Source organism: Saccopteryx leptura, chromosome 3, assembly GCF_036850995.1.
Source record: "Saccopteryx leptura isolate mSacLep1 chromosome 3, mSacLep1_pri_phased_curated, whole genome shotgun sequence".
Classification (NCBI taxonomy): Eukaryota; Metazoa; Chordata; class Mammalia; order Chiroptera; family Emballonuridae; genus Saccopteryx; species Saccopteryx leptura.
In genome coordinates this window covers 128666286-128730367 of record NC_089505.1, presented here as the reverse complement: position 1 = coordinate 128730367, position 64082 = coordinate 128666286, and the positions used below count along the sequence as shown (strand labels likewise).

The 64082-nt window shown below is 50.2% G+C and overlaps 2 protein-coding genes across 4 annotated transcripts; one reads left to right on the top strand and one right to left on the bottom strand.

Annotated features, from left to right (window-relative positions):
* Window positions 1-5011: 5011 nt before the first annotated feature.
* On the bottom strand, window positions 5012-27938 carry CIMAP2 (ciliary microtubule associated protein 2). Its single transcript, XM_066376387.1, has 10 exons — window positions 27889-27938; window positions 26468-26555; window positions 25847-26011; window positions 25561-25683; window positions 19696-19833; window positions 19403-19546; window positions 17504-17665; window positions 16377-16502; window positions 13958-14091; window positions 5012-5136 (listed from the first exon to the last, which is right to left on the bottom strand). The coding sequence occupies exons 1-10, from the start codon at window positions 27936-27938 to the stop codon at window positions 5064-5066; spliced, it is 1203 nt and encodes a 400-aa protein (XP_066232484.1). The 3' UTR covers window positions 5012-5063.
* Window positions 27939-30736: 2798 nt separating this feature from the next.
* TTC22 (tetratricopeptide repeat domain 22) lies at window positions 30737-60106 on the top strand. 3 transcript variants are annotated; one of them, XM_066376383.1, is made up of 7 exons: window positions 30737-31448; window positions 46299-46354; window positions 46556-46671; window positions 47310-47428; window positions 49067-49228; window positions 52854-53006; window positions 59337-60106. In XM_066376383.1, exons 1-7 carry the CDS (start codon window positions 30882-30884, stop codon window positions 59400-59402), a joined length of 1239 nt encoding a protein of 412 aa, XP_066232480.1. In that variant the 5' UTR covers window positions 30737-30881; the 3' UTR covers window positions 59403-60106. The 3 variants fall into 3 exon arrangements, with proteins under 3 accessions (XP_066232480.1, XP_066232481.1, XP_066232479.1); XM_066376384.1 differs by lacking the exon at window positions 59337-60106 and adding an exon at window positions 58019-58854; XM_066376382.1 differs by lacking the exon at window positions 59337-60106 and adding an exon at window positions 53493-55296.
* The last annotated feature ends 3976 nt before the right edge of the window (window positions 60107-64082 follow it).

The window sequence follows — 64082 nt, the reverse complement described above, 5'->3', positions numbered from 1 at the left end:
TAACCCTGTTAAGACTACTTCCTCACCTACAAACTGGTGGACACCACTAGCTATCCACTAAAATCCATTACTCCCTTCTTTGGACACACTGCTGGACTACATTTCCCAGCCTCCCTTGTAGTCAAGTGTGTCCTTGTGTTATGAGTTCTCTAGAACAGGGTTCCCCAAACTTTTTACACAGGGGGCCAGTTCACTGTCCCTCAGACCGTTGGCGGGCCGGACTATAAAAAATACTATGAACAAATCCCTATGCACACTGCACATATCTTAAAGTAAAAAAACAAAACGGGAACAAATACAATATTTAAAATAAAGAACAAGTAAATTTGAATCAACAAACTAACCAGTATTTCAATGGGAACTATGCTCCTCTCACTGACCAGCAATGAAAGAGGTGTCCCTTCCAGAAGTGCTGCGAAGGCCGGATAAATGGCCTCAGAGGGCCGCATGCGGCCTGCGGGCCAGTACTTTGGGGACCCCTGCTCTAGAAGAATGAATGGAAGTAGTAAAAACCTATGTGAGTTTTCTCCTGGCACTTAACCCCTCGATTAGCTGGATGCAGATGACAACCAGGCATAGGTTATGGCAGAGTCACAAGTTGGAAGGAGCCTGGACCCCTGAGTCCCTGAAGAACTAACTGCCCATAAACCTGAAGCCTGGCATGGTTTGTTACGAGAGCAAGAAATACAATTTTTACTGTAGTTGAGACATTGCATATTTGGGACTACTTGGCAATTTAGCTCATCCTAATTGTCAGATGGTCGTCAGGCTTAAATGAGCTGAGATAAAGTTTTATGCAAATGCGTAAATATACAAGATGGACATTTTTTCCTAAAATGTGCTTGATGGGAGCTTCCCTTCCTAAAGTTATTTGAAAGGTATTCTTTTGGAAATTCCTTTTCCAATGGTTCAGTTTCACAAATCTGGATTCTGTAAATTCTCCATCAAGGAGGAGAAATCTATAATGTTCCTTAAAAAGATTTTGTAATTTAAGCCTTCAATCCCACCTTACATTTTACTCGCACACAACATACAGTGTCTTTTTTTTTTTTTTTTTTGAGAGGGACAGAGAGACAGGAAGGGAGAGAGAGAAACATCAGCTTGTGGCATTTGAGTTGTTCATTGATTGCTTCTCATATGTGCCTTGATGGGGGAGGGAGCCTTCAGCTGAGCCAGTGACCCCTTGCTCAAGCCACTGACCTTGGGCTTCAAGGCAGCGACCTTGGGGTTATGTCTATGGTCCCACACTCAAGCTGGTGAGCCCGTGCTCAAGCTGCAGATCTTGGGGTTTCGAACCTGGGTCCTCAGCATCCTAGGTCGATGCTCTATTCACTGCGCCATCTCCTACTCATGCCAATGTCTTACTGAATCTTCACAATCCTGTGAAGCAAGTTAGTTTTTATCTCCATTTTATAAATAAAGTGAAATTTAGGTAAGGTCAGGTGATGTGCCTGGAGGCCACACTAAAGCTATGAATGAACTGAACAAGGATGCAGACTCATCTCACAACACCAAAGTGCTCAAAGAGCTGTAGCGGAGCCAGCTGAGACAGTAGTTCCAGACCTAGGAACAGTAAAATGAAGCCTTCACTCCGTTATAGGAGGTGGCTATCCCTTCTCAGCACACAAGACCTTTGTAGTGGAAGTTTGTTAGTCTCTCACGGCAAAGTCCTTAAAACACCTACCTAATTTAAAGTTGTTACACAGGTGTTCTTACAAAAAGGCAAGCACTCCAGATTTGCTGACTTTATGGTAACAGTAACTGCCAATCATCTGATAGCTCATATATTTGAAAAATGTACTTTCTCTGTAAGGCGAAGCAGTTTTTAAAAAAAATTTATTGCATATATTTTTAGCTCAACCGTGGCCCTTATCTGAATTTCACCAATTTTAACACTAATGTTCGTGTGTGTGTGTGTGTGTGTGTGTGTGTGTGTGTGTGTGTGTGTGACAGAGAGAGGGACAAATAGGGATAGACAGGGAGAGAGATGAGAAGCATCAATTCTTCATTGTGGCACCTTCATTGTTCATTCATTGCTTTCTCATATGTGCCTTGATGGGGACTACAGCAGAGTGAGTGATCTCTTGCTCAAGCCAGTAACCTTGGGCTCAAGCCAGTGACCTTGGGCTTCAAGCCAGTGACCTTTGGGCTCAAGCCAACAACCATGGGGTCATGTTTATGATCCCACGCTCAAGCCAGCAACCCCGTGCTCAAGCCGGTGAGCCCGTGCTCAAGCCAGGGACCTCGGGGTTTCAAACCTGGGTCCTCTGTTTCCCAGTTCAAAGCTCTATCCACTGCACCACCGCTTAGTCAGGCATGTTTCTTTTCTTTATGGAATCCTTTCTAGGACTCTACATTGCATTTAGTTGTTATTTCTCTTTAATTTCTTCCAAACTATAACAATTTATCAAGGTATAATTAACATATGATAAACTGCACATAGTTTAAGCATACAATTGGCTTAGACTTGACATCTGTATGGACAAAATGCAATTATTAATTCATTCACCTGTTAATGGACATTGGGGTTGTTTCCACTTTGGGGCTATCACAAATAACGTGGCTGAGAACATTTCTTTATGGTCTTTGTATAGATCTATGCTTTCCTTTCTTGGGTAAATACCCAGGAGAGGAATGGCTGGATCATATGGTGGATGTGTAGTTAACTTATTAACTTGCCAAATTATCTTCCAAAAGGGTTGTACCAGCCCAACCAGGCAGTGGCGCAGTGGATAGAGCGTCGAACTGGGATGCAGAGGACCCAGGTTCAAGACCCTGAGATCACCAGCTTGAGCACTGGCTCATGTGGTTTGAGCAAAGCTCACCAGCTTCGACCCAAAGTTGCTGGCTTGAGCAAGGGGTTACTCGGTCTGCCAAAGGCCCGCGGTCAAGGCACATATGAGAAAGCAGTCAATGAACAACTAAGGTGTCGCAATGAAAAACTAATGATTGATGCTTCTCATCTCTCTTCGTTCCTGTCTATCTCTATCCCTCTTTCTGACTCTCTCTGTCTGTGTAAAAAAAAAAAAAAAAAAAAAGACAAAAGGGTTGTATCATTTTACATTCCCACCTACAGGGTATGAGACATTCAGCAGTTCTACATCCTCACCAGCTCCAGGTCTGGTCAGTCTTTTTAATTTTAGCCATCCTAATAGGTGGGTAATGCTATCTCATTGTGGTTTTAATTAGCATTTCCTTAATGACTAATATGTGAATTCTGAATGTAAGTCTTTTATCAGACATATGACTGACAAATATTGTCTTTGGATAGTCTGTCCATTCTTTTAATACTGTCTTTAAAATAACGAAAGTGTTTCATTTCAATTAAATCCAATTTAACAAATTGTTAAATAGTTAAACATTTCAATAAGTAGTTAAATTGATATCTAAGAATTATTTGCCGAACACAAAGTTCAAATATTTTTCTCTTATGTTTTCTTCCAGAAGTTTTATAGTTTAGATTTTACATTTAGATTTGTGATCCATTTTGAATTAATTTTTGTATATGACACAAGTTTGATCATAGTTTTTAAATAATTATTTTATTTTATTTTTGTATATTGATATCCAATAGTTCTAGCACTATTTGTTGAAAAGACTATTCTTTTCCCACTGGATTGTCCTTGCACCTTTACTGAAATGCAGTTGTCCGTATGTGTTTGTGTTTGTGTCTGAGTTCTCTTTTCTGTTCCTATAATCTATCTGTCTATCTTGATACAAATTCCACACTGTGGAATAAAGTAATGTTAGTTCTTTTTCTCAGCTTTATTCCTCTTTTTCAAATTTGTTTGGTTATTTTATGTCTTTTGTATTACCCTGTATAAGTTTTAGGATCAGTTTTTCAACTAAAAAAAGAAATTGGAATTCTGATTGGTATTGCTTTGAATCCATCTTAACACTATTTGATTCATGAACATGGTATATCTCTCCCTTATTTAGATCTTTAATTCCTCTCAGCAGCATTTTATAGTTTTTTAGTGTACAGAGCTTATACTTTTGTCAAATTTAAACCTACGTATTTCATAGCTTTGATGCTATTATGAGTGGTATTTTCAATTTTTGATTGTTTATTTTTAATAGTTGCTTTTGGTATGTTGATCTTATTTCCTGAAAGCTTGCTAAACTGCCTTATTAAATCTAGTTTGTGTCTAGTTTGGCTTAGTTTTCTGAGGATTTTTACATAGATGACATGTTGCCTATGAATAAAAACAGTTTTACTTCTTCCAAAACAGTCATTTTGACACGACTGAGAAATAAACTGCTTTCTGTAACACACTCAGGCTCTGAAGGAACTATTGGAAGTATTTTTTTTATCATTATGTGTATTTTGTGGCTGAGGCTGTGGTGTCCCATTCTCCTTTTCTCTTAAGGACAATAGTCTCCTGCCATCCCACCCAATCTCTCACTGACAAAAAACAAAACAAAAACAACAAAAAAAACCCAGCTAAGACATTATGATGAATGCCCAGAGACTCAGCTTTGTGCTAGAGTGGTGTGCTCATGAGGCATGACTCCAGGGGTGAAACTTATGTGCCCAATGGCTGCATATTGCTTGCATGTTAGCAGCCTCTTCATAGCACAGAGGCCCTGCTGAGCTTCCAGAAGCATCCTGGGGTGGAGACGGAATACTCCTAGCGGGGACCTAGAGCAGCCTTATGACATATGCCACTCTCTCCCACCTCTTTTTGGATTTTAATGAACAAGGAGTCAAGGACTTTGGCTTTAGAATAGAAGGGATCCCCAAAGTGTCCACTACATTTTACCCCTTTAATTGATCTGCTGTCTGGTTCCTATGTTCCTGTTACTGACTGATTTGAATTCTCAGGATAACTGATCTCTCATATCAAAAAATATCTGGTTCCCAATGTTCCAGCAGACATTGTGACCTCCAGGTAGATGTCTCCAGTAAAAGTGATCCCACCACATCACACATCTCTTCCAGGCATTCTTGTGTGTCCTTTCTCCAAAACCCCCTCCGTTCCCTCTTGCACCCTCCCATCCCCAGGTTTGTCTTCAGTCCTTTGGGCCGTCCGGTCACCACAGGCTTTCCTTCATATGCAGCTTTAAGGAGTAGGATCTGAATTGTGATCCACGGTTGGAGGGCACCTCCCCTTAGTAAAAGGTGTGAGCCTTTCCCTTTAAAAAGAGAAAAATAGAAAATGGAACTGGTCCCTTGGAAGGGAGTGAGCCCCCTACCCCTGGAAGGCGCCCACAGGTATGAACAGGTTGGTTCCTACACTCAGTGAAAAGCCAACATGGATGACTTCCCAAGCTCTTCCATTAAAACAGGCTGGTCCTAAGGAGGAGATCCCTCTACTTCGCACCAAGTTCAGTTCACGAGGGCCCCACATTGCTTTGCCAGAACTTCAAATATAAAATCCTAGCACCTGAAAGATCATTTAGCCCAAACCTGAGAGGGGGTGCTAAGGGCCATGGAGAGAAGGGAACTTGCCTGAGATCACCCTGATGTGAACAGTTACCCAGACTCCAGGTAACTGTTTCATCAATTAATGCAGACTCACCCTTTAACGAATATCCACTGAGCACCTTCTATGCGTACCAGCTAGATGCTGGGCCAGAGAACAGAGAAGTTCTGTTTAGTGGGGACCACAAGCATATGAATAAATACTACAATAGAATGGGAAAAGTACTCCAAGCAGGGAATTCACAAGAGGCTGAGAATGAAGAGACACTATCTGGAAAGATCAGGGAAGCCTCATATTTAAGCAGAGTTGCAGAAGATGAACAAAAATTTTCCACACAGAAACTAGAAGGATGTTCTAATAATAGATCACAGTGTGGCCAAAGGCTGTAAAGCAGAAGGGTGAAAAGCAAAGGGAGGCCTGGCTGGAGCACAGAGAACCCATGTCCACATGGCCAGAGGTGGCCAGATGGGATAAAGAAAAACCTGGCCGTAAGAGCCAGAAAGGTGACCAGATGGTAAACCTATGGTAAACCTGGCCCATTGGTCAGCCAGCCAAATTTGTAAGTGCCTGTATATACAGTTCTAAAGAATGAAAAACAAAAGCTGCCTTTCCCATGCAGTAGTTAAATCCCAGGCTGCCTAGCTAGAAGCCCATAACCCTGCGGCTTAGCAGGAAGAAGCAGGTGAGGTATGGGAGTGAGGGGTGAGAAAGACTAGCTATAACTACACATTCCAGAAGGAGACTTCACAACTCTCCCACAGATGCCCTCCCTTGCCTGCCTCAAGGCAGCAACGCTTCAAAGACATGTTGTGTTCTGTCAATCCACAGCCTCCCCCAAACCTGGCCAGGGAGGAGAGGCTGAAGCACAGGGTCGTAGTCAGAGCCCTGGCTCCTGGTCCCTGCCATATCTCTGTTTGGCTGCAGGACCTGCGCCAGTAGCATCACCCCAACCTCTCCAAGCCTCACTTACTCAAGTGTAAAATGGGGGTGGGAGCTCTGACAGTCCCTCGTGCCTTTCTACAGCAGTCCACAGCCCATGGACTTCCTACACTTTCTCATTCTCAGCTGTGCACACTGGACGGTGATCACCACCCTGGAGCCAAGGCAAGGATTAACAATAGCACGTCAGCCATTGTGAGGGTCCTATGAGAATGCCTCCATTCACTTAGTCTCCATTCAGTTTTTTGTTTGTTTTTTGTTTTGTTTTGTTTTGCAAGATAGAGACAGGCAGAAAGGGAGAGAGATGAGAAGCATCAACTCATAATTGCAGCACCTTAGTTGTTCATTGATTGCTTCTCATATGTGCTTTGACCAGGAGGCTCCAGCCGCACCAGTGACCCCTTGCTCAAGCCATTGACCCCTTGCTCAAGCCAGTGATCTTGGGCTTCAAGCCAGCAACCCTTGGGCTCAAGACAGTGACCATGGGGTCACGCGCTCAAGCTGGATGAGCCCACACTCAAGCTGGTGACCTTGGGGTTTCGAGTCTGGGACCTCAGTGTTCTATCCACTGCACCACCACCGGTCAGGCTCCATTTGTTTTTTGTTTGTTTTCTTAAGGGAGAGGAGGGGAGATAGACAGACTCCTGCATACGCCTTGACCAGGATCCACCCGGCAACTCTGTTTGGAGCTGATGCTCAAATTAACTGGGCTATTCTTAGCACCGGGGGCCGAGAAGGGGGAGAGAAGCAAATAGTCGCTTCCCTTGTGTTCCCTGACTGGGGATTGAACCAGGGATGTCTGCACACCAGGCCAACGCTCTATCCACTGAACAACCCAACCAGGGCGGGTTCTATTTGTTTTTACTCCTGCTTTACTTTTATTTTTATTTTTTTAAAAAACTTCTAGAGTAGAATATTGTATCTTTTGATTTCAGTTTTTCTTGTTTGGTATTAAAAGCATTTAAAGCTATGAATGTTCCTCTAATGAATGCTTTTTAACAATGTTACATAGGTTTGATACAGAGTTTTCATTGCAATTAATTTATTTAAAATATGTCATTTCAAACTTGACTTTTCTTTTAGATCCAAAAGCTATTGAATAAAGTATTTTCTAATTTCCAAGTACTTGGTTTTGGTGGCTATCCTTTTATTGTTAAGCTCTTGTTTTATTGTACTATGTTTAAACATTTTTAATCTAAAATTTTCTAAGAAGGATGTTTCTAATTTAGGCATTTTATTTACTTTATTTATTTACTTACTTATTTGAGAGAGAGAGAGAGAAAGAGGAGGAAGAAGTGGGAAGCATCAACTCATAGTAGTTCCTACATGTGTCTTGACCAGGCAAGCCTGGGGTTTCAAACAGGCGACCTCAGATTCCAGGTTGACATTTTATTCACTGTACCACCACAGGCCAGGCTTTAATTTAGACATTTTAAATGAGATTTTCTTAGAGGATCAACTTTTATAACTGTTACATGAGTATCTGAAAATAATGGGAATAGAATACACCCATCCAAATATTCCAATTAACTATTTGTCCTCATCTTATTTCTATTAAGAATTCCCATTATGATTGTAAGAGTTTGTCATTGTTTTTTGGGTGTGTAAAAGTTAGGGTATTGTAACTTCTTTTGGATTTTATTGTTTATCATGATTAAAATCCTGAAGTAGCTTTGTCCCATGTAATATTTTTGCCTTGAATTCTACACTGCTTGGTGTTTGTATTACCACTTTTTCTTTTTGATTACATTTATTTGGTCTATCTTTTTTTTGGTGTATGACAGAGACAGAGAGAGGGACAGATAGGAACAGACAGGAAGGGAGAGAGAAGAGAAGCATCAATTTTTCGTTGTGGCACCTTAGTCATCATTCATTGATTGCTTTCTCATATGTACCTTGACCAGGGGGCTAAGCAGAGCAAGTGACCCCTTGCTCAAGCCAGCAACCTTGGGCTTCAAGCTGTGAGCCCATGCTTAAGCCAGATTTGTGCCTTGACCAGGAGGCTCAAACCGAGCCAATGACCCCTTGCTCAAGCCAGTGACCTTGGGCTTCAAGCCAACAACCTTTGCACTCAAGCCAGTGACCTTGGGATCATGTCAATGGTCCCACACTCAAGCCGGTGACTTCGGGGTTTTGAACCTGGGTCCTCCGCATTCCAGTCTGACGCTCTATCCACTGCTCCACTACAAAAACTCTTAGAGATTAAAATATGAAACCAGAAATGAGAACTTGGTAAAAGAATAAGAGAACATTTCTGGTCACCTGAAAACAATCAGCATTTCAGAAGTGCCGGGGCTGCCTGACCAGTCGTGGCGCAGTGGATAGAGCATCGGCCTGGAATGCTGTGGTCCCCAGTTCCTTTTCTTTTTCTCAGTTAAGCTTTCTATTTATTGTGGCTGTGATATCAGAGAAAACTATTTATATTCTTAACTGCATTTGCCTCCTTAGCTTTAGTTTTGAAATGAACTTCCTTGGATTTCTTTAGGTAAACACATATATCATTACAAATTATAATGATATTGCTCTTTCTTACCAATGTTTATATTTATTTATTATTCTTGTTTTATTGCATTTCCTAGAACCTCCAGAACACTGTTGAATACTGCCAGTGATACAAGCCTCCCTGTTTTGTTCTTGACCTCCTGAGAAGCTTTTAGTATTTTACTGTCATATTTAATATTTTTGGCCTCCTCTTTCAAAGCCCCCACCCTCCCTCAGGACTCAAATGCCCTCCTATTTCTCCTCCCATCTCTACCAAATCTCCATCTTAATAGAGGCATTTCCTTGGATCTTTAACAACAGAGAGTTATTTAAATTATTGTAGTTTCAGCCCTGGCCCATTGGCTCCGTGGTGGAGCATTAGTCGGGTGTGTGGATGTCCTGAATTCGGTTCCTGGTCAGGGCACACAGGAGAAGGAAACGACCATCTGCTTTTCCACCCCTCCCTCTCCCCCATCTCTCGCTCTCTCTCACTCTCTCTCTTCCCCTCCCACAGCCATGGCTCAGTTGGAGCAAGTTGGCCTCGGGCACTGAGGATGGCTCCATAGCCTTGCCTCAGGTGCTAAAATAGCTCAGTTGCTGAGCAATGAAGCAATGGCCCCAGATGGGCAGAGCATCACTGGGTAGGGGGTTTGCCAGGTGGATCCTGGTTGGGGCGCATGCAGGAGTCCATCTCTCTGCCTCCCCACTTTTCACTTAAGAAAAATAAACAAACAAACAAATAAATACATAAATAAATAAAATATTATAGTTTCTTTTCCTAGATGATATGTAATTTAAGCCTCTTTAAAGAACTTACCCCTTATATTAACAAGACGGAATTCTGCCGAGGTGCAGCAGCTGCTAAGGGATGAGGCAGGTACAGCCTTCCTACAAAACGGCATCCACAGGGCAGAGCACATTTACAGGCATAATCTCCCTCAGTCCTCAAAGCAGACTCCGCATGGTGGTTATTTTGTTTCCTCTTACTTTTCAGATGGAAGTCTGTCTCCAAGTAACTTGTCCCAGGTCACACAGCTAAGTGGTGGACACAGCATTCTAAGCGAGGATGCTAGGGAAATCCTGTAACTCTCACAGGCTGACTGCTAAATGCGGTAACCGTGGTTGTGGGGAAAATGGTTGCAGTTGGGCTTGCTCACTTGTTTTCGTCTGCGTAGCTGTAATGCCTGATGTAACCAAGGACGTAGGACTTTGCATACTGCCTCAATGTAAACACCTTATGTAATCAAGAACACGGCTCTTGGCTGAAAGCCACTTTTGTCTAGGTTGTGGGCATTTGCCCCTGAGCGATTCCTCCCCTGCCTCCACTGGGAGAAGCAACTCCTTCCCCTGCCTTGTCTCTCACACGCCCAGTGAGACTAAATAAAGGGGAATGACACACCACCCTCCGCCCTCTGGCTCCATATATGTAAACCCGCAGGACCTGGACCTCTTGCATTACAGCCGTGAAAGGAGAAATTTAGATCCAAGGGGAGGCAGATGTTGAAGGTTCCGTGGGAGTGGGACATTCTTCCTTTCCTTAGGTGAGAACACAGTATGTAGCATAGGCTCTGCTGACAGGATGGCTGAGGAGAGATGCCCCTTCAGGAATCAGGGCATGACACTCTTCCTGGCACCCCCCAAATCCTCACGAGGGCATCTGTATATGGAATGGACCCTGCTCTGGGCCGGGAAGGACTGGATTCTAGTCACAGCTATCACTCACCAGCTGTGTGACCTTGAGCAAGTTGCTTGCTCCTTTCCCTGGTCCTGGTAGAACACCTGTGAAAGAAGGTGAACTACCTTGGCTAGAAAGGGGAAGAAATCACTTCTGTCCACTGTGTTCCATATGGCTTACGATTAAACAGTCGAAAATATATGCATTTATCTCTATTTATTCTACTTCTGCCTGCAATGCACTAAAAGAACTAGAGAGAAAATTTTTTTTCCTAAAAATAGACAAACAAGAAAGGGGGAGGAGGTATCAGGGGATGAAGGCATTAACATGGTTTTGGGAATGGGCAAGCGGGGGGGGGGCATTCACAGAGCAGAGAGGGTGGGGGACAAGTGCCTGCAGTGGGAGAGCCAGTGAGAAGCTTGCCAGCTCTAGCCAAACCCCCCTCCTTGGGGGGGGCCTGGAATTGGAGGCACCAGTATCTCGAAATGCAGGTGCAAGATGACAGCTGAAAATAGAAAGTCAGTCACACTCCCCTTCACACTCCCCACCCACCCGACAAGAGCGTGCAGGTCTAGTATTCAGAATCTCCAGAGTGGGGAGGCCCACAGTGGAAGGTCGGCAGCCAGGCACCAGTGAGAAGAGAGGGAGCAGGTAGAATCCACATACTGATTAAGACCCCAGCCTCCTTCCCTAAACACTAGCAACCACACTTGCTGTCACCACCCCAGATGCGGGATCCTTTTCTAGGAAAGTTGAATAAGCCCAAAGCAAATACCTAGAAACGCTGACATTGAGGGTCACCCTCCAGAACGGCCACATCTCCATCCAGTCATTCCCAGGGGAGCCACTGACTGACAAGCCCTACCCAGGTTCACAGCATGTTTTAGCACTTTCCTGTTCAGTATGAATAAAGCATGTGAAAGAAGGGGGGAAAAACTTTGAGGATGTGGAGACAATGCCAGGAGCAAAAGGAAACTTAAGGAAAAGTCATAATCCTCAGACCAAAGAACACACTGCACACATGACACAGAGCTGGGTGCTTTTAAAAGAAAAGAACACAGAAGAGCTATTGGAAATTTAAAAAGATGACAGTTTTGTAAAAGGGCAATAGTAGGGAAGGAAGATAAGGACAAAGAAAATTTGCTGGAAAGTAGGACAGAAAAGGTAGAGATGGGAAATAAGGGGAAAAAAGAAAAGGACAGCATCAAACCAGAACGTCTAACATTCATTTGAAGAGATGAGAGAGAAAACAGAGGAGGAAATCATCAAAGACAAAAACGTAAAACTTTTCCCAGAATAGAAGGTTCTGAGCTTTCAGAAGGAAGGAATCCACTAAGTATCCAAAACAATATATGAAAGTAGACTCACACTAAGACCCAATGTCATGAGGCCTGACCAGGCAGTGCACAGTGGATAGTGCAGGGGTCGAGAAGCTTTTTGGTTGAAAGAGCCATGAACGCCATATATTTTAAAATGTAATTCCATGAGAGCCACACAACGACCGATGTACGTTACCCATTATCTAATATAAATTTGGTGTTGTCCCAGAGGACAGCTGTGATTGGCTCCAGCCACCCACAACCATGAACATGAACGATAGGAAATGAATGGATTGTAATACATGAGAATGTTTTATATTTTTAACGTTTTTTTTTTTTTTTATTAAAGATTTGTCTGAGAGCCAGATGCAGCCATCAAAAGAGCCACATCTGGCCCTGGCCGGTTGGCTCAGTGGTAGAGCGTCGGCCTGGCGTGCAAGGGGTCCCGGGTTTGATTCCCGGCCAGGGCACACAGGAGAAGCGCCCATCTGCCTCTCCACCCCTCCCCCTCTCCTTCCTCTCTGTCTCTCTCTTCCCCTCCCTCAGCCAAAGCTCCATTGGAGCAAAGATGGCCCGGGCGCTGGGGATGGCTCCTTGGCCTCTGCCCCAGGCGCTAGAGTGGCTCTGGTCGCAACAGAGCGACGCCCCGGAGGGGCAGAGCATCGCCCCCTGGTGGGTGTGCCGGGTGGATCCCGGTCAGGCGCATGCGGGAGTCTGTCTGACTGTCTCTCCCTGTTTCCAGCTTCGGAAAAAAAATACAAAAAAAAAAAAAAGAGCCACATCTGGCTCACGAGCCTTAGATTCCCGACCCCTGGAATAAAGCATTGGCCTGGAACACTGAGGACCCAAGTCTGAAACCCCCAAGGTCACTGGCTTGAGCGCAGGCTCATCCAGCCTTTTGCAAGAGGTCGCCAGCTTGAGTGTGGGGTCATAGACATGACCCCATGGTCGCTGGCTTGAAGCCCAAGGTCACTGGCTTGGAGCCCCCCAGTCAAGGTATGAGAAAGCAATCAATGAACTAAGGTGCCACAATAAAGAGAGATGCATCTCATCTCTCTCCTTTCCTGTCTGTCTGTCTCTCTTGCTTAAAAAAAAAAAAAAAAAAGACCCAATGTCATCAAATTTTAGAACACAAGGGGCAAAGAGAAGATTCTAAACAGGCTCAGAGAGGAAGAAGCAGGTTGCATACAAAGGACAGAAAACCAGAATGACACCGAATTCTCAGCAACCATGCCTGAAACTCAAAAGCAATGGAGCAAAGCCGTCAAAATTCCAAAGAAAAATGATCTCCAACTTAAAATTCTATTTCCAACCAAACTACTGATCAGTTGCACAGGTAAGAAAACATTTTGTTTCCCAGGAATGCAGTCTATCAAAAACATTACTGCCCATCATCTTGCCTAAGGTAGCCACTAAATCAAGGGAATAAATCAAGGAGGAAGACACAGGACTATTGAGATAAAAATGAACAGTTAAAAGCTGGTTCTCCCTGAGCAATCTGATCCCCAGAACCTGGTCCTCATGCCCTCACCAGGATTTCCAACAACAAAATGACCAGCTCTAAAGTGCATGCTTATCCACATCTTTGCATTTCTGAAAGAGAACACACTGTAATTGATGGCCTTTTGGGTCAATAAAATACGGCAGCCGCTAACATTTGCAGGCTGTTTCGCAGCTAGCCCTGATTTTTATGGACTTTTTCTTTTGGCTTCACAACACCTTCCTGAAATGAGTTTTACCCACCCTTCTTCTGAACACCAAGAAACTGAGATTCCATCGGGTGAAGCCTTGTAAGGCAGAGCCCCAGACTGTGTGGGTTGTGGGTGGAGGAGTTAGTGTTGATGAGTTCCTGTTCCTTTTCACAGCTTTAGAGAGAGCGCCTCAGTTGGGTCTCTACAGTCCTCCCCTACAGCTGGGGAAAATGAGGCTCAGAGAGGTCAAGCAACACGCCCCCACCTCACAAAGCCAGTAAGCAGAGCCACAGCTGTTTGGCTGGCACTAGAGGCAGCAGCCATGCTCCCGCAGGAACCAAGCGTGAGGTGGAGAAGGGCCCCGCCCACCCCAGAGTGAGTCCTTCCAGGCCCTGGCCCCTCTGCTGGAGCTCCAGCCGCACTCACTGCATGAATCTGTCCCGGTCCAGGTCTGAGAGGTAGCGCTTGGATCCGCTCAAGAACAGGGACCGATATCGCTGCCGATGGTCCTTTGTCTCCATCAGCCAGGTGTTGAAGTAGTAACCCACACCCACAGGGTTCTGTACCAGCGAGAAGAGGCGAGACGTTAGCAAGCTGGCTGCCTGGCCTGGAGACTTTATCTCAGGCCTCCTCCCCTCCCCAAGGCTCCTCCCTATTCTGTTATGGGTTGAATTGTGTTCCCCAAAAAGGTATGTGGAAATCCTAACCCTCAACATCTCAAAGTGTGATCTTACTTGGAAATACTGTAGTTGCAGATGCAATTAGTTAAGATGAGGTCATACTGGAGTAGGGTGGGCTCTTAATCCAATGTAACTAACTGGTCTCCTTACATGAGAAGAGATGGGGAGTAGGGGCCGGGCGGGAGGAGAGACGGCCATACAACACGGAGGCAGAGATGGGAGTGATGCATTTACAAGCCAGGAATGACCAGGATTGCTGGCCGCCACCAGCTCGGAGCAGACCAGGAAGGAGTCTCCCAGCAGGTTTCAGAGGGAGCACAGCCCTGCTGACACCTTGATTTCAGACTTCCTGACTCCAAAACCACAAGAAGATCCCGTTGTTTTAAACCATCTAGTTTGTGGTGCTTTGTTATGGCAGCCCTGGGGAATTAATATGCAATCCCTTCCCCCAAACCTGGGTTGGTCATAGATACAAGAGGCACTAACAGAGGTCCAGAGAGGAGATGCAACCTGCCCAGAGCGACTAGTGAGGCCAGAAGAGCATCAGGACAGGAACCCTACCGTCTGTGGAACAGGGGTACCCAGGGTGAGCTGGGGGACACCAGGAACCAAACACTAGTCCAGTGTGAAGCTGGACTTGCTGCCAACATGCAAAGAGGCCTGTCTCGTAGGAGCAGGCCCCCAGCCCCTGTGCAGGCAGAGGGGCTTCCTGTCCTGGGGGCAGGGCGAGCTCAGCCTCCAAACCGGAACTGGGGCCTCTCTTCAGCCCCTCCCACCCTCCCACTGTGAGGGGCTTCCTGTCCTGGGGGCAGGGCGAGCTCAGCCTCCAAACCGGAACTGGGGCCTCTCTTCAGCCCCTCCCACCCTCCCACTGTGAGGGGCTTCCTGTCCTGGGGGCAGGGCGAGCTCAGCCTCCAAACCGGAACTGGGGCCTCTCTTCAGCCCCTCCCACCCTCCCACTGTGAGGGGCTTCCTGTCCTGGGGGCAGGGCGAGCTCAGCCTCCAAACCGGAGCTGGGGCCTCTCTTCAGCCCCTCCCACCCTCCCACTGTGGCCAGCCCTGTGCAGCATGGTCATTTGGCTCTTTTTAAGAAAAATGTTTTAAATTGATTTTAGCATGAGAGGAAGGGAGAGAGAGAGAGAGAGAGACAGGAATGTCAATCCCTTCCTGCATGTGCACTGACTGTTGATCAAAAGTGGCAACCTCTGCACTTTGGAACGATGCTCTAACCAACTGAACTATCTGGCCAAGGCTGTTTGGCTCTTTTTTAAACATCTTGATGGGGTGTCCGAGGGAGACACTCTTCCAGGAGATGCAGGCTGGAGGTGAGAAAAGGAAGGATGTGAGGGACTGACCAGCTGGCTCTCATGAGAACGGGGGGGGGGGGGGGGGGGGGGGTGTCGTGTGGGCACACTGGGGACCCAGCCATCACTCAGGGAGGGGAGGAGATGGGGAGGTGGAACGCTGGCATGCTGCTCTCCTCAGGGTGGAGCTCAGGTGTGGGGTGGGCATTTGGCCGTGGGAATATAATAAGAAGACAAGTAAGTTACAAGCAAGATGTTCCCAGAGAAACCAGCAGAGGCCTTAAAAATATACAGCTGTTCAAAACTGGGCAAAACTAACCTGTGCTATTAGAAGTCAGGACAGGGAAGATTATATCACATGTGGGGCTGGCCACCTCAGGGGGTGGGGGAGGGAGCACAAGGGGTCCTTGCTCAACCAGAGATGAGAAATGGGCCAGCTCCACCAGCTGCCCCTGAGGCCTCAAGACAAACACAAGGAGAGAAAGGAGAGAGCAGTCTCCTGGAAAAGTCAGAGAATGAGCCGGTTCTGGGCGATGTCCCGCAGCCCAGTGGTTCTCAGGCGCGGTCCCTGGAATAGCAGTATCGGCATCACTTGGAACTGGTTAGAAATGTACATTACCAACCCAGACTTCTAAATCAGATGCTCCAGAGTGGGGCCCAGCGACCTGTGTTTTAATAAGCCCTGCAAGGTGATGCTAACACCTGCTCAAGTTTGGAAACCAGTGCCTCAGAGAAATGACGGTGGGAGTGGGTGTCAGTCCCTGGGGGAGGTCGAGGGGGAATCTGGCCCACTCAGAGCATCAGTTCCCAGGGGGCCAGGAGGGTTTGGGGCTGCTCATGGCCCCGTGCCAACTCACTCACCCAGATCCCCTGAAGCATCTGGCAGGCCCTTAAGTCCGCCCGCTTGGAGGACTGCAGGAACGGTGGCTGGTTGGTTCGTCTGAATTTCTTCTCTGGAGGAAGCCACATGCCGGGGCCAGAGGTGGCCTAGGCGAAAGGAAAGAAGGCTGAAAGCTGGGGAAGGCTGGCAGCGGTCAGGCCAGGGCAGGTGCGGGCTCCCTGACAACCCTGGGCCTTCGGTGGGAGGCACTTAGCCACCCCCCGCCTCACCAGGAGCCCATCCTTCAGGGGTGGAGGGCCCTATGGTGCCTTCATGGTCGATGCCCCCGTGCTAACCTCCACCCACGAGCCTGACACCTCTTTCCAGGCTCCCAAGGGCCCTCAGGCCTGGCAGGATCCAGAGAGATGCCCAGCTGCCAGCCGAGGGCAGAAGCCACTCAGATTTTGGAGCTAGATGAGTTGGGTTCCAATCTGTTCCTTCTCGCCCTTGCGAGGGGAGCCTGGGCGAATCCCTTCCTATCTCTGGGGCTCAGTTTCCTTTTGTGAAATGCAAATAGTAACCCCTCCATGTGGGGAGATGCTGGAAGGTGCCTGGCCCGGCCCAGGAAATGCTGGTACCCTTTCTCCTTCCCCAGACCCCACTCCTTCCCAAACCGTTAGCAGTTCTCTCAGAAGCGGGCAGACCCTACTGGGGGAGCAGCTAAAGGCAGGGGCCTACTCAGATGACAGCCTGCTGGCCCCACAGTGGGGCCCAAGACTCCCCTCGCTGGAGCAGGTGTGCAGTCCTCTGTCAGAGTAGAGCCCTGACTCACTCTGCCTGACCCAGTGCCCCGCCCCCCCCTTCTCTCTCTAGGGAAGAAAGGCACAAGATGGAGATGAATGCTGGCTGGGCACTTTTGGGGACTAGACTCCAGTCCTTAACCTCATTTAATTCTCACAGCCACCTGGTTATGCTCCTGCTTAGATCAAGTCTGTAAAACAAGGCTCAGAGAATGAGAGGGACTCACACAGTGTGGCTGATAAGTGCAAGACCAGGACTGGGAACCAGGGGGTCGGACACCGAGGCTGAACTTTCCCCCTGAAAGAGCTATCCACTCCACCCCAGCCCCAAGGAGGGGAAGGAAGGCAGGCCCTGGGGGGACACTGACTAGTTTTCGGGGAAACTGGCTGAGGGTAGACCAGTAAATCCTCTCTGTAGGGGTTGTGGGATTGCGGGAAAGTTTCGAGAACACCCCACGCTTCTTATTCGGATATGAGTTCAGTTCATCCACGAAGCTCTTGAAATTCACCAGTTCCCTGGGCTTTTTTTCCTGAGAAACAGAGAGAGGGAAAAAGGTGATCTGGTATGCCAGGAAAACCAAGGGTGCCCTTTCTGGACCCTCCCCAGCAACCAGAGAAAAGCAGGTGGCCACACAATGAGCTATCCCTCCCCACTCTACCTGAGGGTACCCTGCAGCCAGGCCTGCCCGGGGCAGATGAGAAGCCGCCCTCAGAAGCCGCCCCAGCCCCGCACGGTTAGTCTGACAGTCTTTGGCTCCCCCACCTACGTGCCACATCCTACAGCCCAGCTGAGGTTTTCCCATTTCTTCTTCCACTCAATTCATGAACATTTACTGAGTCAGGCACAGTTCTAAGCAGGATGGTAGTCTAAATATTTAAAAACCAGTGTGATGGGGAAACACAGGACTTGTAGGGCAGTGAAACTACTCTGTCTGATACTACAAGGGTGGGTACATGCCATTATACATTTGTCCAAACCCACAAAGTGTACAACCCCCAGACTGAAGCCACCGTAACCGGTGGACTTTGGGTGATATCAGTGCAGGTTCATCAATAGAACAAATCAATACAACAGATGCACCACTCGGGAGTGAGATGATGACGGTGGAGGAGGCTGTGCGTGTAAGGGGCACGGGACATGAGAACTCTACTTTCTGCTCAGTTTTGCTGTGAACCTAAACTAAAAATAATCTATTATGTTTTAGATAGCAAAAAAATATATGGCTCACAAAAATTCGGGGATATTTTATAGTCTCATATTAATTTTGAAATATCCCCGAATTTTTGTGAGCAGTATATTATGTGGTATGAGTACTACATTTAGCATGGGCACTGACCTCAGGGCCTGAGGAGGGAGGGTCCCAATGTCCCTGCTGTGCTGGGCAGGACCACCATAGTAACTGGTCTGGAAAGGCCCCAGGGAGCTGGCACCAGGTGAGAGGGATCAGTTCAGTGGCTATTTACCAACTGGTCCAAAAGTAGGCAACTCCCCTCTTCCCTGCTGACCCCTTCACCACAGCACTCACCACCGCTAACACTCTGTTATTTGTTACTCAGGACTGTGTTTCCTTTTCCATTAGAATGTAAACTCCAAAGGGACAGGCTTCCCAGCACCTAGACTATTATTACCTGGTCTAAACATACACACAGAGTGAATGCATAGTGGAGACAAAAAAAAAGGTACTTACACAAATACTTAAGTCCAGTTGCTATGAGCACAAAGAAAGCAAAGCATCAAGTGCTACGGGTCACACAACAGGAACTTGATGGGTGCAGGAAAGGGAGGATGGAGCTAAAATTCTACCTCCATTGGACCTCTGCCTCATTAACAGCTCGCCACTAACCCAGCCAGCTTAGCTAGGTCTGTGATGCCTGGGAAGGGAGTGCAGAACAGCAGGACACCCAGACCTGAGCTGTCAAGGTCCGGCGGGCTTTGTGGCCAGTCTCCCATCCAGTCCTGGCATTGTGGCCACCTGCACTGCCTCTATAGTTCATGCCAGTGCAGAGGAGAGAAAACTGGAGAGTGAAATCACAAAGACATGCCAGAGTTCAAATCCAGCTCTGCGCCTCACCAGCGGGGTGGCCAGCCTGTTTCTTCGTCTAACACAGGGAGCCGTATCCCGCCCTTGCTGTAAGGGTGAAGTGAACAGGAAGTGGGAAGGGTCCTGCATGGTGCCTGGCACACAGGGTGGTGTTTCCAGTGGCGGTAAATGAGGCCTGTTATCCTTTTGGGGAACGCACCCCCCAAACCCTACCTGGGTACACACCTGCACAGAGTAATGTCCGTACGGTTGGGGCTTGCTTCGGTCACCAGAGAAAATGTCATAGGGGCCGCGGGTGCCTGTGGTTCGTTCCAGGATTGCCTCTGTGCCACTTTGGAAGGAGTAGGTGCATGGTGCCAGACCACTGCCCTAGAACAGAGCGCAGAGGGCCAGCCCCTGAGTGAGGGCTGCTGAAGCTGGCCCACCGCCCCCTCGGAGTCTCAGGCTCCCATCTGCTCTGCAGTCTGCTCCCAGGACTGCACAGAACACAACCGGGCCTGGCCAGGTGACAGAGATACCTGAGGAGCCCTGGGTGGCAGCCTGCTGCTCATCCTGCACATGAGGCCCTCGGAGTGAGACCGGCTCCAGGCCATCTCCTCCAGCTTCGTGTATGGGTTGCCCTTCTCCCCATAGTTTCCAGGGCCTGGATAGTAGTTCTGTGGGGGGGGGGGGGGGAGGGACAGGAAGGCCATCAGTCCTCACACCTCAGGAAGAGATGCCCCCGAGAGGGGAATGGGATTTTCAGGGGCCCTGCGTGTCAACCGCCCCCCAACACACAGCACTGTTGCCCTGCTGGCCTCCACCACAGATCAGACCTTCAATTCCAAACTCAGACTCTTCACTGGGGCCCTGCTGCCTGTCAACTTATCTCTCACAGCTCCTCTCCTACATCCCTACTTCAGCCCAAGTGGTCCTGGCTGGTCCCCAAACACAGGCCATTCTGCAACCTTCTTGCCTTTGCTTACTTGTGCTGTTACTGCCACCCAAAATGCCCCCTTCCTGCCTTCTTTGCCTTGAAAAATTCTTCTAACCCTGAAGAGCCAACCCAAATGTCCTCTCTCCTGGGAATGAGGCCCTCCCCTATCACCCCAGACAGTCACTTGCTTTGGTGTCCTTGGAAATTCCACCCATTCCACCCATGTCATAACCTTGCATTTGCACGAATGGGTTTCACATTCAGCTGTAAACTGTGACCTGGAAGGACCTGAAAGGACCTGAAAGGAACTGAAAGGACCTGGAGTCCTGGGTTTAAATTCCAACTCTGCTCCTTCCTAGCTGAGTGACGATAGTTGTCACTTGCTCCTTCTGGGACCTAGGGTCCTTTTCTGTAACACGAGACAGTAATACTTTCTTCCAGGGTAATGAGAATGAAACTTTCAAATGTCTATAAAGCCTCCTGCACAGCACCCAGGCCATAGTGGACACTGACACACGTTAAGTCTGGGTGGGGACCGTTGTCTTGGAGGTGGGGAAGAGGTAAGAAAGTCTGAGTATTACTGCTAGAAGGCTGGAACGACCATCTGGGACCTTGACTGCCAAGGTCGGAAATATGTGCTTTGTAGGTAGAGTGAGGAGAGCCAGCCTGCAGTGTAGGTTGGTGGGTGAGTGGGTGGAGGTCCTTGGGCAGAGGCCCAGCAGGAATGTCTGTTGCTGCTCTGCACCTTTCAGCCACGAGGAGTCGCTGCCGCTCCACGGTGGTTCAGCCCTTTCCACCTCCCGCCGCAGAAGCCCTGCGGAAGCAGCCCGGAACCAGGCAGGGTGAGGGGGCAGGGGGTTCTGCTGGGGGACTCAGCGCTGCCGGGATCCGGATCGTTCACCCTCAGGGTAACACGACTATACGTCGCCCCCATCAAGGACCCGGGTTTCCCGTGTGCTCAGGAGAAAAGCTGGGTCCCTGCATTATGTGTTAGGTGTTTCACAAGCCTGACACCTTGGTCCTGGAGAAAACTCAATGAGATCAAATCAGCGCCACCCTCAATGAATAGATGAGGAAACTTAGTCTCAGAGAGGCAAACCTGTGGTCAAGGTCCCACCTCCGAAAGGGGCGGCACAAGTATTCCAACTCCAGAATCCACAATCTTTCTGAGCCTCTGCTGTTTGCCAGGCATCATGCAGACAGTGGGGCGCGGGGGAGCGGTGGGGGGTGGAGGGGCAGTGAGCGCCCAGGGACCTTAAAGGTGACAATTGTAACAGGAGGGAGAGTAACCGCTGTTCCTGGAGCCCAGTGCTGGGCCCTCTGTTGGCAGAGCCTCACCCTTCCTCAGACTTCCAGGTCCAGCGGTGTGGTAACACACCTGGGCAGATGTGAAAGCCTGTGATTTGAATGGTATGTTGTTGGAGCTTTTGGGACCTAGGTAGGAGGAGTGATTAGTTCTGGAGGGGAAGAGTGTGTGGGAATAGAGGAAATGGCACTTGTAAGATTTTTTAGCTGGACTTTGAAGGTTGAGAATGGACCCAGGAGATGGGTGTGGGGTGGGGGCAGTTCCCCCAACCAAAGGGGCAAAGACAGGGAGGCCAGAACACCACCTTTGAGGCGAGCTGGGAGAGGCATGCTGGGAAGAGGGTGGGAAAGTCTCTGGAGGGCCCAGCCAGGCTAAGACCTGATTCCCAGGCGTGAGGGAGCTCCGGAAGGTACTGGCAATGTAGGAGACCAGGGAATCCACCAGGGGGCCGTCTCTGGGTGGGGTGGGGCAGTGGTCTGGGCCGGGGCAGGGGTAGTAGGGATGGGGCAAGGAGGCCAGGAGGTCAGAGCACAGAACCCAGGGGCTGTGGGAAAACAAGGCGGGCTGGGATTCTGGCTCTGACAGCTGGGTGGGGCCCTTCCCCAGAAGAGCAGGCCTGGCGGAGATGCTGACATGTGATGGGGGTCGTGCAGAATTTGAGGTGCCTAAGGGATCCTGGAGTGGGAAGTCATCTGCAGGGAGCCCGGCTGCATGAAGATCACTCCAAAGGGGTGGTACTCGGAAGAGGAGCCGTGGAGGACGGCTGGAGACTCCAGGGCTGCACAGCCCGGTGTCCCCAAGGCCCAGAGAGGAGGAGTGCACTGAGGGAGGGGAGGTGGCAGCACCCAGTGCCATGGGGGGTGGGGTTCAGAAACCAGAGAAGGCATTGCCTTTAGAGGGTTCAACAGCCCCATCCTCTCGGGGGAAGGAATCATGAGACCCCAATGCAGGCACCCACAGCTTTGGTGGGTGGTATTCATAGACCGGCAGTGGTGGGGGACTACAGAAGGGACTAGAGACTAAAAGGACCATCAGGTTCCCAGCCCAGCTCTCACAGCAAGACAATGACAGAAAAGCTGGCCCTGCCCTGGCCGGGTAAGTCAGTTGGTTAGAGCATCATCCTGATACACCAAAGTTGCGGCTCAATCCTCGGTCAGGACACATACAAGAATCAACCAATGAGTGCATAAACAAGTGGGACAACAGATTAACGTCTCTCTCTCTCCCCTCCACCATCCTCTCTCTCTAAAATCAATAACCAAAAGTAATTAAGCCTGACCTGTGGTGACCCAGTGGATAAAGCAATGACCTGGAATGCTGACATGGCTGGTTCAAAATCCCAGGCTTGCCTGGTCAAGGCACATACGAGAAGCACTACTATGAGTTGATGCTTCCTGCTCCTCCCCCAACTTTGCTCTCTTTCTCTCTCCTCTATCTAAAGTCAATACATGAAATCTTAATTTAAAAAATAATTAAGAGAAGCAGATTTTGGACGTGAGCTCCTCACACCCTGCCTTTACCCCACCAGAGCAGCGACACCTCCTTGAACTTACTGTCCAGGGCTGAGCCTAGGAGAGTGACTCTGAGAAATCCTGCAGGGCCGGGGCAGATGTGGGGACCAGGGGAGAGAAGAGACAGCTAGGAGGGAGGGATACACCATGGCACTGTCACCTGCTCATCCAACCCTCACAGATGCCCCAGAGCGGTGACACAGGAAGGAAACATATGTCCCCCCAACCCCTCTGCCATCAGCGGGGCTGGGCTCTGACACTAGACCCTGTCCTCCACAAGGAGGAACAAAACCCAAGTGGGCCAAGCCTATAGGTACAGTGCAATAGTTACGTGTGGATACCTGGATTCGAATCCTGCTTCTGTCACTTAGAAGCTCTGTGACCTTGTGTGGTTACTAAAACCCTCTGTACTCTAGTTTTCTCATCTTGAAAGTGGAGACAATGATAGTGTCTACTTCATAGGGTTTTTGTGAGGATTAAATTAATTAGTACACTGAGGTCCCGGCCAGTTGGCTCAGCAGTAGAGTGTTGGCCCAGTGTGTGGAAGTACTGGGTTTGATTCCCAGTCAGGGAACACAGGAGAAGCAACCATCTGCTTCTCCACCCATGGCTTAAATGGTTCAAACAAGTTGGGCCCGGGCGCTAAGGATGACTCCAGAGCCTCACCTTAGGCACTGAAATAGCTTGGTTGCCGAGCAACAGAGCAGCAGCCCCAGATGGGCAGAGCATAGCCTGGTAGGGGGCTTACCGGGTGGATCCTGGTCTAGGCGCATTCAGGAGTCTGTCTCTGCCCCCCTATCTCTCACTTAATAATTAAAAAAAAAATTAATACACTGGAGTGCTTAGAACAGTGCCTGGCAGGTGGTAAGTGCTGTGTTAAGTGTTAGCTATTACTACTCTAAATATGAAGGTTATTACTCATTTTTAAATGCCTGCAGGTATCTCTTCTCTTTAAGTTGCAGTTACAGCATCTGAACCTGAAGATGCAAGTGCTTGACCCTGAACAAAGCGAAGAGTAATCTCCAGGCCTCAGAAAGGGCTTCCCAGTGGTGAGGTGTGGGAGAAAGGCCCTGGATGTGAGGTTGGACATTCCTCACTTGCAGCTGTGCAGCTTGGGGCAAGTTGCTTATCCTCCCTGAGCCTCCAGGGCCTCCTTAGAAGTGAACGTTAAAAATGAGAATGCTTTGGAGCACCTGGTACTTAGGAGGCATACATGCAGGCAGTCCACCGATACTTACCACATGCCTTCTCTGCGCCAGGCACTGCCAGGACCTGGGAAGTCTGCAGTAACTAGGCAGATTTGGTCCACCCTAGGGGCTGATGTCCAGTGGGGTGTGGGAGGACACTAACCACACGATCATAACAGGGACTCTTAGGAAAGGGACATGTCATCTAGTGGGGTTTCAGGTCAGACCTTGGAGCTGAGAGCTGAGGGACAAGTAGGAGTTCCTTAGGCTACTCAGGGAGGAAGGGCATTTCTGGCAACAGGAAGAGCAGGAGCAAAGCTCTGGTTGAAAGAGCATGTGCTTGTGAGAAGCAGGGAGAAGGTCAAGAGCATCCAGCACAGAGAGTGTGAGAGCCGGGGAGGGGAGGCACTCAGCAAGCCGCAGTGCTCTCAGCATGGTGTGCCTTCTCTCTCATGACCTCCCTGAGCTGGAGCCTCACTCCGTGTTCCCCTACATGGGACGTTCATCCCAGCCCACACTGACACCACGGTGGCCCTCCTGCCACCCCCATCTCCACAGCCATCGCCTCCCATCTAGACCGCTGCAGCCTCCAACCCTCACCCCCACAAGCAGGCCGTACCTCTGAACACGTAAGTCGGGCCTTGCCCAACAAAACCCTACACTGACCTCCCACAGCACTTGGAAGCAAACCAGAAACCCCCACATTACCGCAAGCCCCTCGTTCTGCTCTCCCCCTCCCTCCGCCCTTGCCCACTCTCTCCGGCTGCACTGGCCTTCTGCCTGCTGCTCTGACTCAGGGCCTCCGGCTTTGCTGCTCCTGCTTGCCCAGAATGCTCTCTCGCAGATACCATCTACCTCAGTGGCTCATATCCTGCAGGTTTTGCTCAGATGTCACCTCCTCCCAGAGGCTAACCTTGGCCACCCTATAAATTGCACCTCTGTCACTCTTTATGCCTTCCCTGTCTCAAGTTTCCTCGTAAGCCTGATAATATATGATTTGCTTCTTTATATTGTTGTTTCTAGCACTAGGACGCCAACTCCAGGACAGCAGGAATCTTGTCATCATCACTGCCGGGTCCCCAGGACCAACAGTGCATGGCATTTAGTGGGTGCTCCATCGTCATTTGCTGGCTGGCTGGCGGGCTGGATATATAGATGCAGGGGTTTGTTGTGCACCTAATGTACGCTGGGCTCTGTGCTGGGGACTCAGAGATGAACCAGACCCATCTCTGCCAGCAGGGAACTTCGGTCTAGTTGGGGGACAGACATAGGGATACACCACAGCCAGTGAGCTTGAGGCTGTGGCACTGGGAAGCTGAGGGCTGTGGGGACCCAAAGGGGAGCCTGGCCAAGCCTGGGGAGGAAATGGGGACGAGAAGGGAGCTTCCGGCACCACCCAGGCTACATGCTCTGGAGAGAGCAGAGGGTGGGAGGGCTCCCACTGCCTATCCGAGAACACCTACCCCAATGAGTCCTCGGAAGCGAACCTCCCCAGAGCTGAGCAGCCCCCGGGTGCTGCATGGTTTCTGATGCAGCTCTTCTAAGAAGTCTTTCAAGTTGTAGGAGCCAGGCCCCAGCTTTTCCTTCTGTCCCAAGAAAAGAGGGAAGGTGAACACCTTATACTACTTGGGGATGTCCACATGGGAAGGAGCCCGGGTAATGATGCTTAAAGAATGAGCTCTACCTGGGCCTGGGAGGAGACTGAGGCCACCCTGGGAGTGGGGAGGGGCGGGGCCTAGGGAATCTCACCTGCAGCCGCTTCTCTCTCATGATGGTCTGGTATTGGAAGTGGGGCAGCTTGGTCAGCCGGGTGGCTTCCTGGGCCTTGGCCCAGCCTGTGCCCACCTCCCTCTTCAGCTTTTTCTTGCTGAAACAGGTCTCCTTGCAGCCATAGGTCCCAGGTCCTATGTGGGCCTGAGTCAGAGCACAGTCAGAGGTGGGACAGCTACACACAGTCCACCCACAGAGCAAGTCCTCACGACGCTGCCACCCTCACCTGGGGTGGCCTGCCCCCCGGTGGTTCCACCACCAGCACTGAGCCTGGCACCGAGGGGCGTGGTACTCAAGGTACCATCATGAATTCCTCTGTCATTGGCCCCCTCACATTTCAGAGAGGAGTAGTAACTCATTCAAGAGCCCACAGCCAGTCAGTGCAAGAGACTGGAATGGAACCCAGGTCTCTGTAGCCCCAATTCATGCTGTTTTCACTACAGTCCTGCCCTGGCTCTGAACCAAGCTCTGTGCTGAGGACTGAGGGCATGGAGAGGTGTATGCCTATCCCTTACACGGCTCAGCTCATCCACCATGGTGAGGACTCAGAGGGCAGAGGCCAGACCACGTGGGAGAGTAACTGAAGCTGGGCAAACTCACCACGTCCACAGAATGAAGCCTGGAGTACGGGACCTCCGTGAAGGTGCTACATTTCTTCTGGTCTGGATAAACAGCTGAGACATCAAACCTGGGAAGGACAGAGGTCCAGTGAGAGCCCGGGCCTGGCACCCAGCCCTGGCACGAGCAGTTCTAGGGTGTAGGGAAGGTGACTTCGGAGCTAGCCCATGAAGGGTGAACTCCCACCTCAGGGTCCTTCCTGGTTACCTCTCCTTGGATACCACTCTCGCCTGGTCCCCTCCCCCTGCTGGGAGCCTTTACTCAAATTCCTCAGTGCAACCCCCACGTCACCTTCTAGCACTTGCCAGCTCCTCCTCCCAGATTTCTTTTCCTCCATAGCCCTTATCACTACCCGACATTTTATGTATTTTTATTTTTGTTTATTATTCACTCCAACCACCCTGCCCCCCAAGAATGCAAACCCTGAGTATATTGCTGTTCTGTTTACTGCTGTATCCTCAGATGCTACAGCTGTGCCTGATACACACTAGGTGATATATATATATATATATTATATTATATATACACACATATACATACACACACACACACACACATACCCCTCAATATCATATGTATGTATGAATGAAGAAAGATGCCTGGACTGAAATCCTGCCCATCACTTTTAAGCTGAGCAACCTGCTTCGCCTCTCTGAGGCTGGCACCTTGTAGGTGCTTAAAAAATTTTTTTTTTCTTTTTCTTTTTTTTTGGCCTGACCAGGCAGTGGCACAGTGGATAGAGCATCAGACTGAGATGCAGGGGACCAGGTTCAAAACCCCAAGGTGGCCAGCTTGAGCACGGGCTCACCAGCTTGAGCACGGGGTCACTGGCTTGAGTGTGGGATCATAGACATGACCCCATGGTCGCTGGCTTGAGCCCAAATGTTACTGATTTGAAGCCCAAGGTTGCTGGCTTGAGCAAGGGGTCACTCACTCTGCTGTAGCCCCCTGGTCAAGGAACATATGAGAAAGCAATCAATGAACAATTAAGAAGACAAGGGAGCTGCAATGAAAAATTGATGTTTCTCATCTCTCTCCCTTCCTGTCTGTCCCTCTCTCTGTATCTCTCTCTCACGAAAAAAAATTTTTTTAATTTTTTATTTATTGACTTTAGAGAGAGAGGGAGCGAAAAGCTCCTTCAGTAGCTGTCTCACTCTAGTTGTTCATTGACTGCTTCTCTTATGTGCTTTGACCAGACAAGCTCAGGGTTTTGAACCAGCAATCTTAGCACTCCCAGCAGAGGCTCTATCCACTGTGCCAGCACAGGTGGCGCTGAAGTGGTTTTAAGTAACAATGTCGGCAATAAAAGGACTCGGGGCACGGAAGTGCAGCAGGCTTGAGGAGGAGAGAGCGCCCAGCCCCCTCCCACAGGTCCCTCTCCCGCCGGCCCGGCCCAGCCCCACCTGTGGCTCTGCACCCCGAACGGCGCCCCGGTGAACCACTTCACCGCCATGGCGCTCGCGCGCTCGCGGCCGCCCTCAGCAGCGAGGTCCTTTGAGGGCTGGGCCTCCACCCCTCCTCGCGGGACCCCTGCCGGAGGCCTTCCGCGCACCGCTGGTCTCCAGTCCGCTGGCCTTTGCCGCTGCCACAGCAACGGGCTTTGAGATTTGTGATTAGCCAGAGAGCTGTGGCTGCGTCGCTGCCTACGTGGCGCCCCCGCCGGCCTGCGCTGCCCCCTGACCTTTTCATTCCGCTAAGTACATTTTCACCAGCTACCTTGCCAGAGCTTCCTCCCAGAACCCCGCAGATTTAATGGCCCCTCATGGTGGTTAATATGGATGCCACTGGTCGGGTTTTAGAGTCACTTGCTGAGGAATGGGTTCTGATTTCTTACTTTATCCCTAGGCTCGACCATGAGCCAGGTAGAGCACAGCTCAGGAAATGCCTTTTTTTTTTTTTTCCTAGCGAGAGAGGGAGGAAGAAGGGGAAGGAGAGAGAGAGAGAGAGAGAGAGAGTGAGAGACAGACAGGAAGGGAGAGATGAGAAGCATCAACTCATGATTGTGACATCTTAGTTGTTCATTGATTGCTTTCTCATATGTCTTGGTGTGTGTGTGTGTGTGTGTGTGTGTGTGTGTGTGTTGGGGGGGCACTCCAGAGAGCCAGTGACCCTTGCTCAAGTCAGTGACCCTGTGCTCAAGCCAGCGACCATGGGATCCTATCTATGATCCCACGCTCAAGCCGATGAGCCTGGGCTCAAGCCCACAACCTCAGGGTTTTGAACCTGGGTCCTCAGCATCCCAGGCCAATGCTCTATCCACTGGGCCACTGCATTGTCAGGCAGAACATGCCTCTTAATATTCCCCTTATGCTCATGGGAACATTGAGACCGACCCATAGAAGCCTCAACCTGGGCAAAGAGGGCACCTGGTTCATTCTCCCTTTGGGGAGCGAAGGAGAGCCAGAGGAAAGGGCATGAGTAAGGCTGCAGAGAGGGACAGAAAGGTTACAAGGATGGAGTCAGGACTCATCTTCTTTCAGAAATCCCCCCCCCCCCCTAGGAAGAGTGGGACCCACATGAGGTCCTAGCCCTGAGAGTCTAGTGGGGGAAACAATGATCACCAAGTTTGGCCAGGCCTATGAGAGAGGAAGGCCTCTGACCCAGCCCTTGGGTGGGTAGATCAGGGAAGGCTTCCTGGAGAACTCCAAACTCAGCATTGACATATATGTATGACCTGCTAGGTAAAGAAAGGAGTTGAAAATATATGCTCCCAACAGAAGATGGCCAGCTCTCTTTCTTCCTCTTACCTATCTGTCATAGCAGGGAGCCACAGCCCATTTACAATGACAGGACTTAACGGTAAGTCAGAAATAGGATTTTCTCTGCATCTAACCCATGGTGGATTACTGGGACAGTTCTTCCAGGCCCCACCCAATGCCTTTCTGACATCCCAGACATCCTAATATAGCATTTAAATAGGAAGCATTTAAATGGACGCCCAGCACGGCCATGAAGCTCAGACATCAGGTCAGGCAGGCACATGGCATGGCTGGAGGAGTGTCCACCCTGCACTGCTGAGCTGAACATGTACAGAACAGAACCCCGGGTCACCCAAGCACAGACCCTGCCCATTCCCAACTCTGCTACCTTGGGCAAGCCATTTCCTTTTCTGTTTCTCAACTTTCTTACCTGCAAAATAAAGCTAATAATCTCTGTCTCTCCAGATAGCTGTGAGGATTAAACGGGCTAATTTAGGTATGCTTCTGGCATGTGGCTCAGTAAAAGGTCACTATCCGCCCTTGGAAAGGGGCCTTCAGGAGGTCCAGGGCAGAAACTGTGTCTCCTTCACTCCTGGTGCAGTACCTGGCACATAGTAAATGCTCAGTAAATATTTGTTGAAGACAAGTGAACAAATAAATTAACAAAGTCCAATTTCCCAAAAGTACAAAAATACTCAGAGACTCATGTTTGAATCCTGGCCCTTCTGCTTCCTAACTGGTGGCCCTGGTCAAGTGGCCCTGGCTAAGGTTCAGTTTTCTGGTGTGATATGGACATATGACTGCAGCCTCCTGGAGCTGTGTTGGGGGTGTCAGTGTGGTGTGGCTGTGTACACTACCAAGTCCTGTGCATAAGGAATCCTTGAAACCAGCCCTGACCTGCTCAGGTATTCTCAGTGTGGCCCAGACTGCCTGGACCTGCTTCTGTCCCAGCCTGAGTCTCTTGGCTATAGGACTCATGGAGGAGTGACCACAGGATATAGGCCAAGGTCCACTGGGATGGGAGTCCTGGTTCCTGGCTGCCAGACAGACCAGAGCAGGCCAGGTTGAGTCAGCTGTGCAGCAAGGCAGCCTGCCCTGGTTAGCCCACAGCCTCCCCATCACAGCAACTCACTCTTTCTCTCTTGCAGGTACTGCTGCAACCTCTCCCCTACCCCCATTATACAGAAGAGGAAACTAAGGCTCAGACAGGGAGAGTAACTTGCCCTGGTCACATCTAGTGAGATGTATGGAATCTTGACACTGTATAGAATCACACAGTGGATATGGAACTCATAACTAGGTTTGGGAGTTTCCTGGCTGCAAGAGTTTCTAACTCATCCAGATTCTGGAGCCATCTGTTATGTCAGCCTCAGTTTCTTCAGCAGAGAGAGGGAAAACACGCCTTTTGCCATTCACCGGGGTTTGTGCGCCCCACATTTGGCAATGCACCTGTTTGTCTGGCACACCTGGTTGTGCAATTCAGGACTCTAAGAGCAGCTGAACAGCGAAAGCGGAAACACCCACAGGGACCCACCCACCAGCGGGAAACGCCCCAGGACCCGGAGGTGGCCGCGCCCTGGGCCCCCGAGCGCTGACCTTCCTTCATCTCCCGCGCCAGGCTAGCTCGGGGACGCCCCATCCACTGCCCTCTGCAGCCTCCCGGGCAAGGGCCAGGCCCGGGGAGCAGCGGGGCAGACATGGCGGACCCCGAGGCCGTGGCTGAGGACCTGAACGCCCTCATCGACGACCTGGACTACCTCCCAGGCCACTTCCACCTGGAGATGCAGCTGAACTTCGAGCCGCGCTCGCCGGCTTCGCTCCGCGCCAGAGACCTGAAGTTGCAGCGGGATGTCGTGCGGCAGGAGCTCGAGCTGTTGGCCGCCCCGCAGCGCTCGGCGGTGCGCCACCTCCTGGGCACCTTTGCCTTCTACCTGGAGGAGCTGGAGGAGGCCCGCGAGCGCTTCCTCGAGGTGGCCCGCGAGGACCCCGGCAACCTCAACGCCTGGGCCAATCTGGCGCACGTGTACGGGCGGCTGGGGCAGGAGGAAGAGGAAGAGGCTTGCGCCGGGAGGCTGGCCGGCCTCATGGGCCTGGCGACTGACTCGGAGACCGACGGGAACCCCCAGCTCCGTGCCGCGCGCTGCCTGGCAGAACAGGGCTATGCACACGGCTTCGACGTGGGCTGCGCCAGCCTAGAGGAGCGCGCGCGGGTGCTGGCGGCGGGCATCACGCTCTACGACAAGGCACTGAGCTACGGGCAGCTGGTAGGTGACCCCTCCCAGGCTGGGAGGGCTGAGGTCGTGGCCTCAAAAGTCTATGCCGCGCACCCTCAGGCTCTCCAAACCCTGGAGCCCTTTGATTTACTGGGGAACTTTCTAATGTGCCTCTCCTCTCTAGCATGATCTGTGGGTCACAAACCAAGTCTGTAGCTTTTTTCCGCTGGGCTAGAAGTAGACCATCTTCCTATCCAGGCAGCTTGCATATTATTTTATTCTGGCAACACCAACTCAACTTGGCCACCTCATTTCTGTCATCGTGCCCCTCCTACCAAGTACATGTCCATGTGTCTGTGCACACCCACCTAAGTAAAAGGCCCAGAAACGTGGGCAGCATTCTTACCTCCTCTCTGCCCCTCACCCCCCATCCCCATCCCTTCAGACCTCAGATCCCATCCATCCCACCTCCTGATGTCTCTGAGGTTTGTCCCCTCCTTTCCAGCCCCCCTCTGCCAGTCCAGTGTCCATCATTCCCTGCCTGGACCAGGGTGGTCACCATTATCCTGCCTGAGTTTCTGTCCTCTGCTTTGACCCTTCTGCCTTGTCCTCCAACCTGCTGCCAGTGTCATGTTGCTCCATCTTGCTAGCCACATCCTTCAGCTGCTTGCAACCCCCAGTGACTCCCTACTGCCTGGCAGATTAAGTCCAAGGCTCTGCAGTGGGCATTTGCGGCCCTGTGCGATCCCTGCCCTCCCTCTGTCATGTTCCTCCTTCCAGCCAGGCTTTTCCCATGGTCTGTTTCCCCTTGCTTCCCCCTAAGCCAAGTCTCCTTACGATCTGTCTTGGCACTCTCTCAGCCTTTCTTACCTTTCACTCTTCTGCTCACCTTTGTCTGGAAGGTTCTCCACCGTTTCAGATATCCCTCCATTGACTTCTCCAGGCTGGGTTAGGTGCCTCCCTGGGTTCCCATAGCACTGTTCACGCTGCCCTCCTACAAGTCTGTCTCCCCAACTCAACCTTGAGGTCTTTGAGAGTGAGGACATCTGTCTGGCTTACCACTTTAAACCCAATACCTAGCGTGGTGCCTGGTACACAGTGGCACTCACTAAATGTATCTTGAATAAGTATAGGTGCAGCATCCTGGCAATAAATAGACAAATACTAGGTATATTAGTTACCTATTGCTGTATACAAATACCTCTCAAAACTTAGCAGCTTAAAGCAATAAGCATTTATTATCTCAGGGTTTTAGTGGATCAAGAATCTAGGCTTGGCTTAGCAGGGTGCCTCCGGGCTGTGGTCTCATCTGAAGGCTTGCTTGCTCTCCTTCCAAGCTCTCTCACATGATTGTGGACAGGATTCAGTTCCTTGCTGGCTCTGGCCAGAGGCCTTCCTCAAATCCTTGCCACATGGACATTCTGTCATTTTTGCTATATTTTGTTCAGTAGAAATGAGTCAGTAGGTCTAGCCCACACTCAAAGGGAGGAGATTGCACAGGGCACCAAAATCAGGAGGGAGAGATCACTGCTGATATCTCAAAGGCAGCCTGCATTGGATGACAGAGGAACAGAGGACGCTGTCCTCGTTCCCACAGAGAGGGAACCTCGGTTCAGAAAGGTACCATGACTTTTCTGTGAAGGCCTAGCACAGGCAAAGTTGAACTGATAACAACATTTTATAATGGTTTCGATTTGTGATGTTTAAATAACATGCCTTCACACAGGCCTCCACTCACAAAACCTCTGCAGACTCCCTTTGAGTTGTTTGCACAAAAGCTTATGGCTTCAGAGAGGAAATGTGGGGTCTACACCTCAGGGGATGTGGGGTAGACGGCATGGACTTGATTGAAGAGGAGCAGTGCAGGGTGGAGGGTAAGAAGATAGACTACGGGTCAGGGGACCCAGGCCCAGGTCCCAACTCCCCCGAGCTCTCTCACCTCCAGTCGCTCCTTAGCATCACTGAACTTCTGTTTCCCTCTCTGTAAAATGGGGGTGCTAATGGCACTATGTACTCAGCTTCCTCGTCTGTAAAATTAGGATGTTCTTATCTGGCTAGTTTCATAACTAAGAGCTGATATTTGGAAAGTACGTGGAATACAGCCTTCACAGAGACCACCAGGTCACAGACAACCACTGCCTCTTCTGACCTGGGAGAGTCACCTCCGTCCCACACTGAGTGTAGCTGTGACAACGCATGGGGCCAGCAGGGACCCAAATTTCCTGTTCTAAAGGCTGCACCTGAGGCCCTGAACACCAGCTGCCCTGTTTCTATTGAGTTTGGTCTTGGCATCAGAGTGAGGCCTAAAGAGCCCTGGGCTATGAGCGAGGAGACCTGACAGGGGCCTTCTCCTGTCTGAGCTGTGGTTTTTCCATCTATGAAAGGGGGGCAGGGACGAGGACTGGGTGGTCTTCAAGGGCCCTTCCTGCTCTCTGGAAGGGGTTCACCAGGGGAAGGCTTCCAGGAGGAGGTGAGCAGGAAGGCAGAGGTTTTGGCATAGGGATGGAATGGAGGCTGGCTCTCCCTCCCTGGTGGGGGCCACTTACATAGTGAGTGACCTCCCAGAAGAGAGAGTACCAAGCAGGGCACTGCCCAGTGCTCCAGGGAGAGAGCTGATTGCATTGGGGGAGATGGCCACCAGGCTGTGTGCTGTGTCCTCAGGCCTGGCCCAGGTGATACTCTCCAGGTTTGGACAGAGAGGCTGTGGTCATATCCCCAAACAGTCCCAGGAGAAAGTGGGGGATTTGAAGCTCCTCATTTAGTCATTTGAGGATTAGCAGAGATCGCGCTTATAAAGCAGCTGGCACAGAGTAGGTGACCAATAAGTAGCCACGGTCAGGATAATGACAATGATTTCATTACAGTTAGAGGGCTGAGGCCCCCAGCTCATTATTTTGCTGTGTGGCTATGAACAAGTCACTCTGGCCTGAGTGTCTGGCTTCATGAACATTAAACAATAGTGATCTCAGTGTACAGACTATCCAAGTGAATCGTGAGGTGAAAGTGTGCATAAGCTGGTCAATGCTGGGCATGTCCGAGAGGCATATACTCAGCACCTTAACATTTATTGAGCACCTGCTGTATGACAGGCCCTGTCTTGAAGAAGCTCATGGACAGAGGGATGGGGTAACATTTGTTTCTTCACTAGCTAGTCTGGCCTGGGCCCTTCCTCTGGGAGCAGGAGCCAAAGGGACAAGTCAGAGATGTGCCTACGACTGGCTGAGGTCTCAGGCATTCATTACATGGAGTGTGCCATGTGTCAGTCATCTCTGAGTGATGTACACCAAAGACCAGGGGTCCCCAAACTACGGCCCGCGGGCCGCATGCGGCCCCCTGAGGCCATTTATCCGGCCCCCGCCGCACTTCTGGAAGGGGCACCTCTTTCATTGGTGGTCAGTGAGAGGAGCATAGTTCCCATTGAAATACTGGTCAGTTTGTTGATTTAAACTTACTTGTTCTTTATTTTAAATATTGTATTTGTTCCCATTTTGTTTTTTTTACTTTAAAATAAGATATGTGCAGTGTGCATAGGGATTTGTTCATAGTTTTTTTTTTTATAGTCTGGCCCTCCAACGGTCTGAGGGACAGTGAACTGGCCCCCTGTGTAAAAAGTTTGGAGACCCCTGCCAAAGACCATACTTTCTGAACCAAAGACAGGTCCCCAGAGGCTGACAAGGGTCGTGAACTTTGAGGACATCAGCAGTGACCTGTAGGGGCCAGTCCTGAGGATAGAGTGGCATGACTGAGTTTCAGAGAAGGAACACTTCTGTCGGGCACAAGTGACTGCGGGAGGCTTCTGGAACAGGCAGGAGTGGACTGGCAGGAAGGAGGGGAGGGCACTCCTGGCAGAGGGCGGACCTGCGGAGCCCGAGGGCTTTGGTGTGGAGCAGGGAATGAGCCTGGAAAGAGGGCAGCCAGAAGCTTCCCAGGAAGAGCACACGATGGCTCTGAAGAATGACTGCTGTGTCCCAGAAATCCGGCTCCTGCCCGCCTCTTCACCCGTACTTCCTCCTACTTCCCTTGAACCTACTTCCCAGCGATTCTAAACTACTTATTCTTCTCCAAATATGCTATGCTGCTTCATACCTCCCCATGCAGCTCCTATTCCCTCTGCCTAGAAAGCAGACTCCATCCGTCAAAACCCAGCCCAAGTCTCACCTCCTCCTTGAAGCCTTCCTTCATACAACACACAGCTTCACACAGTAATATTCATGTCTTCTGTGGGTGCCTTCCCCAACTGTACCTTAGACCAGGGGTCAGGAAACTTTTTGGCTGAGAGAGCCATGAACGCCACATATTTTAAAATGTAATTCTGTGAGAGCCATACAACGACCCATTTACGTTATACATTATCCAATAAAAATTTGATGTTGTCCCGGAGGACAGCTGTGATTGGCTCCAGCCACCCGCAACCATGAACATGAGCAGTAGGAAATGAATGGATTGTAATACATGAGAATGTTTTATATTTTTAACGTTATTTTTTTTATTAAAGATTTGTCTGCGAGCCAGATGCAGCCATCAAAAGAGCCACATCTGGCTCACAAGCCATAGGTTCCCGATCCCTGCCTTAGACAGTGTCACAAGAACCCTCTGATCCCATTTTATAGATGTGGGAACTGAGGCACAGCCAGGCTAAGTAACTTGCTCAAGGTCACAGTAAGTGGCATTTGATCCACTCCACTCTGCCTGACATCAAGGCCTTTGCTCTTTCTGGAGAGGTCAGCGAAGTGGGAGTATGATGAGTGTGGTGCAGGGAGCTGGAGGGTGGTGAGGGAAGACCCCTCCCAAACCACCACCTGGAAATCTGGGGTGGAGGGTGTGCTGAGAGAGAGTAGCTGGGTTTCCCTGTATCATTAGGGGCGTCTGGAAAGATGAGGGCAGAGATGAGGTCAGAGTGAGGGCCAGGGAAGGAGGAGGTGGAATAGCAGAGCAGCAGCTGTGGGACCCCTGGCCAATTGAGAAGATTACCACCCACAGGAGCACAGCAGGGGTGAGCACCTTGTGTGTCCCACCCTGTGCTGCAGCTCCGAGACTCTCCATCCTAATGGGCTGGGACTGGCCCAGGCGGGAGGAGCCCCCGGAGTTCAAAGGATAAAGAGAAGCTGAAGAGCCAATGAACAGCTGCTCATCTGCTAACTAAAATCACAAGAGAAAACATTGTAAAAGCCTAATAATCTGACCCATAATCCAAAAACAAGTAGAGTGTTTGTATGTGAGTGGGTAAGTGTTTACCACTTCCTGTCTCAGCTCTTCAATCCCTCCCTTTCCTCTTCCTCAAGTTACAAAAATATGATCAGGCAGGTTGCTTTTATCTGTCATTCCTCCCCTCCTCCCAACCCTTACACACACACACACACACACACACACACACACAGAGTCACAGATGGATTCGTGGTGGAAATCTCAGGTTGAGTGGGTAATAAGCATTTGGAATTAGACCAGGTTAAAATTCTGCTTCCACCACACCATCAGGTGGTAAGTCATTTCGCTTCTCTAAGCCTCAGTTTTCTAATGTGCAAAATAGGATTCCAACATCTGTCCCAAGGTGTCCCACAGGGTTGCTGTGAGGACGAAGTGAGAGGCTCCAGGCAGGATGCAGACCACGCTGGGGCTGGTGCCCCCCCTGCCCGCCTCGCCCCACAGCCTTTGCTGTTGCTTTTCTGCAGAGCCATGGCCAGCCTCTGGCTTATCGCCAGGGGTCTGCCCCCTGGACGGTGAGCCCTCTGTCTTGGGCCTTCCTCTCTCTTCTCCCACCAACTCGTGTCTAGCACAGAGTTGGACACCCAAGAGTTTGTGATTACTGTTAAATTTAATTTAGTTGAAAACTGAATTTTAAATCTTAAAACCCCTATTATGTTTTTATAAATAAGGTAACTCAAACTTGCTGTATTTCCTCATGAATAAGACATTTCCATGTATAAGACACACTTTAATTTTAGGCCCGAAATTTGAAAAAATAATATATTACATAAAGTTACTGAACTCAAGTTTTATTCATCATAAAATTCATACAACTCCTCGTCACTGTCAAAACTCCTATCCACTAGCTTGTCCTCATCTGTGCCTGATAACAAGTCACTGTCTTCAACAATGAGCGCAAAAACAAGCACGAAAAAGCAGGAAATGCAAGTTAAAAAACAAAACAAAACTACAACCACTGTATAAGGCGCACCCAGTTTTTAAATCCCAGATTTTTCAGGAAAAGGTGTGTCTTATACATGAGAAAATACAGTATATTTCTTTAAAAAGTAACATCCTTGTCTCAAGCTACCTGCTGGGCTTCTTCCCCTTTCCGCTTGGTCCGGTACACGCACACGTGCAGGCTCCCACATTCATCGCCCGGGCTCACGGCTCAGGGCAGGCCCTGGGTGATAGTGAGGCCGCCACTGCAGGGGTGCCCTCTGTCCCGGCCTGTGCCCAGGCACTGAGCTCAGAATGTTATGTTCATTGGTGCATTTGACTCTTACTCGAACCCCCAGACACACTGCCAGGTGAATATTACGAGTCCCTGTTGTACCAAGGACATGGCAGCCTCAGGGAGGGAAGTGACTTGCCTGGGGTGACGACTGTACCAGATTCCAGCTGGCCAGCAGGGGCAGGTGGGGAGGGAGGCAGTGCTGGTCGGCCAGCCTCACAAACAAAGGTGTGGGCATTCTGATTGCCACACCCAGGGGGTGGGGACCTAGCAGGAAGGCCAAGGGCACAGCCAGCCAGCGGTCCAGGGACCCCAGCACACACACAGACACACACATGCTCTTCTGCCCGCGTGCCCCTTCTCCCTGTCTTCCTTTCTCACTCCCCCCCCCACTTCCCCCAGGCCCAGGGCTGCCCCCAAACACTGGCCACTCGGATGTTCTATGCAGGGCAGACGCAGGTGTGACCTCAGTCAGAATGTCAGTGTGGGAGACCACGGGCCACAGGAGAATCCCTGAGCTGCCAGCCATGCCCGAGATGACTTGGGCCAGTTGCTTAACCTCTCTGAGTATCTGTGGCTTCCTCTGTGAAATGGGGACAGTGGCACCAGCCTGATGGGTATCGAAGGAGTAACTGGGGTCACAGAGGGAAGGCCCAATCCAGCGAGCATCAAGAGACGCAGGCTTCTTGTCCTCGTCCCCAGATGGTGCTGCCAGGACCAAGGATGCACAAGAGCCACGGAGTCTCCTTAGTGAGTCCCGTCCCCTCTCTGCTTCCTCCTGCCCTTCCTACAGTCTCCCTCATTCCGGCCCAGAACCGGCCTTGGAAAAGAATAATAACATTGGAGAAGAGCCCACTTGGGGGCAGGGGCCAGGAAATGGGTACCGGCCCCAGCCCTGCCCCGACTATGAGACAGTTGGCAAGTCATCTTGCTTCCCTGGGTCTCTGTTTCCTTCTCTGTCAAATGGGGGAGAGGGCGGACTGAGGTGGTGGGCAGGTGATTTCAGGGACAGGAAGAGCTTAGAGAAGTGGAGGCAGGAATGAACCTCCTGGCAGAAGAAAATGCATAAACACACATATGGAGGTGGGAAACCACCGCCTCGAGAATGTGGAGGGCAGTATTTTGAGGCCTCAGGAGCTGATCTCCAACTTTTGAGATCATGGGCAGGGTTTCTCTTCCCATAGTGCTTGCAAACACACACAGACACACACACACACTCCACAAATCTGAGTGGTTTCATTTCGTCCAACTAGGAAAGGAGACAGATGGCCGCTGGATGCTGAGCTAGGCATTGTGCATGCACATCCTTGCTTTCCACAGATTAGCTCACTTGGTCCTCACAGAAATGCTGGGAAATCAGAATTGGTATTAACTCCATTCTACAGGTGAGAAAACTGAGGTTCAGAGCGGCGTAGTGACTTGCTCAAGGTCACACACCCATAAATGGCTGGCAGGAACTAAATTCAAGTCTCTGGGACATAAAGCCTAGGCTGAAGGGTAGCTTTCCTGAAGCTCTGGCTCCAGCCTTCTGATGACCTTGGTGCTGCTGGCATTTGCATATTCGCACCTTCTGAGTTCGCCACTGGCTTCTCTCCCTACTTACCTGGCAAAGTTTGGGAATGGGCTCTCCCCTCCTCATTGATACAGGATCCCAGAGCCAAAGCCTTTAGCATCATCTGGCCCAACTGCCTCTTTTACAGGAGAAAAGATCAAATTTTGTTACCGGTACACACAGCACAGACCTATGGGAGGAGCCGAGGAAACTCAGGCATCACTATTATTACTACAGGGGGCAGGATACTTCTTCAGAGCCACCAGCCTCCTCCGAGGCCAGAGCTGGATTCGGACCCAGGACTAGACAGGATCCCTTTCCTCTAGGGACAGTGGGATAGCGAAGTGGTTCAAGGCAATCCTGCAAGGCTGGGGAAACAGTGCAGAGCCTAGGAGACCCACAAGGTCTGGGTTTGCTCGACAGTCCTAGGAACAGAAAGGGGGTGATAACAGGAAGCTGCAGTTGATCAGATCTTAAAATCCACATAGAACCCTCCAGAGAACCCAAGACAGGGGTGTGTACGTGACTTACTTCCACGGCATAGCACATGTCCTTCAAATCCCCTCCAGCCGGTCACACTGCCCACCCCACCACCACACCTGTGGAGAGACAGGCCAGGTGCATTATCCCAGTTTGTAGATGCAGTAGCTGAGGCCCAGGCTGGGCCAGCAGCCTTTCCAGGATACCTGGAGGGTAAGGCAGGGGTGGGTCTCCAATCTCATCCCACTTCTGAGGCAGAAGTTGGGTGAGGGAGGAGAAATCCTCTGCTCCTGCCTTTCTGTTCATGCCCCCACAGATGGCAGGGCAGACCCAGGCAGGGTGAGGGCAGGGTTTGGTGCGCAGATCAGGGAGGCTGCTCTGAGTCACCGCAGAGGACATTCCAGTTGTGCAGGAAGAACATATTCCTGAGTCTGTCACCTTGTGACTTTTCTTTCTGCAGCGTCAGCCTTAACAGGGTCAGTCTGCTGAGGTGGAAAGGACAGGGGCGTTGGAAGGAGGCAGATCTGGACTGGAATCCCGCCGCTCTGCCCTGTCCTGGGCTGTGGGTCTGGGCTGGTCCGTGGGTTTTTCCTTAGCCTCTGTTTCCTCACCTGGAAAGGGAGGAGGATGCATTACATCTCAGCCTGCTGTGAGGACCCAGTGGCATGATGCGCTCATGTGCCCAGTGGATAGCTGAAGCTCAAGAAACGTTCATTCTCTTCCCTTCTCATTCCTCCTCCCTTTGAGAGATAATTAGCTCTCAGGAACTAACTTGCAAATATAGAATACAACAGTCATCAAGGCAAAGTTCAAACTGCAAGGTGAATATTTTCCTTAAGAACCAACAAAGTGTCTGTATAGCCAATTCTGATACACACAGAATCGTAACCCGTTGGTGTACTAAAAGATCTTCTATTAAAATCCTTTAAAACAGCCAAGCCCCCAACATTTTCTTCTCTGGGGGTCACCTTTATAAGTAAATAGAATAGCTAAGACCCATCCTCATGCCCCTGTGTTTGCACAAACCTGCTCTGTAATAGTTTGTCGTAATCCTACTTGTCCACACAGGTTCTTTGAGGTCACCCACCTTTGTCACTTACCAATTGAACTGTAGCAGCTTGGATCATCAGGTTTCTCTGAGGGCTGCAAGTTCTGATCCTTTGGCTCATTTATAAAAAGATCCACCAGCCAGCCTGTGTATTACCACGAGAACCTAGTGCCATGGTCCTCAAACGAGGGTGCAACCTGTAAAAACACTGGTTGCTGGGCCCGCCCGCAGAGTTTCTGATTCAGTGAGTCAAGCATCTTCACTTCTATCAAATTCCAGGTGTTGCTGATGCTGTGGGTCTTGGGAACACATTTTGAGAACCACTAGTCTAAGGTAGTTGGGGGCAGGGGCTCTGGGGCTTAGCTACTACCTTCTAGCTGTGCCACTCTGGACCATCAGGATAACAACAGTCTCTACCTTGTAGGTGCGCCTGGACAGGGCCGAACGTGTTAACACATGCTGAGTATGTGCCCGCTGCATAGCAGTGTACAGGAAAATTTGCTGTTATTAACATAGCAAAAAAGTACCATTTCCAGGTCTCAGTCTGGGCTTTCACGCTGGCCATGTGACTTTGACGACATCATCTTGCCTCAGTTTTCCCTTCTCTACTAAGAGGGTAATGATGGCCCACTTTACATTCCACACAGGGTGTTGTAAGGATCAAGTGGAAGCTGTGAGTGGAGTGCACTTTTTCAATGATAAGCACTGTACACACACTTGCAGCTAGGCATTTCAGGAGAACACAAACATGATATCAGAGAGAGCTGGCTCAAAATACCAAGTTAAATACACAAGTCTCTACTTCTTTGAGGCTGTTTCCCCATCTCTAAAATGAGGGAAATAATAATGAGAGCCTCAGAGAAGCTGGGAAATGTCCTGAGAACCCCTCGTCTGAGGTCCGTTCCTCACTCTCATTTGCAGTTAGTACCAGAGTCCAAGGATTTCAAATCAAGTCCGGTGCTGGCACCTTTGCCTTGCCCAGTCCCCTCCCACAGATGGGCCCCTCCAGCTTGAAGCCTGGGCTGACACACACTGGCCAGCCCGCTCTTGTAGGGAAGCCCCAGAAACCCCAGCTGATGTGGTCGTGATAAGGAAGGAACAAGAGAAATGTGCACTGCCCAGATTGCCGCACCAGGCAGGCCCTCAGTAAACACCCCCCTCCCAGCAGAGGTCCTCTCAGCCCTCCCAGGCTGCCTCCAAACATCTTGCCTCTGGGAGCTATCAACTCTGGAAGTGAATTCCTTGCAGCTAAGAGATTTCACAGCAACTTTATTCTCCAAGAGAGAGGTAGAATAGCCCTTACCTTCTCCAGGAGGGGAGGGAATAGTCAGAAACCTGTTTAATTTAATTTAACGCACTGTGGCTTGCCAGGTTGCCCCTAGTAACAGCTTTAGTGGCTGCTTCAGTTACAACCAGAAGAATTTTTAAAGAGACAGTCCATTTTAGGGCCAGTATTGCACAGCAGAGTAAGGGCATCCATCAGTTTCATCACAGGGCTAGAAGATTAAACCGTAGGCACAGCAAAGCTTCAGACCAGATCCATTTATACAATTAACTCCGTTCCGTATCTGCAACCCCATAAGCCCTCCCGGAAGTGTAACTCTTAAGTGGGAATCTAAAAAGGGACTATGTTTGGGATTTGTCATACAGATGTCACTCAGCTGGCTACTTCCAGAAAATCACTTTCAGTCTTCAAGTTGAAAGGGAAGGAGAGTAAATGCCTGAGTTGTCCCTGCAATTCAGGTATACTGCCACCAGGTGGTAGTATTGCGTGGTTGATTGCTTTGTTCAAACCATAACCAGGCTCTTGAATTACTCAGGAATATCAGAGTAATGGCTAAACCACTGGATTTTAAGCCCTGATACTACTGTGTGACCATTGGTAAGTTGCTTCACTTCTGTGGTCTCAGTGTCCTCAGAGATATAATAAGGAGATTGATCAAAATAATTGAATGTTGTGGACAAGGCTTGAGGCTAGGATTATGAAAGCATGAACTTAAGTCACAGCTCTGTCATATAACCTATGACTGGACATATAATTATTTCTTGTGAATACCAAACAAGAGAGTGGCTATGAACCATGGAGAACCTTGAGGACACCCCACTGCTCTCCAGTTCTGGGGACCTGTAGAGTTGAGAAAGGTTCCTGGGAACCGAGGGGTTCTGAAGCCTAGGAGCACAGCAGGGTGTGGAGAGTTGGGTGCGGCAAGGATGCCTCTGACTCCGGGGCCTGAGACTTCATTGCCCCATATGGGACTGAAATAGGTCACAGTGGATGGAGCAGCCTCCTAGATACCCCAAACTCCACTCAGCTTTACCCCAAACCAGGAGAAAGGGAGCAAACATTAATGGAGCAAGTACTCCAGATGAGGCACTGCTTCGTATGCCTATGAGGTTGCTATCATCGTCCCCCTTTGCAGGTAAGGACACAGCCCCGAGAGCCGGCCACCAGGCCTCTGCTCTTTGTAGTACAGCCCCCACATCGACTACACCTGCTCTTGCTCGTAGCTACGCCTCCTTGTAAGGAGCCTGAGAAGGGGAGCAGGTTCTGTCTCTCCCGACCATGACCCAGTTTGGCCAACCTCAAAGTGGGCAAGGGGTCAGAGGTCACGAGATCACACCTACAAACATCCAGGGAGCCCGAGGCATACATGCCTTCAATCTCTCCCTGGTCAGACACTGACATTATGTCCAGGTCTTCAGCCAGGGTGGCACACAGTAGTCCCATGAAGCCGAGTTCCCTTCCCACATCCCAGGTCCTGTGTAGGTGATATTATGTCCAAGTCTTCAGCCAGGGTGGCACACAGTAGTCCCATGAATCCGAGTTCCCTTCCCACACCCCAGGTCCTGTGCAGGTGCGGCAGGTAAGGTTACACAGCAGCCAGTCTCAGACTTCTCTTTAGCCAGTGCTGCCCATTGAGCTCGCAAGGATGCCCTTTAACACTCGGGACCTGTCGCTCTCCCTTCACGACAGCCCCGATCCAGCCAAAGCCCATACACACATCCCCTCCTAAGTAGCAGATTCCTCTCCAAGACGATGTGAGTGTAAAAACATTGGAACTTGGCACTCCCCAGCTCTGACCTTTCTGTGGCTCCCTGCTGCCCTACAGATGAGCTCCAGGTCCTAACCGGGCACTCAGGGGGCTCCTCCTGGTGTCCCCCTGCTGGCTCATTCCCCATCCCTTACAGCTGGGATTCCAGCCACTGGGGCTGCATGCAGCCTCGACACGCCATGCTCACTCATCTCTGAGCTTTTGCGCACGATTTCCCTCCGTTTGGAATGCTTTCTCTCATCAGATCCATTGGGATGGTTCTTATTTGTCCTTGAAAACCCTTGTCCAACTTCTCCTCTGGAAGCCTTGGGGGTACCCCTGGATTGTGTGGGATACCTCCTTCAATATCCCTGGTGTTCCTTTACTTTGTGTCATTAGTTCTGACTTTCCCACTGGACCTGGAGCTCCTAAAGGCAGGGCCTGCTTCTTTCCTCTCCTATCCCCCCCACCCCCCATCCCACCCCACCCCCCACCCCACCCCCGCCCAGCCTGGGCCACCCAGGAGGATACTTGGGGAACAGTGGCTGAGGAATGCAATCAGTGGGGCCTCCTCCTGGGAGTCTTGCTTGGTTCACTCAGTGGGATGTGACTCCCAGGTTGCCTTCTTCTTCCTCCCTCCAAGCTCATCTACAGCCTTCCCAGAGAAGCTGCAACGTAACATGCAAACTTGAGCTCACACACCATGCTCCATGCTCACCAGGCTGCCCACATATCTCTATGCTGAGCCCTCCATCTGGAATGCCCTTGTCCCCCAGCCCACCGTCTGAAATACCGCTGCTATTCAGGGCCCACCTCACAGCCTCTGTCTCTGCACAGCTTTCCCAGAGCCTTCTGGCTGGGACGGCCTCTCCATCCTGCTGTGTCTGTCTGCGTCCCTCTCGGGGCCTTCACCACACCCGGCCTTGTGCTATACTTATTGGCAACCCAGCGTGATGAGGGGAGCATGGGCTTTGGAGCCTAACAAAGGGAGTTCAAACCCCAGTTCTTGTGTCACTTTACCTCTTTGAGCCTTAATATGTTCCTCTGTAAAGTGGGACGACACCTGCCTCACTGGTGTGCGACTGAGATGGTCAGGATCCTGGCACGTGGCAGGCAGTCAGACCCTATTATTTATGCCTGGGTTTGTTTCCCCAGCCAGGCTGTGTGCCCTTTTGGGCCCGGCTGCAGTTCCCATTCATTTCCACATCCCCACAGCACCCAACACCGGGCCCCACATCACGGATGCCCAGAAATGCTGACTGGGCTGAGTGTGTTCCCCCCGGCTGCTGGGAGTGGAGGCAGAGAGATGATGCGGTCCTGAGCCGAGGCAGCCATAGTGGGGTGTGGGGTGAGTGCAGAATCGAGTCTGGAGATCACCAACGGGAGATGAAGGCAGAGGGAGGGGCCGGAGCCCGAAGCAGAGCTGCTGATATGCACTGGGGGTTTTATTGGTTTTCATTAAAATTCCTTCCCGAGGCAGGAACAGCTACTCCCATAAATAACGGCATAAATATTTTATCTGGTGCCCAAGTCGGTCTAAATGCACGACAAGGTTGGCAAGAATAACAATGGGAGACAGTTCAGGGGTCCTGGGCCTCAGCTGAGCTCCCTCGGCATGCCCAGTGGGGCTCTCTCTAGAAAGCGGGAGCTGAGGGATGGTGTCGAAGGGGAGACCGGAAGGACAGTGTGGGGGGCAGGTGGACAGTGAGGTGTGGGCCCCAGAGTGGGAGACAGTTCAGGGGCCTGGGCCTCAGCTGAGCTCCCTCGGCATGCCCAGTGGGGCTCTCTCTAGAAGGCAGGAGCTGAGGGATGGTGTCGAAGGGGAGACCGGAAGGACAGTGTGGGGGGCAGGTGAACAGTGAGGTGTGGGCCCCAGAGTGGGAGACAGTTCAGGGGCCTGGGCCTCAGCTGAGCTCCCTCGGCATGCCCAGTGGGGCTCTCTCTAGAAGGCGGGAGCTGAGGGATGGTGTCGAAGGGGAGACCGGAAGGACAGTGTGGGGGGCAGGTGGACAGTGTGGTGTGGGCCCCAGAGGGGGGGGGAGGCAGAGTACAGGCAGGGGAGGGGAGCTTAGCTTGTAGAGCAAGATGGGAGGGGAGGGGATGTGTCCCACACCAGCTCTGCAATGGGCTCCTCATGTAGGACATTCATATGGATTGTCTCGTCAATTCCTCTGTGGTCAGAGAAGTAACGTGACTTGCCCAAGGTCATCTGGTTAGTCACTGGCAGAGCCAGGACTATATCAAGGATGTTTAAGGCCAAGGCCCTTGTACTACTGGCTGCTTCTTGGGGTTCAGGGGAAGTGTGGGAATCTATGAACAACAGCCTGAGTACTTCAATAACAGCAGCCTCCCCCATTCTCTGCTTCCCCAGATCCCCATGGAGGAGAAAAGGGGCTGGTACTTCACCATGGCAACGCTTTGCATCAGGTCAGGCTGGGAAGGGGAACATGGGATGGGGGAGAGGTGTGGCTTGGAACCCAGGGGAGAGGTAGTTAAGCCCATCTCCATGGCAAGGGCTCCCCAAGGTCCTCTCCCTGCCGGGGGCCAGGGAAAGGGAGGACTTACTGCACCTGGGGACAGCTGGGGGGCGGGGGGTACCAACCAGCTGCATCCTTTTTTTGGCTGCAGGCTAGATGGCATCTTCCTGGAGCTGGGCAGCGAGGAGCAGAAGAGGCTGCCTGCCTTCAACCGCACACTGGCCCTGCTCCAGCAAGTCCTGAAGTCCTCGGACCCCCACCATCGAGGTAGGGCCCCTGGTGGGAGAGCAGCTTCTGCCTGGCTCTTCCTGCACCCGTCTCTGACATTGGCCCCACCCCTAGCACCGCCTCTCTTCCCTGGACCCTGTTTCTCTCTCTCACCTTGTCTCATATATATATTCACTTGTTCCTCTCAAGAGCTCACTCACCTTGCACAGGTGAATACAACAATCGCAAATCACTACAACTGCATGTTTTGAGGTGTGTGCCCCACGACCTAGCAAATAAGAGACAGAGTGTCTCTCTCAGCCTCTCGTCCCCACTTTCTGGCTGGGAGCAAAGGCTCTGCTGGAAGAGTCCTCATTTCTCACAGGGCCACACGACCAGAGCAGGGACGAGCACTCCAGAGCTGGTGGAGAGCTGGAGCCAGGGGTGCGCCTCCGGAGAGGCCCCCTGAGAGAACACAGATTAAGCACAACAGTGTGTTCATCCATTCACTCACATGCCTCCCCCCTTCTATTTCTCTCAGTTGGCCCCTGAGTGGCCCTCCATGATTTCAGGCCACTGACCCCACCTTTGTCTTCCTGGGAGCTGACACCTTGGCGCAGCTGCCCCTGCCTCCTGTGGTTCCTCTCCCTCTGTCCTCCCTGCTGCTTCCTAGAGGCCCCTATCCCACCCCTCCCCAGCTCTGGCCTGGTGCTACCTCGGGATGCTGCTGGAGAGAAAGGACACCTTCTCCACCACCCCCATGGGCGTCCACGACTGCGGGTACTCAGGGACCGAGCCCCTGGACTGCTTTGGCAAGGTACGTGCCCAGCCATACCCATTCCCCAAACTGCGATGGAGCCTAGCACCCCATCTTCTTCTTCAGGAACCCTCTGCTTCTCTGGGTGTCACCCCCACTTTCACCCCCCTCCCCACTGTGTGCCCACCCCAGATGTGCCCTCACTCCAGACCTTTCTCTCCATCCCAAACAAAACAAAAATGCCCCCTTGTCATCAGTCCTCTGTGTAAGCATCAGACCCTCTCCACACCCTCTCCGGCCAGAGCCTGTGTCTTCAGCCTTGTCTTCTGCGCCTTCCACCATTTCCCAGATGTCCCCTCAGGCTCTTCTCCTTCAGGCCTTGGCTCACATGGCCCCTCCCCACCTCCAGCCCCTAATGGAAAGAGGATGGGTTTAGCCAGAGTCTCTGTGTGTGCTCGTTGTGCCCACAGGCTATGTGACCCTAAGGCAAGTCACATCCATCCCTGAGCCTCCTTATCTGTTATCTGGTCTGTCTACCTTCTAGATCAGGGGTCCCCAAATTACAGCCTGCAGGCCACATGCGGCCCCCTGAGGCCATTTATCCGGCCTCCACCGCACTTCCGGAAGGGGCACCTCTTTCATTGGTGGTCAGTGAGAGGAGCATAGTTCCCATTGAAATACTGGTCTGTTTGTTGATTTAAATTTACTTGTTCTTTATTTTAAATATTGTATTTGTTCCCGTTTTGTTTTTTTTACTTTAAAATAAGATATGTGCAATGTGCATAGGGATTTGTTCATAGTTTTTTTTTATAGTCCGGCCCTCCAACTGTCTGAGGGACAGTGAACTGGCCCCCTGTGTAAAAAGTTTGGGGACTCCTGTTCTAGATGACTGAGAGGCTCAAAGAGGCCAGTAGAAAACTGCAAAGTGCCAGTCAAGCCTGATTCCTGCACCTTGTTTATGTGGCAGTTTCTATACTCAGCTCAGTTTTGAAGTCTTTCCTGGAGGCTGGGGTCCCTGTGATATTCTTTCACCTGTGCATTCAGCAGTGCCCTGCACGGGCTTCTCCCTAACATTTGCTGGTAGGTTGTGAGCAATGTGTTGACGACAGATCTTAGAACAGAGCATTAACACCGGTTCATGAGGGTTCTGAGAGTTGTGTCCAATTTATCAAGAACACTGCCTTCACCACTGCTCGCGAACCTACTCAGTGCTAGGGCAAAGAGCTGGGCAGACAGGCCCCTGCGAGAGTTCAGCTTCTCAGGGGCAGCCAAGAACACAGCGCAGGCAGCCATCAGAAACAGTATGGGGGTGAGTGCTATGGCCTAGATAGGATCACTGTGACCAGTTACAGCTGAGGCTGGCCCCTACTCCCACCTGCCCTGGGAAAATGGGGAGAACACACTGGATATGTCTGAAGAAGAGGGGTTTGCCTGGGGTCTGAAGGGGTTCACTGGACATGAACATGGTGGAGAGCATGGCGGTGAGTCAAGCTCTCGAGAGTTAAGTGCCAGTGAGCTGTACCCCAAAGTGTCGGGCTCCCTGAGAAGACTGAACTTACTGGCAGGTGAACAGGGGCAGTAAGAGCATTATGATGACATGGCTCTATCCAGAGATAGTGTTCCTGAAGGTCAGGCACTGTCTAGCCAGTTCTGGCAAACAAACAAATTGTATGCTCTTAACCCTCCTCCCTTACCCAGGCCATCGAGATTGCCAAGGACCAACCCCCAATCCTGAATCGCCTGGCCAAAATCTTCCACTTCCTAGGAAAGCAGGATATGGCCATTGGCACCTGCAACATGGCCCTGGATGTCCTACGAGATCCAGAGCTCAACTGGCAGGCATACTGCACAAGGGCCAAGGTGAGTCACGCTTTAACTCCACCTCCTCCTGCCATCGGGAATTAGAGAACAAGAGCCACAGGCCAAGAGCCGGTTGCCAGAGTCCAAAGAGTCCACCCGGTTGCCAGAGCCTTCATGGTGGAAAGGAGCTTAGGAATCACCGAGGCACACAGTTTACATTCTGCACAGTTGTTGAGGTATCCCTTCTACAATGACCTACCTGGTAAAAGACCTGCAGCCTCTTTTTGATTAGTACCCAATATACTCAGACTGATCTGGGTTGAAATCTGACCTCTCCATTTATCTATCACTCTGGGACTGGGAGCAAGCCAGTTAGCCCTCCAAACCTCCAAATCTGGAAGATACAGATAACACCTGTCTTACAGGGTTGTCAGAAAACTAAGTGAAGTAACATCTAATGTACCATGCCTGGTGTGTGAGAGGTGCTTGTGAAAGGCAGTAATATATATCAAGAGGAGTCTAAGGTAGTAGATCAGAGTTCAGCTCTGGACGTACTAGTCTTGGTTCAGTCCCACAGCACCACTTACATACTATGGGACCAAAGATGAATGGTCTTGCCCAAACTCTGAGTCTCAGTTTATTCATCTGTAGACTGGAAATGATTGTACCTACCCCATAGAGTTGTTATGAGAATTACTGTATTTCCCCATGTATAAGATACACCTTAATTTAGGGGCTCGAAATTTGAAAAAATAATGCATTACATAAAGTTATTGAACTCAAGTTTTATTCATCATAAAATTCATACAACTCATCACTGTCAAAACTCCCATCCATTAGCTTGTCCTCATCTGTTTCTGATGACGAATCACTGTCCTCATATGTTGCCTCGTCCTCAATTCCATCTTTGGCATTTGAAATGCCACAGCCACTGTATATGACTCACCTAGCTTTTAGACCCCGAAATTTTTTTGAAAAAGAGTGCGTCTTATACATGGGGACATATGGTAAATTAGATTCTGTGTAAAACTCAGCACTGAGCACATAGTAAGAGCTCATAAGTGATGGGTTGCTATTATTAGGTGTATATTTAACTGACTCACTAGCTCTTGAAGCAGTTTAACACATGGTCATTCAGCTCTGCAAGTTACAAATCTAGTTGAGAGCAGTCTCTCTCTGCCTTCCCCCACTGGTCCCAGATCTGGCCTGTGGACCCACATAGAGCCCAGCTGCTTGGGGAAAGAAACATGGAGCCCTCAGTTTCCTTTGCTCCAGGCTAAACAGCTCCTCTCATCTTCTCTACTAGCTTTCTTAGGACATGATTCCGAATCTGCTCCCTTGTTCTTGGTCTCAATGACATAATCATTTTTGCCAGCTGGTACTAGGCAGGATATTCATTCATTGTAGTTAATGTGATTATTATCAGTAGTAATTATATTAGTCACAATAGTAAATAATAGAACATTTCTGAAACACTATGTCTTACCTAGCACTTACATTTATGATCTGATTTAATATTCTGACCTCATCACCAGCTTGTGTCCTGCTCACTGCCTCCCTATAGATCCACAGGTCACACACTACTCAGATGGCCAGACTAGCACCACGGATGGGGGCAGGGAGTGGTGAGATGGCAGGAACAGAAGAGAAGGGAACTCACTACCTGTGTGAAAGCCTCAGTCCCTACCCCTGAGGCTGCAACCCGGAAGGCCCTACCTGGCTCATTACCTCCCTCTGCTACCCCTCCCTCAGCTCCTTCTCTTCCAGCCACACTGGCCTCCTTCCTATTCCTGAGGCAAGAAAGATCTCCCTGCAGGACTTCTGCCGAGAATGCGCTTCCTGCAGACGTCCACTTGCCTTCCTCCCTCGCTTTCTGGAGTTCTTGGTAAAGACAGCTTCTAGTACTATCTCACTGAGAATATCAACCCCTCAGCATTTTATGTCCTCCTTTCTTGGTTTACTTTTTCTTCTTAGCACTTATCACTCCCTAACACACTATTTGCTTTATTTATTATTTAGTTTTGTCTCTCTGCACCACTAAAATATAAGCTCCATGAGGGCAGGGAATGTTGTCATTTTGCTCTCTAGAATACCTCAATTCCAGGAAGTACTGGGCACACAGCAGGCTCTTGATGGATATTTGTTGAATGAATGAATGAATGAATGAATGAATGAACTAAGCACCTACCACGTGCTAGGTCCTGGCTGGAACATGTTCTCTCAATCATCATGGTAACTCCCCAAGAAAGACAGTAGTGTAATAACTTTTCAGATGTGGAAAATGAGGCGCAGAGGTTGAGGAACTTCCCCCAGTTCACAGGCTAAAAGGAGAGGGGCTGGATTTCAGCCAAGTCCAATGGGCAATAAAACCGAGCTTCTCACCCTCCACCCACCTTGTGATGCTCTCTTAGAATCAGAGCCCATCCCCTCAGCTCTTTGGCATTAATACCTTCAACCATGACCCCCTTCTCCTTATTTTCTCCTTTTCACCCCTACCCCACCCTGCCTGAATCTCTAGATTTTCTAAATGCTCCAAGTGTGGGGAAAAAAGGAAGAAGTGGGGATGAAAGCAAGGGTTTGAAATCATTTGTAATTTGATGCAAGTTGGGGCCACCTGCCATTCTTCCCAAATTGCTTGCTTACATGGACTTTCACCAAATCGCTGTTGCCATCCTATCTAAAATAACCCTCTCGCCTGACCTGTGGTGGTGCAGTGGATAGAGCATCGGACTGGGATGCAGAGGACCCAGGTTCGAGACCCCGAGGTCGCCAGCTTGAGCATGGGGCTCATCTGGTTTGAGTAAAGCTCACCAGGTCGCTGGCTCGAGCAAGGGGTTACTCGGTCTGCTGTAGCCCCATGGTCAAGGCACATATGAGAAAGCAATCAATGAACAACTAAGGTGTCACAACGAAAAACTAATGATTGATGCTTCTCATCTCTCTCCGTTCCTGTCTGTCTGTCCCTATCTATCCCTCTCTCTGACTCTCTCTCTCTGTCTCTGTAAAAAAAAAAAAAAAAAAAAAAGAAAGAAAAGAAAAGAAAACGTCGACCTGGAAATGCTGAGGTCGTCGGTTCGAAACCCTGGGCTTGCCTGGTCAAGGCACATATGGGAGTTGATGCTTCCAGCTCCTCCCCCCTTCTCTCTGTCTCTCTCCCTCTCTCTCTCTCCTCTCTAAAAATGAATAAATAAAATTAAAAAAAAATTAAAATAACCCTCTCCTCAGTTACCTCAATCACATCACTGTGCTTATTTTTGCATAGAACTTATTACCACTGGAAATGGTACTGTTCACTTGTTCGTGATCATCTCCCTACTAGAACGTTAAGTTCCACAAGGGCAGGAACCTCATCCGTCTTATCAGCATTGCACCCCAGTACCAAGCACAGGGCCTGGCATATGGTGGGCATACAATACATATTTGTTGAATGAATGAAGGGCTCTTACTTCATTCAACCCACTCATTGTACAGACAGGGAAACTAAGGCCCAGAAAGGGGAGTGGCTAGCCCAGACTGGCACAGGACTAGAACCTAGGACTCCAGGGTCCCAGTCCCGGGGGTTTCTGCTATACTACAGAACCCCCCTGAGTTGCTGTTAAGGAAATGACTGGCTTCATGTAGGGCAGAAAGGAGGGCAGGGGTCCTTGCTTGGAGCCTCTTTCCTGAGCTGACTCTTTGTGGGCAGATCCATATCAGAGCCTACCTTCATGACCTCGAGCGAGTCAAGATGGGGTTCGGAGGCATGCCTGACAGGAACCATCTGGCCTGCGCCAAGGCAGACCTCGAGGAAGTGGTCAAGGTGTGCCCAGGCCTCAAGACCTACCTGGACATCGGCCAGGTAAGGCAGTCTCTTGGCTTGCTAAGAACCTATTTACTTTCTGCCAGCCAGCCCTGGGAACTTAGGGCACAGGGAGGAATAGGGGGCATCATCCTACCTGATAACAGTACCCACTTCCTGTAGGCGAGGATTAAATGAAGGAATGCGTGCACATCGTTTAGGACAGGGCCTAACTTCTTCTAAGCACTCAGTAAGTGTGAACCATTCATCTTTACCAGCAGTGCCTTCTGTGCACAGGGCATACTAAAATGTGACAAGATCTTATTTTAAATATGAAAAAAACTGAGAAATTGCCTTGGTCAAGGTTATGTGGCCAAGAGTGTGGGGCTGGAACTGGAATCAGAGTATTGTCTCACCTTTTCCAGGGAAGGGAGACCAAATATTGTGGTTAATAATTGTGAAATAAGGGAAGGTTGGGATGCAGGAAGCAGCCCTGGCAGGGAGGGGGTGGTGGTTGCAAGGCTCACCCAGGCCACCCCACCCCAGGTCTACTACTACATGGGCGTAGATGCGATGCAGGAGCTGCTGGCCGTGGACGATGCGGCGCTGAACCAGGCCCTGGTCTTCCTGGCCAAGGCCGGGGAGTCAGAGGTGGGCGCCACGCTGCCCGAGCTGCAGCTGCTGCGAGGCAAGTGCCTGCGCATCAAGGGCGAGGAGGCCAACGCGGCGGCCTGCTTCAAACGCGTGGTGGAGCTGGACGACACTGGCTCCAGCCACACCGAGGGCTTCGGCTACCTGCTCGAAGCGCTGCTGGCGCAGTGGAGCCAGGCACAGCTGAGCGACGGCGAGCTGGGCCGCGAGGTGGACGCGTGGCTGCGCTGCGCCCAGGACAAGTACCCGGCCGCGCGGCTGCGTCAGGAGCTGCAGCGTGTGTGGCGCGGCCACACCGGCGAGGTGCTGGGGCTGGCCCGGGCCTTGGTGGCCCAGGGACGGCCGGCGCTGGTGCGGCTGCTCTTTGAGACCATGGAACACGAGGGCGAGGACACTGGCGCACCGCGGGGCCGCCGCTCGTTCTCCTTCTGAGGGACCTGCCCCGCCCCTTCGAGGCCCCGCGCACAGCTGATTGGACCAACTCTGAGCCTGCTTGAGCAGGTGGGGACTTGGAGACACTAGGGCAGTTTGACATGCGTGCGGAGAAAGAAGGACCTGGTTCAGGAAAGTGCCAATTGAAGGAGAGAATTGGGAAAATATGCAGAGAAAATAAGATGGTTGCGAGTCTCCTAAGAGATAAAGAAGATAACTGTCTCGATTTTGGCCGTTTTCTAGTCCATGGTGTAGTCCCTGAGGCCTTAGTGCCTGTCTTTGGATTCCCGTGAACGACACTCTGTAATAAAGCCCTTATTTAAGTTGACTGGAGTGGGTCTCACAGGTCCTGCAGCCAGAAAAGTCCAGGCTAGAGCAGAGGGCAAAGCTGCACAGTGAGCAGGTAAGGGGCAGGTTGGTGGCCCAGACCTGCCTGCTCAGGGCTCTTCCCTACCTGGCTAGCAGCCTTCCAGCAGGCCTCATCCTTGCTCGGGTGGTCTGCAAGCCTCCCAGAAAAGGAATAAAGCCCATCAATAGTGATTTTGCTTCACTCATCAGGAAGTGACACCTGCCGTCAACCTTAAACCTACCACAAGAGAATGAAGAATATCTTGGAATTTTACACTCTTGGAATCATAGACATAGAATCTTATGTGGACTTTGATGGTCAAAGACATAGACATTGGCCACCAAATCTTAGACTGGCCAACCTGGATTTTTGTGGCCCCACCTACAAGAACTACTCAACCTAAAATTCCAGATTAAGTTCTTGCCAGACTCCAGGAAAGCTAGTTAGTCGTACATAACTGCAATGGCAAAACCCCCATATTGGTTTGTAATTTGTTTTGCATTTGTTCCTTTCTTTAAACAGTTATACGCACTGCTTTGCTCAGATCTCTGATCTTCAGCTATTCAGCAGGGAAAGGCCAGCACCCCTACATTGCTCTTTATGCCTCCAATGACAGATGGAGAAAAGACTGAGAGGTGCAGGCCTTAGCGATCACATTCTCCACATCTCTCCTTGTGGAGATGGAAAGACTGAGAACCCTCCAAGGGAAGTGATTTGCCCAAGGTCACATTTCCTAGCCATTCCTCCTTTGTACCTGAGACCTGCTGTGAGCATTTTTTAGATTTGGAAAAGTATGAATATACTGGTTAACACTAAAGCATTAAGTGTTTATGTGTCACCTGTCACATAAACACTTTTCCTCTACTGCCTCCTCTTCCGGTTAAACCTTTTTAATAAACTTTCATTCTGATCACCTCATTCATACTTCTCATATAAATGACCAACAAACACCCACTATAGCGTCTCTCAGAGATTTCACATATTGACTAAAAGCTAAAAAGATAGGAATCCCCATTTCCAGGGCAGACCCCAGATTCAATTACCAGCACTTCTTGCATGTAATTCTCTCAACAGCCCTGGGTAGTAGCATTCTAATCCTCATTTTACAGATGAGGACACTGAGATACTGTGTCCTCAGGTAAGTACGGGAAGAGCCAGAATTTGGACCAGGCCTTCCCAGTTCTGTGCTGCCTTCTGAAACAGTCTTTCCTGGGAGATATGTCATCTGTGGTCTAGAGTTGGGTCTATTATAACCAATTTGAACTGTCCCTTCCCCCAGTGCCCTAGTCTCTGTGTTCCCAAATTGCTTTTCCTCTGTGACTTTGTACATCCTCCACCTCCACTGGCTTTTTTCCTGTGACTTCCATCCCAAGTGCCTCTTCCAGTAAGTCTTACCAAAGCCTCCCAGCTCTCATTAATCACTCTCTTTTATGCATGGAGAGCTCTCAGGGCACCGTGTCCCACTGCATTGCATTTATTCCTTCTTTTTGGGTCATAATTTTGTTAGCATGTCTGTTGCCCACCCTGCCCCCAACTCTGTTTACAGCAGGAACTATAACTGATTCAGCCCCGGGGCCCTGCACTGATCTTGGCACACAAGACAGGCTCAGTGTGGGTTGTTCAGCTGAGTGAACTCACAGCAGTGATGTCGCTACCTCAGTCACAAACAAGTGACTCCATCACCAGGTCCACAGCGCTGAGGCTGGAGCCAGCTCTGCAGCCCAAGGACCTTTGAGGCCCAGAACTCAAACTGAAAGCAGGGGCTTTCTTTCCTCGTCCTCTCCAGCCTTAAGCTAATTCTCCAATTCTGCAACTGGGAAACTGAGGCCCAGCTTGGGAAACAGACAAGAGAGCAGGGACTTGACCAAGGTCAAGCCATGAACCAATGACTGGTTCAAACTTGAATCCCAGGTCCAGACTTGTGGGCCAGTGTTCTCTGCCCTTTCAGGACATGCCTCCTTTTACTTCTATCAAGTCCAGGAGGACTACAGGCCTTCCGCTCCTTCACTCAGCTAGTACTTATCAACCACTGGTCGAGTGCCAAACATAGTGCCAAGCTCTGGGGCTCCATGGAGAACAAAATAGACCTGCCCTTACCTTACCTTCAGGGAGCTCACAGGAGACTAATGGGAAGCTGAGGAAGATTTTTTTTTTTAATTTAGTGAAAGTATGGAAGGCAGAGACAGACTTCCACATGTGCCCCGACCAGAATCCACCTGGCATGCCCACTAGGGGGTGATGCTCTGTCCATCAGGGGCCCTTGCTTCAGTGCAACCAGAGCCGTTTTTTAGTGCCTGAGGTGAAGGCCATGGAGCCATCTTCAGTGCCTGGGGCCAACTCACTCTAATCAATCCACGGCTGCAGGAGGGGAGGAGAAGAGAGAGAGAAGCGAGAGGGAGAGGGGTGGAGAAGCAAATGGATGCTTCTCCTGTGTGCCCTGACTGAGAATCGAACCCAGGACATCCACACGCCAGGCCGACGCTCTACCACTGAGCCAACTGGCCAGGGCTGAAGAAGGTTTTAGCTGGCAGAGCTGGCTACCCTCCCCCTCCACACCAGTCTTCTGCATCCTGTATTAGTGGCCTCCCCTGCCCCCCTTTGGGGAGGAGAGGATGGCCATCCCTGGGGCTTGGGGCCTGGTCCTTGGCTGCCCCTCTCCAGCAAGCCACTGCTGAGGCCAGACCTCACCGTCTCCCAGGTCTATGGTTCTGGCTGGTCTGGGGAGGCTAGTGGGTGGCTGATCTTTATTTAATTACAATTTTGAGCCCTGCAGAACACCCCTGCCCGCTGGGCAGCTGGGAGAACAACTGTCTGTCACACAGCTGAAGAGCAGGAGATCCTTAGGGGAGCACTGCAGAATAAAAGCCTTAATGACCCCATAATCGGAGTAATGAAGATAAATCACACCTCGTGCTGCCTGCCCTCTCCTTCCTCTGCACCTAGCAGCCAACACCAGGGAGCTAGAAACTCCTGTTTAGCCAGGGTGAGCAAGGCATGCTAAAGGAAAGCAGGTGAGATGTTTCAGCTGTAGGCTTCCAGAATCTCAGGGTTGGAGAGAACCTTAGTCATCACCTCTTTCAACCTGTCCATCTAAAGCAGGACTCCCCTCAACAGTGGTTGCTCTGGAAGGAGGGTCTGACTACTTGCACACCTCTGGCAGACAGACAGCTTACTACCTAGTGAAGGAATTAACCCATTTTCATCTGGTCTGCCTTTTGAGTTTGTGCTTCTATTGAGTTGAAATCCTCTTTTCTGTAGTTTCTATCTTTTAATTCAAGTTTAGCTTCTGGGCCCACACAGAACAGGCCCTAATAAGCATGGTGACCTTGAACAAGTTACTTTCCTCTGGTCCCCATTCTCTCTTTCTGTTTTAGCACCTCTTTCAGTGTTAGAGTTGTTCAAAAGGTGGCTGGCCGCTCCGTCCGTGGCCAGGCGGGGCTCTGACCGGCTTCCAGTGGCCAGCCCAGCCTGGAGCCTGCAGAGAGCGGTGCTAACAGCTGAAAGCAGAACGGAACAGGGCTCTCCCGTCCCTAATCAGGCCCCAAGGGTGCACCCTGTGTGGACGGATGATGGTGGCTGGATGCCAAATGAAGTGAAATATCTCCTTTTCTCAGGCTGTTAACTTTTTTTCTTGTTTAAGGAAGGGGAGGATAATGACATTTAGCACTTTACAACTCAGCAGTAAAATGAGCAGATGGAAACAGATCCCCAGCATGGCGGGCATGTTTGCAGTGAGAAACCCTCCCCGGCCCTGTGGGCTGAAGTCACTGGCAAGGCTTGCTGATGCGCTTAGGGCAGCGCCTGCTCCCTTCCTCTCCCCCAGCTCCTCCCCACAGGCAGCTGCTCCAGCGCCTGGGCTCCACCTGCCCTCACTTCCGGCTTCCTGCCTCTGCTCACCCTATCCCACCTGCCTGGAGCACCTTCCCTACCTCCCAGGTCTGCATGGAAGACACCTAGCTCTAGTTTTTATGAGGAGGGGAGGAGGGGGCTGTTCCTGGCCAGCTGTGGTGAGCAAAAACTGGAGCTGCGGAAAAGCTTCAGCTGGCCTCTAGGTGGCCATAAAAGAACGATTTGGCTGAGCAGGGAAGTTTCCCACAGGGAAGTCAAAGAGAATCATCTTCTTCATCATCACCATCACAACAATGTACTGAGACGTTGCCACAGCCCGTCCCTGTGGCTCGTATCTCACACGCCTTACCTCGCTTGCCCCTCATAAGCCCATAAGCTATGTTTCGGCTTTGTCTCCGTTTTATAATAACTTGCCCAGAGTCCCTCCACCCCGCCTGGAATGGCAGGCAAGCTAAAGAGTACTAATAAATGGCTTTTTAACTGTTTGGGGTTTCGATTACTTTCTCTTCTATCACATATGTTGCTGTATAAACTGAACACTTACAAAAAAATCTGAATGTATTTTTCAGGTTTATGTTTCCAAACCCAGCAATAGCTCTGTGGTGGGGCTTGTTCAATTTTGGCATGTAAATTGTTTCATTAAACTGCAGCTGCTCTGTGAGTTTTATTTGTCATCCACAAAGTAAAAGAAACAAACAAAAGAACCTCCATATTTACGGTGGAGATCTATTGTTTCCTCTGCTCAGAGCCCCTCCCTGCCAGGAATAGCATACTTCTTCCTGGGCTGGGAAGTGGCTCCTTCCCCACTCTGCCTGGAAGAGGAGGGCTGCCAGTCACAACACCGCATGCCCAGAACACAAGAGCTGACAAATGACTGAAGTTGGGCTAATCAGAGTCCTTCCCATAGACTTTTCCAACTGGGTGCAGGGACAGAAAATGCTCTGTGTGTCTGTTGAAACCGCTGTTAGTGGCTGTCCCGTTAGAATTAGGCTTAGTTTTCATCAAAGACCTGAAAACAGTATTTCAAACAAGATGGCAGTTTGTCCTGTGAGGGCAGCTCAAGTATCACTTTAGTGCTTGCCCACCTCCCTTCTCCCCTCACCTACCAGGTACCTGCTGAAGTCATCCTACTGCAAGCACCTGCCACTCTCCTCCTGACTGGAAACACTGGGTAACTGAGGCCCCTGAGAGCAGCCTTCAACTAATGGGGAATGGAAATTGAAGAAGAGCCCAGCGCATGGGGGGTGGGGGAGATAAGATCATTCGGAGGCAAATTCCACATTCTCCCTGAGGTCCCATTGAGACAGAGTCCGGTTTTCCATAGCAGTGACCTGCTTGTTCATTCTTCCTTTCCTCTCTCATTTCCCCACTCCTCTATTGGCATTTCCTGGGATCACCTCCCAAATAAACTGCTAGCCCTAAAATCCTTAGTTCAAGGTCTGCTTCTGGGGCAGCCCAGCTTTGGACAGCCTTGAAGTCCTTCTTTCTCCCAAGATGAGGACTGCACCACCTCAGTACTCCCTTGGCACTTTCTTTGTACCTCTAATATAATGCATCATGGTCTCTACTGTTGATTTAAGTATGAGAAAAGAATGAACATAGGGAATATAGATAATTGAGTCACTTAACCAAGCTGCTAAAATTGTTAATGTTATGAAGGTTAATGCATAAGGAAACTATTCTATTCTTGATCTAACTCACCTGGGAACTTAAACTTCTGGACTTTCAAGTCCTGTGTCAATGCCTGGATATACATCTGGACATACCCTAGACCTCCAGATAACCTCTGATTACTCCCTGAAGGACTCGTGTATCCAGCCCACCTGACATCCATTCTAGACCCCTGACCTCTGACTGATAACCATCCTAGGCCAACCCTAGGGCTAATAATGCAGGACAGAAAATTCTCAAAAAGGTACTTTATGGCCTGACCTGTGGTGGCGCAGTGGATAAAGCGTCGACCTGGAAATGCTGAGGTTGCTGGTTCAAAACCCTGGGCTTGCCTGGTCAAGGCACATATGGGAGTTGATGCTTCCAGCTCCTCCCCCCTTCTCTCTCTCTGTCTCTCTCTCTCCTCTCTCTCCCTTTCTGTCTCTCTCTCCTCTCTAAAAAATGAATAAATAAAATAAAAATAAAAAAGGTACTTTTTACTGCAAGAATTCTAAACTTTTCTTTTTTCTTCAGAACACTTTTAGGTTTTTGCCTAGCCATGTTCATAGTTTGCCAATTCTAAGACCCTTGAATAAGTCTTTATGATTTATCTCTAGCAAAGCCTTCAGACTCTTTTTGAGTTCATTTGACAAGTGTAAAATAGAAAGGAATATTCATTTATTATTGAGTACCAGCTGTGTGCAGGCACTGTACCAGGTATCTTGTGCTCATTCATCCATTTATTCACTAATTAATTTATTCAAAAAATATTTCTTGTGCATTTACAATGTGGCAGACAATGATCTGAGTCAGGGGTTGGCAAACTATGACCCACAGGCCAAATTCAGTCCACCACCTAATTTTATAAGTAAAGTTTTATTGGAACACAGTCATGTTCATTTGTTGACATACTTCTATGGCTGCTTTCAGGCTATAACAACAGAAACCATATGTCCTGCAAAGCATAAGATATTGACTGTCTGGCCCTTTACAGAAAAAGTTTAGTGCCCTTGGTCTGGGCACTGGGGATGCTGCAGTGAACAAAACAAACAAAAATCCTATACTCCTAGATGGCGTTTGCATTCTCCTGGGGTTCAGGGAGAGGTAACACAAACAAACTGAAAACTAGGTAAGATATTTAGTATGTTAAATGGTGATAGATACCATGGAGAAAAATAAAGCAGGTAGGGAGTATCAGGAATGCTGGGAGGAGGACAAGTAGGAGTGGGGATTGCTGTGAGTATAAGAGCTAATGGGCCAGATGAGAACTCAGACAAAATTCTGAGGAGAGGAGAGTCCTTACCCATGAGAACTTCAAGGAAGGCTTACCAAAGAGGGTACCATCAGGCTGGGATCCTAAAGATCAGGCCTCCAGACAGAGGGGACCCAACCAGAAAGACTGTTTGTGTGATGGCTCCCACGATTTTGGTTATGGGTCAACACATATTTATATAAATAAATTGCCCCTGGAGGCTGTGAGTGCATGGAGATGAATTTTTTCTCCCCCTTTTATTAGTGGTGTTGGCCACAGACAAGCTAGCCAACTTTTCCAAGCCTTGGTTGTCTCATCTGTAATATGGACATAAGAGTGATGTTTACACCTCATGGGGTTATTGTGGGGATTTAGCCAGACATGGACATTAAAAAGTGTTTAATATTGTCCCTGGAATATAGCAAGGGCTTTATAAATATGATGATTATTGCTGGCCACACTTCAATTCTGAAGAATCTTGATTAAAAAAAGAGGCCTACCTCCCCAGTCCCCGTCTGGTCTCTAATCAACTTAAACTTAGGCATTGAAGCAATGAACAAGTGGTGCTCTCTGGGCCCAAGCAGAAGAGGCCCCTGAAGACAGAAGAACAGATTTGGTATCCCACACAGTGGCAGAGTGGGAGTCCTTTGTAACTAGAGGCAGCATCAAAATGATAATTCTCTCCTTCTGAGACAGGCTGAGCCTCTCTTAGATGAACGGGAATGTCCTTTACTTACCTCTTGAGCCTCTTCAAGATAAGATTAAGGTTCTCTTCGGGTACTCCTCAAACCAATGTGTCTGCGCCTACACCAGTCAATGCCAGCCTTCGGCAGAAGCCCAGAGAACAAAGAGATCCACTCCGCACGTGTGCAAAGAAACCCAGCTTCATATAAGCCAGACCCCAGCAGCAGTTCAGGGAGCTATATGCTGTAAGTGCATGCTCCCTTGATGCATCAAGCTCTCCTCCTCCCTTTTTCCCCTCACCCAGTTTTTAGTAAGCCACTTCTCTTTTGAATCTGTTTCACCTCCTCTCGTTCTACCCTGGGGTGGGGGAAAGAACCCCTCCATACTGGCGACACTTGTGGTGGGCTAGGGGAGCCATGTGGTTCCCAGAATCAGAATGGGTTCAGGGATGGGCAAGATGCTTTCAAGTACATCTTTCATTGAATCCTCCAAACACCCCTAAGTGATGCTATTATGATTTATGTTTTACTTAATGAAAAACTGATGAAGTAACTGTCCCCAGGTTACATAGCTAGGAAGTGGCTGGGCAGGGTTCCAATTCAAGGTCACCTTCCTACCTACAGTCCAATCTGTTTTGGCTTGGCTGGGCTAATGGGGTGGGGGTGGGCTCTAAAGTCCACCAAGTGGACTGTTCCAATGGCTCTCTGGAGTCGGTCCCCTCCTCTCCTGCACACCGCCCCAGTCTGGGCCATTGCAGGAGTCTCCCATCAGGCCTCTCTCCCTACCCTCTCCCTCCCATCTGAGTTCACACCTCACTCAGGCAAAGAAACACAGCCAACCATGTCCTTCCCTGGTGTAAAACCCTTCTACTGCCCGCAGGCCTTCCACTGCCACGGACCACACTGGCCAGTGAGTGACCTCAGCAGAGGAGACAGCCATCTTACTGTTGTGGGTTAAGCTTCTCAACAGGTGTGTGTATGTGTATGTGTTGGTGGAGAGAGGAGTATCATTCTTCACAGAAAAAGTCTCATTGGCCTCAAAGATGAAGAGAAACTTGTCGCCGGTCCAGCAGGCCCCACCACACTGGCACCCACTGCCTTTCCAGTGGTGCTTTCTCACACTGAGTGTTCTTGTGTTCCAGCCACAACTATCTTTAAGCCTTCTTATTTACAGCCAGATGTGACTTACTGCCCCCCGACTAGAATGTCATTCTATCCCCCCTTTAGCCCGAAAAACTCATTATCCTTTAAGATCCAATTCCATGTGCCCTCCTCCAAGAAGCCCTCCTGATTCCACCACCCCCATTCTTGTAAGCAAGATGCTCCCTCATCATCTTGCTTTTCCCTCCTCGCAGCTTCTTACCACAGGCTATTGGGACTACACTTTTGAGAGGCAGTCTCTCCAGAACGCTGTGAGCAATTTGAGGTCAAGGAGTTCCCCATTAACTCTGCTTTTACTTACTCATTCAGCACACATTTGGAGCCCCTCTCCATGTAGTGCATGGGTTCTGGATGCAGGGATGACGCACTGTGTCCTCAAAGGAGCTCCAACCTGAAAGAGAGACAAACCATCCATTCATTTACTGATTGATATATTACAACAACAAACAAAAAGCAAAACCCTTTGCTTATCTTCCTTCTGGGCCAGGCTCTGTGTTCAAGGCACAGGAAAGAGCAAAACCAGTCTGGCCAGTGGCCAAGGGAAACCATTGAGTGTGAAGTAGGTTGTCCCCAGGGCTAAGGGACACCAAGGCAAGTGTTGGGTCCTTTTGTTTTGTTTTAAATGACAATGAATAATTTGTTCTGTGAGATTTTTTTTTCTGTTTTAGGGAACTTGTAGAATTTTAACCATGAATGAACTCTATAAATCACCCAATGAATGACTGATCAACTGATTGATTGACGTGTCACACAAGAAGTTGCTAGCAGCGATGTGGCTACATTCTTAGTCTCCCTCACACTGGACTTCCTCAATGGGGAACAAATTTATTCTGACCATGGCTGGCTTGAGCAGGCTCTGCAGCTCCAGGCTGTAGAGCCTCCTGCAAACTTGAAGTAAAATGCAGCAGTTCCCAGCCTGCCTCCCAAGGGGGTCGTGAGCATTAATTAGTTACCATTGGTAAAGTGCTCTGAAGATGTGGGGTGTATAAACACAGCAAGTCATTAGGCCTCTCCATACCACTATGCTCTACAGCCTGGGAACTGCTAATTGAGAAATAATTAACACCTCAGGGTGCAGAGGACGGATGCTGGCTTTTCCAGGATTGGAA

Coding starts and splice junctions, on each gene's coding strand:
- CIMAP2 (XM_066376387.1), bottom strand. CDS start 27,938: ATGGCGGTGAAGTGGTTCACCGGGGCGCCGTTCGGGGTGCAGAGCCAC. Junction 26,012..26,467: donor GGCTTCATTCTGTGGACGTG/GTGAGTTTGCCC, acceptor GCTCTGACTCAG/GCCCACATAGGACCTGGGAC. Junction 25,684..25,846: donor TGAGAGAGAAGCGGCTGCAG/GTGAGATTCCCT, acceptor TTCTTGGGACAG/AAGGAAAAGCTGGGGCCTGG.
- TTC22 (XM_066376382.1), top strand. CDS start 30,882: ATGGCGGACCCCGAGGCCGTGGCTGAGGACCTGAACGCCCTCATCGAC. Junction 31,449..46,298: donor CACTGAGCTACGGGCAGCTG/GTAGGTGACCCC, acceptor CTGCTTCCCCAG/ATCCCCATGGAGGAGAAAAG. Junction 53,007..53,492: donor CCTACCTGGACATCGGCCAG/GTAAGGCAGTCT, acceptor ACCCCACCCCAG/GTCTACTACTACATGGGCGT.